Source organism: Gossypium hirsutum, chromosome D05 (assembly GCF_007990345.1).
Source record: "Gossypium hirsutum isolate 1008001.06 chromosome D05, Gossypium_hirsutum_v2.1, whole genome shotgun sequence".
Lineage (NCBI taxonomy): Eukaryota > Viridiplantae > Streptophyta > Magnoliopsida > Malvales > Malvaceae > Gossypium > Gossypium hirsutum.
The window spans coordinates 58,435,108-58,506,527 of NC_053441.1; the positions used below are offsets into that span (position 1 = coordinate 58,435,108).

Below are 71,420 nucleotides of genomic sequence, written 5' to 3' on the forward strand. Positions count from 1 at the left end.
TTTTTTACTCATCGATAGATAATGATTCACTATGCCGATCGTTGAATTGTCACTTGGAGTTTGTTGACGGAACTTTAAAAAAAAATTAATAGGCTAATGACTTAAATAAAATTTTTTGAATAGTTTAGTGACTTAAACAAAAACCTTCGAATAATTCAGTGACCAAATTATAACTTTATTTAGTTAAATGGCCAAAATAAAGACTTACTCATAGTTTGGTGACTAATAGTGTAGTTTACCTTTGAAAATAACATCAATTCAATCAACACTTTAAATAATAATATTAGAGATGGCAACGAGGTAGGGCAAGATGGATTTTTGCATGCCTCAACCTGGACTTGAAGCTTTAACCAACTCAACCCAACCTCAACTATTAGGAAACAAATTTCGTCCCGAACTTAATTTAATTGTTTTATTATTTATTTTGAAGCAAATAAAATTATATTTTTAAATTATTTTATTTTATATTTTGAAGCAAATAAGATTATTTTTAGGTGAGTATGTGATATAATGCCATGAATTTTTTTATTTCAAAGTAGTCTTAAAAGATTGAGGTGTTCGTGGAGTTTAAAAATTCTGCACCATAAAATTTTGCTTAATTTTTTTGAGTTTGGACTTAAAGCTTAATATATATATTATTTGTATATTTATTTTTTGGAAGAAAATATTTAATATATATTAAGATTATTTTTGTAAATATTTTGAAGTAAGATAGATTCAACAAAAATTCTCAAGTTCTTATTTTACCATGTTCGACTCTACATATTCCTCTATTTGTAGAGTACATTGAATGTATAGAAATCCGATAATAAATCAGATCGGATCAAAAGCCAAGATTCAGAGTTTTTTTTTTCATAAGGTGTATTTGTATTAAAGTTGTCCGTTGTTGGCATAATTTTACCCATTTTCTTGACAAAAGAAAACTAAAATTGTTTTGGCCCTTCGATGAAATTACTTTAATTGCCCATAAACTTAAAAACACAAAGCAACAAAGACCGTCAAAACGACGTGCCGTTTTGGAGAGAAAGAATGGGGGTAAAAGAGGAATTATAAAAAAATCCACTCAAGCTTTACGCCTTTACCCTCTGTTCTGGCTATGGATATATCGGATAAGCAAAAAGGCTGAAGACAATAAATAAAAAACCATAACATATAGCTCAAATTTCATTTGTTTAGATAATATATAGAAAGGGGAAGAAACTGAGAAAGCAAAAATGGCGACTGCACTTAACTGTTGCTTGTCTTCTTCATGCTTCTCTCTTCAATCTAAGCTCAATTCCCTTTCACTTAAAACCAACATCAACTCTTCTTCTTCTTATGCTTTCAAGACTCTCAGTTTCTCCAGTAACCTCTCTCACAATCTCTTCTCCAAAGGTATGGTGTTTCTTTTATCCTTTTTTCCCCTCATATTATCATGTTTTATGCAATACCCATTTCTCTTTCTGTTAAATTGAAGTGAAATTCTTATTATTTTAAGTTTCAGTTGATGGGTCATTATAATTTTAGGAGAAAAATGAACCCTTTGCTACTGCTAGTTTTAGGGTGGTTTTTATATGATTTCATTGCCCCACATTTTTTTTTGTTTTGTCTCGGATGAATTCAATGTTTGATTGGCAAGAAATTCCTGGGGAAAGTTGAATTTTGGTTAAGTATTTGATTCTGAGTATATTATCAGCATTTTCGATTCCCCGTTGTCGTCCTTCACTTGTTTCCTACTATACATTGCTTGGCAATTTAATTGAGCTTGTTGGGAATTTAGTATTTTTTAGCTATTTGTTATATGTAGCTTTAGTCCCCTTTTTCTCTTGGTGAATAATCAACATTTTAGATATGAACTGCTTCCTTAAAATAATCTTCCTTTTTGTGAAGATTGATGATGAATTTTGATTTGTTTGGTGTTTTTTTTTCAGGGAATCTGTCTTTTAGTACAGTGACTCCGAAACCAATTCATCGTTCTTTTGTTGTTTGTGAGGCTGCACCAAAGAAGAAGGCTGATTCAGCTGCTAAGAGGGCTCGACAAGCCGAGAAAAGGCGGGTTTACCACAAAGCGAAGAAATCCGAAGTCAAAACCCGAATGAGGAAGGTATTAACCTTTCCAATTTACTACTTTGATTATTTTTTTTAACAATGGTTATAGACTCATTCTGTTCATAGGATTCTAGAAATGTTGAATTTTGGACTTTTATATGTCCTAGAGTACTCTCAGTTGTTCTCGCACGAGAGCCAGCACTTAAGCTACTATTTGAATCCCAATATGCCTAGTCATTTGACAAGATTTGTATGAAAGCATTCTGCTAGATCCGCCATTTGCAGAACATATTAGCATAATCATAATGGTTTTTTGGCTTTTGTATATCTTTTCGATTGAGCTACTATACTTGCTGGATGATTTGGTTATATGCCAATGAAGCATATGCATAATGCAGTGACGTTGAGTGATTATCACTCATCTCGAGTCCATAGTCTTTGGTTTGCCAATTATTCTCATTAGTAGATGGTACAGTTTATAGATGGTACAGTTTAGGGCCACATGTGAGCCATTGGAGTTCTTTTATATTTTCTATTTTGCCGGGAAAGATTCGCTGAAAAATATGAATCTAACTTTGGTACTGGACATAGATTATACTTTCAATCCCAAACCCATATCTCATCCGCCTCTTACCAGGGAAAAGAACCGATTTCTGATTTTTGCCTTTTCTGCACTTCTGTTTCTTTCTGTGCCTTTACACCTTCTGTTACTTCAACGGTATAATGCACAGTGCAATAAAGTCGCCCGAGTAAGCAACTTAGGCAAGTTCTGGTTAAATCTTTCTTTTGTTATAACAAAAGCTGTATATGCTGAGATCAAATCCTAAATCTGCTAGATACTGCCTCATAAAGGTGGTTGCAAGAACCAGCGGGCTAAGCATTGGGTTCGGATTAGCTGCTTCAATAATCATAATGTTCCATGAAGTGTCTAATGGCTTTTCTGGTTTTGTTTTTTTGCCAAGGTTTTGGAGGCATTGGATGTGCTGAGGAAGAAGCCTGATGCAGCAGCCGAAGAAATCTTCCCGATTGAGAAGCTGATTGCCGAGGCTTATTCGGTGATCGATAAAGCAGTGAAGGTGGGATCACTGCATAGGAACACTGGAGCTCGTAGAAAGTCGCGGCTTGCTCGGAGAAAGAAGGCCATAGAGATCCACCATGGATGGTATGCCCCTGCTCCAGCAGAAAATGCAGCCTAGAAGATAAATATCATCGTTTTGAGCCTTTCGAGTTTGTATCTTAGGCAGGATCATCCAAACTGTACCTTCTGCACCAAGGATGAAATTGAACAATTTTCATAATAATTGATCATTACTATTAATTAAACTACTATGTTCCTCCCACACTTCGCGCTGGGTTGATTATTTATTTGTGTCAAATTATAGAGTAAAAAATTTGAAAATTAAAATATATTTAAGCTAGGCTTTCATAACTGGATTGATGATTAAACTAGTCAGGCTATTGGTTGTACACTTTTATTAAATAAATTATCAATAATTACAAAAAAAACCGATTCAATTAGTTTTTAGCTTGACTCAATTAAACATATCAATTTGCTGATCAACTGATTTAATGCCTCTTTATGGATTGGTACCCAGCAAATCCGATTTGATTCAAACAATCATGAACTACACTTCGTATTTAATTTTCTTACTTTTATTTTCAAGAATTTAATCCATTAACTTTTAAGATTTAAAAATTTGCCTTCAATTTATATATAACATTTTAATTGAAAAGCTAACAATATTAATTATTTGAATTAATTAATAACATTATAAAAATATAGAGAACAAATTATGTTAGAAATTAAAATATAAAGATTAAATTTCAAATTTAACCATATTAAAAGGATTAAAATTGAAAATTACTCATTTTATAAAATGCAAAAAAGAAAAGAGGATGGTGAGTGTGTGACATGTGTTTGACTTGTCTTTTCATTTTTTTCGAGTTTTTTATTTTATTTTTCAAGGCATCTATTAACAAGAGCGAAGTTAAGCAAAAGTTTAGAAGCGAAATTAAATTATAATTTTTACAATAGCAAAAATATAATTCACCATTTTAGTAGTCTATATCTTTATAATTTTTAAATGATTAAATCAATTTTTTATCATTTTTAGATGAAACCAAAGTAAATAAAAAATTTTCTCTTACTAGCTCTTGTCTACTGAAATGAATCGAGTAATTAATTTTTTACCTTCTAGAAGCCTCTACAATATACCTTACCATTATTTTTTATCAATTTTTTGGTTCTGAATTTAAATTAATTCTCAAGTCAATCAACCAATTTTAATTTCTTTTTATTATTGCAACGCATTTGACAGATAATTATGTTTTCAAGCACAAATAATTAAAATTAAAATAAATTATTATAAAAATAAAATTTATTAAAATTTAGATGATAAAATACATTTTCATTCATATTTTAACCATAATTGTTATAGATGTGGTGGTCGAAGTCCCATGGTAATTTCGTTATCACCATTGCTTGGCAGTCTACATGCAGTAAATTAAATAATTCGGACAAAACATGTTAGCAAATAAATATTTATATGTATATGGTAAAATAAATTGTATAAATTGTATTTAAATTATCAGATATAAAAATCAATAAATAACATAATAAAAAGTATAAATCAAAAAGAAGAAACGAGTTTAATTAGATGTTGAGGTTTGTTTTATATAGTTTTCTTAGGACAAATTTGGTCGCTTCTACAGTACTTGGAGAAATATTGGTCAAATGTCTCACAGGATACAATAACACGATAATCAAAGTAGTAGTACCTTTACAGTGATCAATGAACAAATGATATCTTTTTCCATCACCGAAACGTTAGAAAATATGAAGAGGAAAAGAGAAGAATTTTAGAGAGAAATAATCTCAGTGTAAGAGAGTGAGGTTGAGCAAAAACTTTTGAAGAACTCTCAACCTTTTATAGGCGAGGAATTTTGAAAATATTCACATATAAGAAGACAAAATTTACATTTAAAGGGGAAATTAAATCAATTTGATTAGAATTAAATAAAATTAGGATATATGGCCTTTTAAATAAGATTTTGTATATATTTGTTGAGAAAAAATAAATTTCGTGTTGAGATAAAATATCCGCAAGCCCATTTTAGGCCCGGTATTTCGCATCACCCACGTCTTACTGGTACGCCCCAACCCCAACGAGTTTGAACCTGCATTTCCCTATGTTCGAGTTAAGATTCCAAGCTTAGCCATTCAATCACTCTTTAAGTAAGTTCTCATATATATACACATCTCACACTTGGTCCTTAACCAATGTAAGATCTAAGTCTTTATTTTTCTCAACAAATATTCACAAGTAATTTATTTTGAACATCAATTTCTCATTCATCACTCAACCATTTTGAGCATATGATATATCGTTGTAAATGTCTTATGGAGTAGAATATGAAACTATAATTTTATGATTCAACTCTCCACCTTACTGAGAATATTGTTAACATTAATGGGAGACAACATTAATGGCAAACAATACAAAGTGGTGCAAGTTTAGCACCCTAAAGTTGACTTTGAAAAAGTGGCATGGGATAATTTTTTTTTGGTCCTTGAGATAATGGGCTATTTATTGTTTGGTCCTTAAACCTCAACTATAAATAGGCCTTCTCATTTCTCATTTCAATTCATCCCAACCAATCTTTCTCTCTTAGTTTTCTCTCTTCTCTCATTTGAGAATTCTTAAGGAATTCTATTTGTTTGTAATACTTTGAAGATAGTAAAGTTATCATCTGGTGTTAGTGCCCGAGGACGTAGGTATAATTTACCGAACCTCGTTAAAACTCTTATGTTCTTTTTGTCCTATTTTTCTTTCAATATTTGAGGGTATAATAGTAGTATTTAATTGTGCTATTAAATTACGTTAGAAGGAATATTCTGACTAAGGAAAGACTTGGTATTTAAGAGATCCTTGTGATCCACCTCTCTTCCCTGGGAATTGAACTTTGTGTGATTTTTTAGTACAATAATTTACACGCTTCCGACCCTATTGGAACAACAAGTGGTATCAAGAGCCGAAGGTTAATCGTAGTATGCTCTGTGGTTGCAGTTTAAACTGATCTTCCACATCAGAAAAGATTTCCTTAGGTATATTGAAAGATTATGGAGAAAACGGTCGGTGTAGGAGCTTCAACATCGTCCATGTGGACAAGACCGACAATTGCAAATGCAAGATTGGCCGTGGAGATCTTTGATGGCACGGGCCATTTTGGTATGTGGCAAAGTGAGGTTCTAGATGCCCTTTTTCAGTAGGGTCTAGACATTGCCATTGATGAAGAGAAACCAGATGATGTACAGGAGAAAGATTGGAAGGCGATCAATCGGTTGGCATGTGGCACAATTCGATCATGCCATTCTCGAGAGCAGAGGTGTGCTTTTTCAAAGGAGACTTCTGCAAATAAGTTGTGGGTGGCACTTGAAGAAAATTTTTTGAAGAAAAACAGTCAAAATAAGCTCCACTTGAAGAAAAGACTGTTTCGCTTCACATACGTCCCAAGTACCACAATGAATGATCACATCACCAAATTTAATCAGTTAGTCACTGATTTGCTGAATATGGATGAGACATTCAAAGATGAAGATTTGGCTTTGATGCTGTTAGGGTCACTTCCTGAGGAGTTTGAGTTCCTAGAAACTACTCTACTTCATGGCAGGAGTGATATATCTCTGAGCGAAGTCTGTGCGGCCTTATACAGTTATGAACAGAGAAAGAAGGACAAACAGAAAAACTCAATCAGAGATTCAGAAGCTTTAGTAGTCCGAGGTCGTTCATACACTCGGAAGAAAACTCAAAAGGGGAGATCAAAGTCAAAGTCCAGACTCGGGAAAGATGAATGTGCTTTTTGTCATGAGAAAGGCCACTGGAAGAAAATTGTCCAAAGTTGAATAATAAGGGAAAAGCTGCTGTAGATGCTTGTGTTGCAAAGCATGATACCAGTGACTCTGAACTATCACTGGTTGCATCATCATCGTCGTTCCATTCAGATGAGTGGATATTGGATTCGAGTTGTACCTATCATATGTCCCCTAACCGGGAGTGGTTCTCTGATTTAGTAGAACTAAATGGATGAGTTGTTTATATGGGCAATGACAATACCTGTAAAACTGTTGGGATAGGTTCAATCCAATTAAAGAATAAAGATGGATCAACCAGAGTTCTGACTGATGTTCGGTACGTGCCCAGTTTGAAGAAAAATCTCATTTCATTGGGAGCCCTGGAATCCAATGGTTCAGTTGTTACTATGAGAGATGAGGTTTGAAAGTGACATTTGGCGCACTTGTGATATTGAAGGGCATCAGGAAAAATAACTTGTATTACTACCAAGGTAGTACAGTTATTGGAGCAGTCGCTGCAGCTTTCGGCAACAAAGAATTGGACTCAATACAGTTGTGGCATATGAAGTTGGGACATGCCAGCGAAAAATCCTTGCAAATTCTGGCAAAGCAAGGATTGTTGAAAGGTGCAAAGGCTTGCAAATTAAAATTTTGCAAGCATTGTGTTCTGGGAAAGCAAAAGAGAGTGAAATTCGGTACTGCTATCCATAATACAAAAGGTATTTTGGAATATGTTCACTCAGATGTGTGGGGGCCTTCCAAGACACCTTCATTGGGAGGAAAACACTACTTTGTTACTTTTGTTGATGACTTTTCCAGAAGAGTTTGGGTGTATACCATGAGAACTAAGGATGAAGTGCTTAGAGTTTTTCTTAAATGGAAAACTATGATCGAAAACCAGACTGGCAAGAAAATCAAGCGGCTTAGGACGGACAATGGAGGGGAATATAAAAGTGATCCGTTCTTCGATGTGTGCCAAGAGTATGGTATTGTTCGACACTTCACAGTTAGGGATACACCACAGCAGAATGGATTGGCAGAGCGTATGGATCGAACATTGCTGGAGAAAGTTCGATGTATGTTGTCCAATACTGGGTTGGGCAAGCAATTTTGGGCTGAGGCTGTGACATACGCTGGCCATCTTGTTAATCGTTTGCCATCATCTGCATTAGAAAGAAAAACTCCTATGGAGGTATGGTCTGGAAAACCGGCTACAGATTATGATTCCTTACATGTGTTTGGAACCACTGCATATTACCATGTGAAGGAGTCAAAGTTAGATCCGAGGGCAAAGAAAGCTCTCTTTATGGGAATTACTTCTGGAGTGAAGGGATTTCGACTTTGGTGCTTAAGCACAAAGAAAATGATCTGTAGCAGAGATGTTACCTTTGATGAATCTGCCACATTGAAAAAGGTAGCAGATAAAGATATTCAGATGAGCAATACTCCACAGCAGGTGGAGTGTACTCCAAAATAGGTAGAGTTTGAGCAGATGGGGATTTGCCCAGTTAATAAGTCTAATTCTTCAGCCACTATGGAGGAATTAGAGGTTGAAAAGGTTCTGGCCCAAGAACCACTAAGTACACCAGAACCAGTTGCAGTTGCAAGGCCACGGAGAGAAATTCGTAAACCTGCTCGATTTACTGATATGGTGGCCTACGCCCTTCCCGTTGTTGATGATATTCTTATCACTTATCAAGAAGCAATGCAAAGCTTAGAAAGTGATAAATGGAAAAGCGCCATGGATGAAGAAATGCAGTCTCTCCGGAAGAACAATACTTGGGAGTTGGCGCAATTACCGAAAGGTAAAAGGGCAATCGGATGCAAATGGGTATTCGCAAAGAAAGATGGATCTCCTAGCAAGAAGAATATTCGCTACAAGGCAAGATTGGTAGCTAAAGGCTACGCTCAGAAGGAGGGAATTGACTACAATGATGTATTTTCCCCTGTTGTGAAGCATTCCTCCATTAGAATTTTGTTAGCCTTGGTAGCACAGTTGAATTTGGAGCTAGCTCAATTTGATGTTAAGACGGCTTTCTTGCATGGTGAGTTAGAAGATGAGATCTATATAACTCAGCCAGAAGGATACACAGATGCTGGTGGTAGAAATTGGGTTTGTAAGCTGAACAAATCGCTATATGGATTGAAGCAATCCCCGAGGCAGTGGTACAAGCGATTTGATAGCTTTATGATAAGGCAGAAGTACACAAGAAGCAAATATGACAATTGTGTATATTTGCAGAAGCTGCATGACGGATCTTTCATTTATCTACTCTTGTATGTTGATGATATGTTAATCGCTTCGAAGAGCCAAAATGAGATAGATAAGCTGAAGGCTCAGTTGAATCAAGAGTTCGAGATGAAAGATCTAGGTGAGGCCAAGAAGATTCTCGGCATGGAGATAAGTAGAGATAGACCGAGAGGCAAGCTCTGTTTAAATCAGAAGCAATATCTGAAAAAGGTATTACAATGTTTTGGTGTAAATGAAAACACAAAACATGTAAGTACTCCACTTGCTTCTCATTTGAAACTTAGTGCTCAATTATCTCCGAAGACTGAAGATGAAAGAGAATATATGGCGAAAGTCCCATATGCTAATGCAGTTGGGAGTTTGATGTATGCGATGGTGTGTACGAGGCCTGACATTTCACAAGCTGTTGGAGTTGTGAGTAGGTATATGCATGATCCTGGAAAAGGACATTGGCAAGCTGTGAAATGGATTCTACGGTATCTTCGAAAAACCGTAGATGTTGGTTTAATTTTTGAACAGGATGAAGCACTTGGTCAGTTTGTATCTGTTTACTCTTGCGAAAGCCCCAGTGAGTTAGAAGTCTACCTTACAGTCTACAGTAGCTGTGTCTACTACAGAGGCAGAATATATGGCAGTTACAGAAGCTGTTAAGGAGGCTATTTGGCTTAATGGATTGTTGAAAGACTTAGGAGTTGTTCAAAGTCACATAAGTTTATATTGTGACAGTCAGAGCGCTATTCATTTAGCGAAAAATCAAGTCTATCATTCAAGAACCAAGCATATCGACGTAAGATATCACTTTGTGCGGGAAGTCTTTGAAAAAGGAAAAATTCTACTTCAGAAGATTCCGACAGCAGATAATCCCGCAGATATGATGACCAAGGTGGTAACAACAATCAAGTTTAATCATTGTTTGAACTTGATTAACATCCTAAGAATTTGAGCACCTTCAGGTGTATGGCGCTCGAGAGTGCATTTGTAGGCACTACAAAAGATAGCTTTATCGAATTTGGGGAGTTGAAGGAAGTGTGTGAAGATGTGATTATCCTAATCAAATCTTCAAGGTGGAGATTGTTAACATTAATGGGAGACAACATTAATGGCAAACAATACAAAGTGGTGCAAGTTTAGCACCCTAAAGTTGACTTTGAAAAAGTGGCATGGGATAATTTTTTTGGTCCTTGAGATAATGGGCTATTTATTGTTTGGTCCTTAAACCTCAACTATAAATAAGCCTTCTCATTTCTCATTTCAATTCATCCCAACCAATCTTTCTCTCTTAGTTTTCTCTCTTCTCTCATTTGAGAATTCTTAAGGAACTCTATTTGTTTGTAATACTTTGAAGATAGTAAAGTTATCATCTGGTGTTAGTGCCCGAGGACGTAGGTATAATTTACCGAACCTCGTTAAAACTCTTATGTTCTTTTTGTCCTATTTTTCTTTCAATATTTGAGGGTATAATAGTAGTATTTAATTGTGCTATTAAATTACGTTAGAAGGAATATTCTGACTAAGGAAAGACTTGGTATTTAAGAGATCCTTGTGATCCACCTCTCTTCCCTGGGAATTGAACTTTGTGTGATTTTTTAGTACAATAATTTACACACTTTCGACCCTATTGGAACAACAAATATGTCTTAAAGTTCTCATAAATTATAATTTTTCCAGCAATTTGGTGGAGCCCGGAAAATATACAAAGTCAATCTATACCAATCCATGTCAATCCCCTTAAAACATGACTCAATCTCACGAGTGAACCCAGAAAACTTGTTTAAAGGCAGAAATTAAATTGTAATTTATATGATAATAAAAATATAAATTATATTTTTATAATTTTAAATGCTTAAATTAAATTTTTATCCAAAATACAATTTTATTGGAAAACATTTTCCATTTTACGCCCCTGCTCAGCCTCCACAGCCTCCCCCATATAAATGGCAGTCAAAAATGAGTGTAAGATGACGACGTCTCATCGTTACACATGAGCACACCAACCAAAGCAATACTTTTATAACACCAAACCCACTTCCACCCATCATTCAGACACATGTCTGCTCTTACTTTACCATGAACTAACGTCTCGGAAAGTAATCCATGTCGCAAGCCACGACCTTAAGCAGACCATTTGTCAATTTTGCTCCCACCCACCATCTCTCCAACACTCCACTATCCATCCGCCCAAGCCCCACATATTTTCTCCTCAACACTCTGCTGCCTCTTGGTTAGTAAATTAAATTAAGACGTTCAAGCCTTTTGAAGCCAAAGGCTACCTTTGTCCACACCTCTCATCTCATTTATGTTTTGAGGGCTAATTGAGTTTACTGTAATCATATTAATCACTAAAATGATATAACGGTGACAATAAGATAAAATAAAATTTTAGTAAGTAAATGGGTTTAACTCAAAAGAATTAATGATACAATAATCAGTTTTCAATCAGATTACTCCTTATAAACAATATTTTCGGACATAATTACAATTACTTGTGTTTAATTGAATATGTCCGATTGTTCCCTTCGCTAGCTCCGCAAAAACTCGGTCAGATTACATTTTAATCAGAATAAAATTTTATGACTTAAAAAATAATTTAACAGTTTGGATCCAAGAGTCTTTGAGACTTGATCTTGGATAGTTGAGCCTATTTCAAAGATCGCCTAGACTTAATCTTGAAAATAACTTTTTATCTGTTTTGTGTTGGTGCAATCAGATTGGGGAGATCTTTGATCCAAAAGTCGCTTAGACTTGTTATTGGATGGAAGGATGATTCCGCTTCATGGGCCTTCTAAGCTTGATTAGGAGTGAGTAAAACTCGATTCAACTCAAAATTTTGATTTTTTTTAAATTTTCAGATAATAGAATTGAGTTATTTAGTTTTTTTGAATACTTGAATAAGTAATTTGATTTTTCAAATTTGAATTAAGTTGAATTTTATAACTTAAATAACAAATTGATGTAAGTGTCCTTTGGGTCCTTGATAGTTTTCAAGATGTGCAAATTGATCCTAAAAAACCAAAAAGTTCAAAATAATCTTCAAATTTTCAAAATATTTATAATTATTTTTTCAATTTTTTATAAATACATATAAATTCAAAAAATATAAAATATTAAAAATATTGAAATTTATATAATAATTCTAATTTATATATTTTTTAAAATATTCCAAAATGATAAATTTAAATTAAGTTTATCATCTAATTATCTTTTTTTCTCTTCTTTTATTGTTAAAAGAATTCTTAAATATATATATAGTGTTAATGTTCTTTAAATTGAAATTCAGTCATATTATCGACAATATTTTAATATAACCAATTTAATTTTTTAACATTTCAACTCAAAAAAATGAATTCGATTCAATTTGATTCGATATGACTTGACTCGACTTGAAATCATTTCACTTTAGACAATCCAAAAAAATTTCAAATCGAGTTAGAATGATAAAATAGGAATCGTCAACTCTACAAAATCGAATTTTTTCACTTGGTTCAATTGAACACTCACCTTTAATTAGCTTGATCCTAAAGAAAAATAGGCTTAGCCTCCTTTCTTTCAGTTTAACATGATTAAAGAGCAACTTTCTTTCGAACTGATACATTGTTCTTCAAAATTTCTTCATCTTTTTTAATTTCTTTAAAAATTTCTTGAGATTTTGGAGAGAGTTTCGAGTTTGCAAAATTTTTCTTTTAGGGAACTTATATATTTCTAAACTTTTGAATTTGTGAAGATTTGTTGATGGCTTGAAAGTGACCCTTTTTATAATGCCAAAAGCCGAGTTAGTTAGAGTTCTTGTAGAATATAAATTATTTATTTAAAGTGATCCACCAAGATAAATTATTTTATTTAATATTTATCTCTTATTAATTTAATTAATTTATAGATAAAATAATAATTTAATATTATTATTTAATTATTTTAATTTAATTAATGATAATACAAATTTTTATTATGTATCTATTAATTAATTTGATTTAATGAAAATAAAATAATTATGAGAAAATCTTTAAAAAATGAGAAAATTAATTTTTACAATATTCAAATAAAAAAGGGAAAATCTTTTTATCATGAGAGAAAAATAAATAAGAAATGGATGGATAAAGCTCATGGGCACATTGTTACTTCAAGTGCAAAAGCAAATACGTGTCAGTATCAGAACCAAACAACCAAACCCACTTACAACCGTTAGATCCCATTGACCACTTCAAAGCCGACAGTTCCTGCCAAATAAGTTTCCGGAAAATTACGAGATCCGACTCACGCGGCATGAGACACACAGTTCCCTCCAAAAAAAAAAAAAGAAGATAATCGCCGTCACTATGAGTAACTTTGCCGTTAATCCTAACAAACATCCAAACAAAGCAACGGCGAAATCGCCGCTTTAACCGCCGTTAACAAACGCCGTCCTCGAATGAGACACATTGCTATTTTCTGGCAGACACGTGGATCCCCAAAGTTTTTATTGCAAGTGGGCCCACTATGTTTTTTTTCTCTTTTTTGCTGCGGCAGAGGCGGCTACGAGTCGGTATTCATTTAATTTATATATTCACTTAACACTTTGGTTGTGTGGATTAGGGCAGTCAAAAGACTGGGATGACTCAGTCACTAGAATCCGATGCAAGCGCTACTATATTAATTATTCCATCATCTCTTCTTTTTAACACGTGTACAGTCTGATCTCTTTGTGCGTGTGGGTCCTGTTAGCATTTATCCTGTTTGAAAAATGAAGACGCGGTTTTCCATTACATCCAAAGGGTTTTTTTTCTTGGAAGAACCCGTTTTAAGATTTAACTTCTTTTTTCATTTTAGAGAGTATAAATGAACGTGGCGGAAAATGATTGGAAGCCCATATTGAACTAAAGTGGTTCTTGCAACAGAAAACGAACTCCCACAAATCCTGCTTTGACTGCCGAAACGGTGCGTTGTATAGCTCACCCTTCTTCTATATAAGCCCACCTCTCCCTAGCCGTTCTCCTTAACCCATTTTCCCTTCCCATCGGTTCATCTCACTACTGTTCAAGAAAAGTTACTTAAAGAAAGGAAAACCATGGCTCCTAGATCAAAACCCAGCCCGATTAGCCCGAATCCCGACCCGAATTCTAAGGAGATCCGCTACCGCGGCGTTAGGAAGCGCCCATGGGGCCGTTACGCAGCCGAGATCCGAGACCCGAGGAAAAAGACTCGAGTCTGGCTCGGCACCTTCGACACCGCCGAGGAAGCAGCGCGTGCTTACGATGCGAAGGCGCGAGAGTTCCGCGGCGCTAAGGCGAAAACAAATTTCGCCGACAACAACGCCAACGACTTCACGCGCAGCCCTAGCCAGAGCAGCACCGTGGAGTCTTCTTCTCCGCCGCCACTTGACCTTACTCTGGCCAGCCCGTGTTCTTCCCTCCCTGTGACGGCGCAGCGTCCGGTTTACTTCTTCGATGCCTTCGCTACTGGCGGTTCGGGTTGCCCCGCATCCGGATTCGCTCAAAGCGACTCCGATTCGTCGTCGTCTGTTGTAGATTTTGAAGGAGGAGTGCGGCGGAGAGTGTTTGATCTTGATCTTAACCAGTTGCCAGCTGAAATGGATTGATTTGCCTCCTTTTTTCAATATGTCGTTTTCAGCTTCAATTCTCAGCGTTTTGGGCTTTCCTCTTTTTTTATTTTTCCCTTAATTTTTGGGTTAAAATTTAAAACTGACATGTAATGTATGTTGTGTGTAAAAAAAAAATTGTAACTCCTAGAGATCTATATTTTTGGCAACTTGAGAACATTTTCTCAATGTTGTTTCCCCTTTATTATAATTAAAAAAATTAATAACATAAATTAAATGCTTTTTCATATTTATTTTCCAATTTAAATTTATTTTATCCCTTGCTTTAACAATTTTCTAATTTATTATTATTACGAAAAAAGAATGAACGTAGATTATTACTACATCAGGGATACAGACGGGCAGTGAAACGACACGTCAGCAATAAAATATTAGTTTAGTTAGCGGGAGGTTCGGCGGATGTTAGAAAATCTATTTAGATGACATCACGCATGGGATCCCATAAACCGCATTAGTTGTTAGAATAAAATAATAAACGAAATCAGGTGCATCGAACTACAAAATATCTACTACTTTTGCACATTTGATTGGGCTCTGATCAAATCCGTCTGGTAGATCAGATTCAGCATCCAACGGTCGGAATTAAGGGAAACGAAGAGGATTCAAATGGAGGCAGTTGTTGTGGAAACACTCGTTAAACGGGAGGAATCGACGGCGGAAAGCGAGAGGGTAGAATCATGATGGGAAATCGGATGGTGGGACCCACAGAGTAATTCCGTGTTGACGAGGTTCATGTCGGGATTTTGGGTTTATGTCGTCAGGTGCATTTCTCGCCGCCCAAATATTTATTTTATGTACAACTTTCAATTAATTAGTACCAACTAACTTTCTTTTTCCCCTTTCTTTTTTAATCTATTTTAATATGCCGAACACGTGGCAGCTGGCAATGAAATTATTTAATTAAGTTTTTATTGTTTTTTATATTTATTTTTTAAGAGTATTGTGGTCTTTTAGTGGATAACATTCAAATTTTTGAAACTAGGAAGAATTTTTTTTGAATTTATTATAAATTCCGGTTATATTTATTATTTTTTGATACAATGGTCTTTTTTTAATCTGTAAATAGGAGGATAATGTGTTTTAGTACACTCGAACTCACGTCATCTTATATTGACAACAATATCTATATTAATTGAATTAAGACTCAATTGATAAATAAACACACATTTGCAGTTAGTAGTGATTATCCATTTCTTAGAATTGGATGGCACATGATACCTTTTATTTGCCCTTTACCTAACTTAATAAAGAAGAGAAAACCTTAATTTAAAGCTTTTTAAAATAGTCTAATAAGATAACAATTAATTTTTTTTATCTCAAGTTGAAATTATTGTTTAAAATTATAAATTTGGAGAAAATGAAGGTTTGTATGAGTTTGTTTATTTTTTATTTTTTTACGTTTAATTAGAGGTGAGCATTCGATCGAATCAAGTAAAAAAATTTTGAGTTAATTAAGTTCATGAGTCTTATTTTATCATCTTAATTCAATTTGAATTTTTTTCAAATCGAGTTAAATTAAAAAAATAAATATGTCAAATAAAAATATTGTTATTGTATAACTAATTCCATGTTCAAGCACAATAAAACAATCAGATACTAAATTTGAATCATTAATTAGGTCCCAAATTATTGTTTTAGAAAATTTTAAAATTTTAAGTTTTTTATAATTTTTTTTATAATTTTTATAATTTTTCAATATATAAATTTTGAATTTTTTATAAACATTTTGAATTTTAATTTTTTTTTTTGTATTTTTTGTTTTGAGAGAAATCAATTTGCTCATTTTCAAAGTTGACAGGGACCAAGAGGGTATTTACACCAATTGGTTATTCGAATTATTTAAATTATGTGAGTTATTCGAATTGTGAAATTCAGCTCGACTCGAATTCAAAACTCAAATCGAGTTGACTCAAATAATTCGAATAATTTGATTCGATTAACCCGAAATTCAATTTTTTTTATTTTTCAAATCGAATCGAGTTTTACTTACCCCTATGTTCAACTATTCATGTTTGAGATTTGTAATTGCTCCTTCCAACAATGACATGATAAAAGTTTAAATTTGTATTTTTTTTTTCTTTGAAAACATAATAACCTTCACTATTGGTGACTAATTTACAATAATTTTGTAACTATAACTACCACTTTATTGGAATTGTTATTATTGTTTAATCATTTTCACACAATGGATTTAAGAGTGAATTAAAAGTTAAACTTATTTAAAATTTTATTTAGATGCAATTTAAAAAGCCTAACAGCCTCTTTATATATATATATATATATTATATTACCAGTTGATAGGTTCTCAGTTGACATGAAAATTTAATATTTTGAGATAGTATACTCATTTTGTTGACATATGATAATTGTTTATGCAATCAATTTTTAATTCCATTTTAATTAAAAAACACACACATAGGTCACACTTACTTTATAAATGAGTATAAATTTCTTCACTACTTTCATAAACTCTCTAGAATTTTTTAAGAAATAACTTATAGTTTAAAATAATTTTTATATAATTATATATAATATATTACATTAAAAAAGAAATAGTAATCATTTCTATTGGCTCAGAAAAATCTAGAAGTACCATTTATTTTTATTTTATTTTTTAGTCTAAATTTAATTTTAATCCCACAGCACTCCCATGCTCACACTTATCGTATAAATGTCAATTTATTCGCTATTTTCATTAAAAAGTTAATTTTAATCTCATTTTGACTGGAGAATGGTTCATATTTATATATAAGTGTCAATTACGTACTCTTTGATAAACCATAAAAATTTTTCATTTCATTGAAAATGAAAATTTTCAACATTTAATATTTGATAATTAATTTAATTTTTTATTTAATATAAAAGTTTTAACAAAAAAACAGTTGAATAAGATAAGTAAGTACGTAACTACTTATCACTTAATGTAAAAAATGTTAAATTTATATTATAAAATTAAAATAAATTATATATATTTTTTAAAATGAGATATTCTAATTACCATATGTATCTTTTATCCAAAATTATCTAAAGTATTATACTAATAAGATTAAAGTTAAAAAATAAATACCTTTTTTAAAATCAATATTTACTTTTATCAAACAACATAATTATATTCAGTAGTTATATTTACTAATTTATCAAATAATTTTTAATATAAAATCTAGCAGTAAAAGTTTAATACTTAAATTTTTAATTTATCAAACACACCCGAAATTCATGAGAGAAAGTTTACGGTTTAAAGTTATTTATATATTATTGATATGAATGGTGGTTATTTTAATACAATATCAAGGCTTCGTTTGTTTCATTGAATTTGGCTTCTGAAAAATGACTTATTTTTCTAGAAAATCTAATATTTTCTGGTATTTAGATGGAATATTTTTTAAACAACACATTTTCTTATTGTCCTTTAATTTTTTTAAAGTTATTCGGTGACTTTTGTTTAATATTTTTCCTTATAATTTCCATATGTTTAATATAAAGTTTATTTTAAATAAATTATCTATTTACTTTAATATTTTATTTAATCGAATTAAATCTTAATGTGATAATATTAAAATGGATGAATGTCAAATTGTTAATCTTGAAAATATAGTTTGAAAAAAAGACACATATTAATAACATTTATCAAATTAAATTTATATTTTTTAGATATGATAAAAGTTAATTACATTCGATAGAGCAAAGATGAATATAAAATTACGAAAATCGAATATTAACAAATTTAACATCAAAATAATTTAATTTAATTATATATAAAAATAAATAACATGTATAAGATTATTAATAATATTGGCTAAATTAAAATATATTAATAATCAAACTATGATGAATTTTTGTGTTATTTTAATATTAAATAGTTTAAAATTTAAATAATATTAATATAATTGAACCTAAATTAGTTAAATATTTAAAAAATTCATAAAAATAATGTAAAATGAATAAACATAACTAACTAATGCATTGCAAGAGAATGTAAAATAGTTTTAAATAGCTAATTAAGTATTAACTCAATTGGCATCGGTATTATTGTTAGTGTAAGAGAACGTGGGTTTGAGTGCGCTTAAGAACATTATCCTCCCATTTAAAGGTTACGGAGGAGCTATGGGTATATCTAAAATATAATACATATAATGCCTTTAAAAACAATCTATTTTCCTAAAAATAAACCACCTAAAAATTTCATTAAAATTTTGAATAAAAAAATAATATTATAAAATAATCTAAATTTAATAGACATGAATAACTCATTCTAAATATATATATATATATTTGAACATTAATTTCATTATAATTTTTTTGTCATATTTGTTATTTTTGATACAATGCATATAACTACCTATAGTCCCTCCCAAACTCTTAAATAAGAGGATAATGCACTTTAGCGCACTCAAATCTACGTACTCCTGCACTGACAATAATATCGATGCCAATCGAGTTAATATTTAATCAAATATTTTAAATATATTTTATTTAAAAATATATAAATAAAATGGTTTTAAAAAAAAATCTATTTTGCTAAAAGCAGCCCACCTAAAAAAAAGGTGAACGCGTGGGCTTTTTTGGAGTGGGGCCCAGTCATGAATAAACACGGCCAACGACAACATCCCTTTGTTTTAATTATATTTAAAAATAAATAAATATCGAAAGTCACCAGAAAAAGCGAAACGATTTCGTGATTGAATTTCTCCCCGCACTCTCACGTTGAGAGATGGACATGGAGCCAATGAAGGAGCGACACCTCTGGGGTGGTCACGTGATCTTTTTGTACGGATGTCTTGGTGGGCGGCTGAGAAAAAGAATAAAAGAAAGGTGCGGGCATTGGGTGACATGTCCGAAGGTGAGTGACAGTTAGGCCGGCGCGGGTTTTGAATAGTAGGACCCGCATACGCGTTTGTTCGACACGTGGTGTCTGTTTGTTAATGTGAAAAGGTGATCGCTTAACCCTCCTTTTGATTTTATCTTATTCTGGAGCTTCGTAGAGATTGGGCGGCTGACGAACCAAGAGTGTAGCTTACTGTTGTCACTGTTTCTGCTACTTGGAGGCTTCCTCGTGTTTTCTTTTTTCAATATCATATTTTTTTAAAAAATAAATCAAATAATATATTTTAATTTTTACAATAATTAATTAATTGTATTATTTATTACCAAACGCGTCAAGATTTGGTTTTTAATTTTTATATTTAAATATAAAAATTGGTTCATAGAAATTGCAGTAATACTATGAAAAGACTATGAAAAAGTTGTTTACTTTTTTCTTATTGAGTCTAAATAATTTCTTAAAAATGGAAAAACCTTGAAATTATTCAACAGGGAAGTAATTCTGTCATTGAAAAACGTTTTGACTTCCATTAATTATTATTATTTAAACATTAGTATCATAAGAAATTATACTTTCTTTTTTTTAGAATAACAAATATTTAAAAATACGTGATAAAAGCATTATGAAGGTTTTTGTATTAAAATTATATTGTATTTTATCTCATTTATTTAAAAAATAGAGAAATTAATCTATGTACATAGTTATATTAAAGAGCAAATCAGTTCTTTTTATTAAAAAAATCATCAATTTCTACTATTAAAAACTAACATTGCTAACAAAATAACCAAACACATATGCTTCATTATGACATGCTGGGACCAATTTTCAATAGTAGAAATAAATAAAATCATTAGCAGAAGGAATAATTTCCTCTTTGATCGAATGTACATAGACTAATTTTCCTCTTTTCTAGTAGTTAGGACAAAATATAATCCAACTCTTAATATAAGAACCTTTGTGACACTTTTATTCAAAATACGTAATAAAGTACTTCATTTGTAGGGAGAAAAATTCTTTCTAGAACAACTCATTGACAGAACAATTTATTGACGAAAATCTTTTGCTATGGAATAAAAACAATGAATGAAACCTTGAAATATGATAACATTTATTTTTTTTTCCTTTTTAAAATTAATTTCATTAATAGTATCAAAATTTCACTATGGCAAATTGATTCTGATACGAAAATTTTTGCAAAATTTATTTTTAGCCATTTTTTAAAGGTGTCGACTATGGTGCGAACCAGTTACATCTAAACCGTTGATAGTTGGTTAGCAAAAGGAGGTTAGTTGGGCTATTAATGATGCCACACTAATAGGAAGCAACCTACAAAAAAATTCATTCTATTATTGGTGATAACATTAGTCATTTTCCATAGCTTCTAAAATTTCCATTTTCAATAAAGCATGGATGAAGCGATGCCTCATAATAGTATCTATGCAAGTAGAGTTAAAACTTCTAAAGTTCTTCAAAAAGGAAGAAAAGGCAAGCATAGGAAAAAAAAATTACCATTGTCTATTACAATCGCAACATCAACGGACTACATTAGTGGTGACTCATCCAATGTATTATATTCAGGTTCGTATGGAGTTCACACTGTACTTGTCACCTTCTTTGAAGTATTGATTTTTCCCTTTTGGATTAGATAATAAGTTTAGTTTCAATTTCATCATTTTCCATTTTTGCTATTTCGATCGGTTGATTTTTACTATTCACTTATACTATATTTAAAGCTTTTGTCTGAGTTTGAGTTAATGAGACATTAATTTAGTTAAAAATTATTAAAAAATTGTTCTTTTTACAAAGTAATAAAAACCTATACTTGCATAGAGTGTTTTGAGTTGGTGTCTCGAGTTAACTTGACACCAATTCAATTAAAAATTACTTAAAAACCCTCTTTTAATAAATAATTTAATATTAGTATAATGGTGTTTTTGTCTTTTATTATTTTATATGAAATGTTTAAATGAAATAACAAAAAAATGCAATGTCTAAGGATTGAACCCAAAATTAATAAATGTTTATCCACAATTTTTATTAATATAGGGTGACCCATAATATTTTAAAATATTTATATATATTATATTAAATTCTAGTTAAACCCCTAAATAAAGGAAAAAAACTTTTCGAATATTATTTTTTCCATCCACAAAACTCGAATTCAGATCTCATTTAAGACATATCAGACTTCTTACCATTCATTCAAGGACCATGATTTGATTGTATAAATGAATGAGTTAAATCATTTTTTTGGGCATGTTATTCTTTTGTCTAAGCTTGGACAAAAAAGTTGAAGCCTCACTTTGAAAACGCTAGTTAAGTTCAGGCCTAATAGGGAACAATTACCAAGTTTAGGGGTTAATTTGGACAAAAAATATTCAAGGCCCTATACGAGAACAATTACCAAATTAAAAGAATAATTTGAACCGAAAAAAAATTAGACTCCAATGTAAACATAATTACGGAGTTCAAACACCAAAAAATGATTTAGGGCTTTTTGTATTAGCATCAAAGAACAAACCCAATGAATGGATTTTGGCCTCCATGGGTCAAAGAACATTGGAATATTTTGGATATAATAGCCCAATTCAACTTAATCAAAGCTGAAACTTGGCGACTAAAATGGTTCATGGGCTTCACCGCAAATCTTTATCACCACCAAAAATTCCTCCAATCGTGAAAATATACCCACCCACCAACCTAAACACAAATTTCCTTTCTCGTTCTAAACCGTGAGAATTTTGCAACAGCAATTGAAAAGAGCAGAAAGGAATAAAAAGAAAAGGGAATGGGGAAGGTGTTTGTGGTGGAGCTAGATGGAAGGTCTTATAGATGCGGGTTTTGTAAAACTCACTTGGCTCTCCCTGATGATCTTGTTTCCAGGGTACACTCTTTTTCCCTCTCTTTTCTTTTGTGTTCATGGGTTTTTTCATGTTTTTTTTAGCCATTTGTGTTGCAATTATCATCAAATACTTCTGTTTTTCATACTAAAATATGGTTCTTTTAGCTGCTAGATGACACTAGAAACATGATACATAGTTGTATTTTAGGTGCTAATGATGGATTTTAATGGTAATTTGGGGAATGACATAGCTGATGTCAAATGTAAGGAATGATGGAAATGTTTGAACCTCAAAGTTTAGGATTTTGAAAGAGAAATTTCTGCAGAAATTTATGATTGCTTTCACTTATCAAGTAAGATTTAACTTAGTAGTTTTATGATCAAATTCTGTTGATTCATTAAGGGGCTAAATAGGAACCTCAAATGATTGAAAATCAATAAGAAGTGTTAAACCAAAAACATCTTGCTGATCTCTTAAGATGGGGAAATTTCTTTGTTTGATGTAATTATTTATGCCTGTTCTAGAAGTCTTAGGTTCGATTTGGTTTCTGAAAATATATTTTGTTTTTATTTTTTCATTTTCATTTTTATTTTTTAAAAATTGGAAAGCACGTTTGGTAAATAGAAAGTTTTATTTTCAATAATAAAAATATGAAAACATGTTTGGCATTTATTTTCTTATAATAGAAACATCAAAAATAAAATAAAAAATTGTTACATTTATATGGACTCAAACCAAGATACGAAACTTATTAAGTAAATTTAGAGTTAAAAAACCATTTTTTCAACTGTTCCAATTTTACAAAATATTTTAGTGAAAATAATGAAAATAACTTTTTATTGTTTTCTAATTTTCGTATATTTTCATTTTTATTTTTCAAAGCACATTTTAAAAAACATATTTTTGCATTTCGTGTTTTCTTCATCAAATTAATTCTTATAATTGATATCTTGAGCTAGGTTGAATGCAGACATCTTGGAATTAAAGTTTTACATCAAATATTAAAGAGATAAATCTCAAAATTATACATGAACTTTGGTCAAATGTGCAATGTTATACATGAACTATGATTTTGTGCAAATGTATAAATGAAATTTTCACAAATCACTAGAACAATTATCGATATAACACCATTTACGTTTTCATATTGCATACACAAATAATTATTTATTTAATATGAAAAGAAAGTGATGTATTGATTTCCTTAAATGTGTATAGTTGAATCACAATCAGACTTTCATGTATACATTTGAACCAAAATAAAAATTTCTTATGTATGATTGCACCAAATCAAAGTTCATATATCAAATTGCACATTGGAGCAAATCTCATGTGTAGTTTTGAGATTTATCCCAATATTAAATTGATTTAAGTCTGATGAATTCATTCATGATTAATGGGTTCACAATTTTCGTGGATATTATAAATACAATAGAATGTGATAGGGGGATTGCTTGCTTTCTAGTTCTAGTGTTACTTTGTTGCAATTGCTACTCAAAAATTGATTTCCCTATCTTTGACTTACACTGGTATAAAGTCTGAATAAGACTATCTGATTTGAATTGAGGTGGTTGGTCAATATTAAGTATGGCATTTTAAACATGGAAGTGGTTGCAGTTTCATATGCACATGTTGATAATTCTATAATTATGGTTAGATGGTCTAGTATTTCCAAAGTTAACAATCAATGTGCTTATTGAATTGTAGTTGTAAAATGTAGAAAATTATATGAGTTTTCTTTGTATTGCTTCTTATAGGGGTGAGCAAAACTCGATTTGACTAAAAAAAATCGAAATTATTTTTGGATTTCGAGTTATACAAATCAAGTTATTCGAGTTAACTTGAATTTTTTTTTGAATTTTGAGTTTGAATCGAGTTTAATTTTTGAATTCGAATAACTCAAATAATTTGAACAAACCGAATACCAAACTATAATATTTTATATTTTTATCCCAAACCCTCAAACCTTTTTACTTTCTCCCCAATACTTTTACTCCCTCCCACTTTCCCCAAAAACTTTTACTCCCTTCTCATCCCTCCATCTACCCCAAACCCATTTTCTCCCCATTTTTTTAAAAATATTTTCCCCCATTTACTTTCCCCGAAAAATTTTACTCCCCCAACCCTCAAAATTATTTATTTTCCCCCCTAAACTTTTACTTTTCATCCTTTACCCCAAACTAAAAAATTATTCAAAAAAATCCCTAAACTTAAATAGTAATAAATTTATTTATATGTACTATTTATATTATTGAATTGTTTAATCATATTAAATCTTTATAAATTTTTGTTAAAATTGAATTATTGATGATGCTATAAAATATTCGTGTTAAAATTTTATGTTGGTATCAATTTCACATTTTATCTATAAGATAACTTTTATTAAAAAAATCAATTTTTTATATTTGATATATTTTTTAATTTCAAAATACATAGTGACAAAAATCAAAAGATAATTAAAGCAACTAAGCAAGCAAAGAAGTTAATCTATATATAAAAAATTAATAAATAAATTATGAACAAATGAGAGTTAATAACAAATTTGATTACGATAGCTGAAAATAGTTATAAGGATCCAAAGTCATTTTTTTAAAAATTTAATTCGAACAAATATATTCAATTCGATTTGAATTCCATCTCACTCGACTTGATTCGAGAAAATTTCAAATCGAGTTAGGATGATAAAATAGGATTCGTCAACTCGAAAATTTTTCATTCCATTCGATCGAATGCTCATCCCTAGCTTCTTATGCTATCGCCTATTTAAATCAAGTAACTATGATCATTTGTCCAAAGTGTTAAGGAGGTAAATTCATGATGACAAAATTAAATGGTGGCTTCTTTATTTATTTTGTATGTTGGCTAAGCATTCTTTGGTTTAGTTGTTGAGCTCTCTTTTCTCCTTTTGTTTTTATGAATAATTAATGTAAATTATAAAAGAAGATATAATTTGCTATTGAACTAATTAGAGTTCTAAATTGTTAAAAATTTGTTATTGTAAATTACATAAAAGGTTAAATAATATTCTCAAGATCTATCTGATTATTAGTCTCTAAGATTAAGCGATAGGTACCAATAACTATCACGTCCTCTTTGAGATGGTTCCTATATAGATGAATTTCTCACTTTCTTTCAGTGCCCTGCTTGCAAGGAATCCTTACGTTAAATTAGTAATATGAGTAGTGACACCAAAATCAATCCACCAAGTATTTAATAATCTTCTCAAGAGTCATTTGATTATTAGTCTCTAAGATTAAGCGTTAGGTTCCAATAGCTATTACTTCCGCTTTGAGATGGTTCCTCATGTAGATGACCTCACTTTCTTTCGATTTCTTGGTTGTAAGGAATCCTTACATTGGATTAGTAATGTGAGTAGTAGCTCCAGAATCAATCCACCAAGTATTAGAAAGATCTTTAACAAAATTTGGTTCGTAACATTTAAAAGAAAGATTAGTACTTTTCTTTTCAAACCAAGTCATGCCCTTATTGCAATCATTCTCTACATGTCCTTTCTTGCCACATAAATAACACTTGACATAAACTTTGCATCATGACACTAGCTACATGTTTTTAGTTCCCTTGCCTTCATTGGTTTTTTTCCTCTAGTAAATTTGTAATTCTTCTGCATAGCTCCACAAGTTATAGGAAGAGTTAAATGTTGTCCATCCTGTCTCTTTCTCACTTCATCCTAAATGCACTTACTACTCTGCTCCTTTAAGTTCCAGTAGTCATTGGTGGTGTTATAGTGAATCTTGAATGGAGCAACCTGAGGAAGCGAGTTAAGGATGAACTAAACCAAAAATGATTCATCCACGTTCATCCCTAAAGCTTTAAGTTTTTGCAACTTTTTCATTTATGTCCAGTATATGTTATTGAGTTCTTTCCTAACCACCATATTTTATAGTGATTAATTTAGCCATCAAAGTGTCAGCAAGAGACTTATCGGTATGTTTAGAAGCAAGGAAGAGTAAGTCTTGATATTCGTGACAAAGCTCATTCTCATAAACATAAGACTGGGTTTGTTCGACCCTGTTCAAGCTTTTGAATATTCCACCTTCTCTTCAATTGTAACTTCCAGAGATTTCTTACTTAATAAAGCATGTCAATATCCAGTATACCTAGTGAAAATTGAACCCTTTCATACCCTTCCGAGAAATTTCATTCTTCAAAAATAGTTCATGCCAGAGAATGTAAGGCAGTAGGAAGGAATTGCACCGAAATAGAATAATGCTCATATAAGTATCAATTTATTAAAATTCATAAATGATTAACTATTGATACCACTTATGTTTTCCCTTGGGTAAAACTTTAGTATATCTAGTGTTCACTCATTATATGTATTATTAATTTAAAAAGAACGAGCACTATATGTGCAAGGATTAGATAAAGGGAAGAAAAACATAAAAAATTGAAGGACCATTGATTAAGGGATTTTAAGCTTCAACTATGGTTGCTTCTTCAAACGACATGTTTCTAAATCTCTAATTTTATTTTTTAAGATGTGTTGAATTCAATCATCTTTAATTCTTACATTTTCCAGTTAGCTATTGTGTTATGCATTGACTATGCCTCATGTCCTCTCTTGTGTTAAGTCTTTGATTTACCTTTTCAAATTACAATGCTTTCTGTGAATCTATTGTTTGTAGGCATTGTTGTCTTGCAGTGTTAGAAATCTTAAAGCCTTTCATGTTGAAAATCTTTGTTGTGCTTCGAGAAACCAGATAGTATCCAGGTTATAGTAGGTTAATTTTGTAGGACGCCCCAAAAGTCTACTACTGAAATGAACTTAGGATTCCAATATATATCTATGTATATTTTACATAGAGTTAGTATTTGGTACACTGCTAGTGGAATATTTTAATTCCACAAGGAGGGTTCAAATATGGCCACATAACCTTTTTTTTTTTTTTCTAATTCTTGAATTTTTATTTTTTACTATATCTTAAATAGGACATGTATCGCCCTTAGAACCTTATATTTTTAAAGACTCCAATGGCAATGTACCAAATAATTGTCCTATTATATGATGCTTTTTTTAGTTAGTAACAAAATTAGTTCACGGATTCGTTCAAAGTTAATCTGTATTTCCTAATTGGAAGTAGTTTTAACTATTTTATGCATATACCTTGGGAATCAAGTTCCACGTTGTTTTCCAGGTCAATTTTCTTTTGGCAATCCTATGATAGAAGCAACAAACTTTAGAAATTGGACAATACATGAATTATTGAGATTGTTCCCCTTTCCATTATATGTCGAGATGGTATGTACCTTTCCCTTCGACCCCATGAGTAGAAGAACTACTGAGACAGTTAGGTAATCCCCTTATTTATGGAGATGTTTTCCACCTTTTCCACTGACTTCATTCAAGACGACATAGTCAATCCAGAAAACTAAAGAAAGTACGAATGCTGCTTTTTGAACTCCATGAGATTACATGTATGAAACTGTCTTTGGTATCAAGATTAAATGCCTGTGCTAAACATGTTTGTAGATGTACTGCCAACTATAACGTTTCATTACAAGTCTGTTTTAATCTATGTTTTTATGTGTAATTTTAGATGGTAAATTGGCTCATTGTTTCTTGCTTATGCACACTGTTTCTCTTAGAGTTTATGTGGATTCTTAGTACCTCTCAGCTATATGCCTCGGTTCTGAATTTTTTCTTTTTTCTTTTATTTAAATTCTTGTATAAACAATTCATAATTTTCAACTCCATGCAATCACTACTTACTTCTTTGTCATTTTCATTATTTGTTCAGTCTTTTCATTGTCGACGGGGGAAAGCCTACCTTTTCAATAACGTGTAAGATTTCTTCAATGATTGATTGAATGAAGAGAATCATTTTTGTTTCTTAAAAAATATTTTACTGGTTTTATTTGAACGACTAAAGCTGCCGGCTAATTCTTCTAGCTGTTATAATTTGTGTGATACTGAAATCTTCGTATTATGTCATCATGATCTTTACAAAAGCAATGAATCGCCATGAATCTTCAAAATTTTGTAACAAGTTCCTGAAAAAATTCATATTCGGGCTGATGGATGCTTTGAGTTGCTTATTGTATAAGAGTTAATGCTTCAGGGTGAACATAACAGTTGGAGACCTAGAAGAGAGGATGATGATTTCTGGGATACATACCGTGGCTGATATATTTTGCTGCTGTTGCGGACAAATTGTCGGCTGGAAATATGTAATTACTGTCCCTCTTGCATGCGCGCGCGCACACGCACACACACACACACACACACACACACACTCACCTTTATTCAGCAAAGTCGAGTTCTGAAGATTGTGAACCTTTGCTAAATTTTCCATCTTTGTCGGGCAGGAGGCAGCATACGAGAAGAGTCAAAAGTACAAAGAAGGAAAGTTTGTTCTTGAGAGGTAAAACTTTTACCTTTGCCTTTTTCAAATTTAGTTCTTGACAATGGAAAACATCATATATGTTCTTGCTCTTTACACGGCACAGGGGAAGGATTGTTGATGAAATCGACTTTTCATCAGAAGTGTACATTGATACCCGTCCTAGTATGAGTGACAGCGAAGATGCTTAGAATGTTGTAACTTGTGACCATTGTATCTGAAGCAAAGATCCAATAAGAGCAGCAGTAAATTTTGTAGATTACATAAGAAATAATGTAATAAATTGCCATGGAAGATTAGGTACTGTAACTTGATTCCGGTGAAAAAAATGTACTGCACTTAATGATATAAGTTACATATTCTCAAAAAATCGAAAACCAATTTAAACCATCTCTAGTTCTATGTGACTGAATGGTAAAATGTTCTTCAGTTGCCACTCAGTTTCTTTGTACCACTTAAACAAGCCCAATCATCAATCTCTGATACGGATATGTTGTCTAGCAATGGAGAATATCGATCTATAATGCAAGGAACCTGCATTAAACAAATAAAATGAGGTTCAAGAAACTATGGATGAAATAAGATTCTGGTCTTCAGAGCTTGCAGAAACAAATGAAAAGGTAAATTATGGTGATCTCATGATGTGGTCTAATTTTGACTAGATTTAATCCAATTAGTTCATATACTCTTCTTTAAGAAAAGAAAATAGTCTCTAAAATGTTTGATAAACCCAATATCTAATCCAATTGGTTTATATAGGGTAAAAGTATCATGAAGATCTTTGTATTAAAAGTCAAATTATATTTTGCTCTTTCTACTAAAAAATAGACAAATTAGTCCTTCCCGTGCATTAAATAAAAAAATAAATTGGTCATTCTATTAAAATGTTTTTATTTCTATTGTTAAAAACTAATCATTATATGTTAGAACAAGTTACACATGTACGTGCAATTGTCTGGTTATTCTATCAACCACACTGATTTTTTACAATAAAATGAAATTTTTAACAGAAATGACCAATTTGCTCTTTGATCTAATGCACATAGACTAATTTACTCATTTTTTGAACAAAAGGATAAAACGCAATCTAATTTCTAGTACAAAGACCTTCATAATACTTTTACTGTTCATATAGCCATCTTTAAGAGAGTCTCTAGTTCATATGTACGAATGTATGCATATATATATATATATATATAGGCAACAATTCAGATCAAATATCTAGTTTCCTATCACACTAAAACAATCACTTAAGCTGGTAGAAGTGTCATGGGGCTAGAACGCACGGACCGGACAGAAGTACCTGCTCAGATAGAATACCCGAAAGGCCAATTGCTGCACCGGGCCTAGCATGAGAGACAATATCATCTGCCAGTTCTAACAAAGGATTTAGAAGTATATTTGCAACGATCACGTCGTATGTTTCATGTTCGGATTCGGCCACTGCCTCAAATGAAGTCTGTTTTTGAATATCTTTATGTTCATCAGCGGAGGGGGAGGAAGTGTTGCTAGAAACCAGGCGTAATTGAAAATTTTCAGGACCTATGTCATTCAGAGCAGCATTGTGACGTGCAGATGTTATTGCTAGGGGATCTATATCGATTCCAACAGAGAAAGAAGCACCAAACTGCAGGTCGTTATTGAGAAATTAGTATGTATGTGTTAGCCGGCACCTATGTTATTCAGACTCGGGTTAGTGTTGGATACAGACATATATCCAACATGGGTATCTTCAATCTTTTTGAGTTTTTCCCTGTCTTTGGAGGACCCTTGGAGGGTCATATCCCATACCATATCAGGATATGTCTCAAAAACGAGTTCGACATGAATATGGCAATACAACCCTCCAATACATGAAAACACTTGAAAAAAATTGGACATACTTGGATCTAGTATTCACACCCGAGTCCGAGTAACATAGCTTAAGAATCCAAGCATATAATTAAGAATTAAATTACCTTAAGTGCCGCAATTGCCAAAATGCCAGAACCTGTGCCATAATCCAAGAAACGTTCTCCTCCTATGATCAATCTTTGTAGCAGCAATAAACACAATCTAGTGGTTGGATGCTCCCCAGTGCCAAATGCCAATCCAGGATTCAGAATAATATTTGTTGCTTTAACATCCTAATGCAGTGAAAGCAAACACCTCTTACATGTTCAAATCACCAATAATACTCAAAAATATATAAAAAAATAAAATAGAATTCTTCTATGTACATACTACAGCACAATGCCGACTAGTTTATAGAAGATGGCAAAGAAGAGAGTCGCATATTATGTTATCAGGACTCGAGGATGAGTGTCGGAGTATGTTCTTAACACGGACATGCTTAAATTTTTTTCTCTGAATCTGTGTCATAGGGTTGGACAGAGTACTTTAGAAAAAAAAATGAAGAGTCTGGATAACATAGATTTCGTATATATAATAAACAAAGATTGCAACAAAACCTTAAGAGAAGTTAATTGGAGATAACCATACTGGGGGAGTCTTCCACACAGGAACAATCCAAAGTCCTTCAGTCACTTCAACTGGATCAAATGATTCCTATCTCAAACAGAAAACAAGGGTTCAAATTATATTATCAATGAAATTATATATTAACTGTTGAGCTATAAACCAATTATAAAATAAGATCCAACAATGAATCCTCCCAAAAGTGGTTATTGAATACATTACAATTTCCAAACAAAGGTAAGTCACTTGTACATAAATCAATTGCCTGTTTCCTGCCTTTTTTTCTCCATATTAGTATTAATCATAAGTCATTAATTATAAAACTTAATTAAAACTTTTCTCCATAATTAAAACTTAATTAATAATAAAACTTTTCTCAATTACATAGGTGCTTTGAAGCTAAATTATACCATAACAAAACCCAAGGTTTAGCTGAGATTTGAATATCAATGGTAAAAGTATCATGGAGGCTCCTATACTGGAAGTCAGATTGCATTTTAACCCCTTGATTCAAAAAATGGGCAAATTAGTCCCTATACTTTAGATTAAAGCGCAAACCGGTCCTTTTTATTAAAAGTTTCATCCATTTCTTCTATTAAAAACTGGTGTAGTTGACAGAATATCCAGACAATTTCACATAATGTGTCATCTATACCTCCTGCAGACAGTTTCACATAATGTGTCTCATATAACTAAAGGACCAGTTTGCTCTTTGAAATGCAATGTGGCTCCTAGTTCATAAGAGAAATTGCAGCATAACATATAGAGAACGAGAAAAGTGAACTAACCTGAGTTTTCTTTATCCAATCATAATGTTCACCTGTTTTAACTTCGTAACTAGGTATCATTTTTAAGCCTGCAGAATCAGCAGCCAGTGAGATGCAGACATCCACATCTTCAGATTCTGGAAATATGGACTCAATGCATATCTGCATAAGAAATACAAATATCATTCAAAACCTATACTTAAGAAGCCATTTCACAAGCTATGCTCACCCATTTCTTCTCGCACAAAAACCTTAAAAACAATCCCAAAACATCAACAACAAAAAGAAAGGGTTAACCTCATTAGAAGTGTCACAATTATCATCTTCATCCACAGTAGTTGAAGATGCACAGTAGTTGAAGATGCACCAAAGCAAATAAGAGCTTCAGAAAACACATCCTAAACAACCCCAACAAAAGAAAAAAAAAAAGGGGAGGGGGCGGGGGTTAAATTTACATTTCCTTTCAATCCATAAGACAAAACCCAAAATTTGAATCATTTAATTAAAGCTTACAGCAATGTCTTTGGGACATCGAATACGAACAGAGAGATAAGGAGATAATAAGGTAGAAGTGGAAGGGTGAGAGAGTGAGGTGTAACAATGAGACAAAGGAAGAGAAAACTTTGCGGGAATCAATGGTTGGGTTTTGGGATTGATGTTATTGAAGAGGGTAGTGAGAGATGGGTGAATGAAACGGCTTGAGAGAGTGCAGAAACCATAGCTGGAAGTTAAGATGGTAAGGTGTTTGAAGAAATGTCTCAGTGCCATTTTTTTTTCCCAATGGAGCAGATATGAACGTTTGGTTGGAATTCATGGCGGTAAATGGCCCCTATAAAAAAGGGAAAAATAAAATAAAATTTTGGTCAAATTATGGTTTTAGTTCCTCTATTGTATGTAATTTAAGATTTAATCTTTTTATTTTAATTTAGATTAATTTGATCCTTCTATGTTATTAAAAAGTTCAAATTGATAACTATTGTTGTTCACTTGATATGAATTTCTTATTGTTATTCAATTGATAATCTAGTCACTAAATTCACCTATTAGTCGAATGCTTAAAATTATTTTTTCTTTAAAAAATTCTCATCACACTTTAATAAAAAAAATAGGAGATGTTATCTATTCGGATTTATTGATAACATTATAAAAAACACCAAATTATTGATTCGATTTTAACTCAGTTGGTAATTTTATTTATTGTAACATTTAGGAGGACATGTGTTCGATCGCAGAATTTAGGACTAAAGTGTAAATTTATTACTATATTATAGATGAATATTGAAATTTGACCTTATATTTTATTTTAATTGGTTTTTGCCATTATACTTTGTGAATATGTGTAAATTTACCATTAAACTGTTATGTGATTGAATTTTGTCATTAAACTTTCCATTTTACATAATTTTGCCACTAATTTTGATTTATTTAATTAAATTTTATCACTCAATATTGATTTTGGTGATGAAACAAATCCATGAAAAACACTTGAATTTTAAAAAAAATAAAAAATAAAAAAGTTTTTTATAAAATAATTTTAGTTTTTATATTTTTATATTACTTAATTTATTATTTTAGCTATTAAAATAAAATATTTAAAATATTTTTAAATTTAATTTTGTCTTCAAATTATTTTAAATTGAAATTGAATAGAAATTTAAAAAATAAAAAAAAATTAATATATAGTAAAAGTGTAGTCCTAAATTTAGATGTCAATTAATGCAAAATATAGTGTTAAATTTTAATTTTCACTTTGCATATTCTATAAAAATAGAGAAGATAGATATTAAATTTTAAATTTTAAATTAATAAAGGGACTAAAACCAGAATTAAACCTAAAAATTCCTGAACTTAAGAATCAAGGAGGAAAAGGAAGAAAAGGAAAATCTCAAAAAAGAATTAAAGAAAAATGGTGTTTTCCTCTAATCCATTATCTCTCAGCGTCCCAGACCCTACCTTCGAATCGTGGCTCCGAGACTCCGGCTACCTAGACGTCATCGACAACCAACAGACCGCCGCTGCTGCCGCTCCCACCACCGGTACTTCCACGATTAGCGACCCAACAATAACCATCCCAATCAGCAGCTTCCTTTTCCGATATTTGGTCTCTTTTTTCTCTCATTTATGGACGCTACTCTCTCTACTCACGTTCAACCCATTCGCCAAGCTCACCACCAACGATTTCTCCGGTGAAACTCCGTCGTGGACTAAAGGGTTCTTCGCGGATTTCTTGTCCTATTCGTTTCCAGCTTCGGCTTCTCAAGCGAGGCTCAGGGTTCAAGAGAATGTTAAGCGTTATGCTCGGAATTATGCTTCACTTTTTATCCTCTTCTTCGCTTGTTCTCTGTAAGCAAAAAACACTCTTCTTTCTTTTCAGTAATCTTTGGTATTTTGTTGTTAGTTTTGAGGATTGTTTTGGTTCTTTCCAAGGATGACGTAAATTGGGTTTCTTGTTTGTTTCCTGAGAAACTTGTGGGAAAAGAGAAAAAGAAACTTAATGTAGGTTATAAACCCAGCTTGGTTAATCACTTGGTTTTCTGTTATTGTTTCATAGGTATCAGCTGCCACTTGCACTTGTTGGGTTGATATCAAGTTTGGCACTTTGGGATTCATTCAGGTTCTTCAGTGATAAATGGGGTTTGAATCGATTCCCTGTCACTGAAATGATCTTGGTTCGCTTTGCGCAATGCGGTGAGTTCTTGAATTTCAGCACTTTATAATCTTCATTAGAGGAATATTTCAGTGAAGTCTTAAGAAGAATTGTCAAATATTGCTAGTAGAAATTACATGTGAAGCTGACTTGATTACACTTGATCCCTCGATGCCTCTTTTATTTTGTATCTGCGAAAGATGACCCTTGCTTCAAGCAAACTTCAAAATATTAAAATTTCCTGGGATTCTTAGGCAAAAGATTTATGGTTTGTATGAACATATACAGATAGAAGCTATTTTCTTTTGGTTTTGTAATACCAACTTTATTTCATCTTTTGCAGTTACTGCAATTATTTTGTTGTGGTTGAATGTTCAAATGGCTTTGTGTTGTACCCTTGTTGTCAGTTATATAGGTAAATATTGCATTTTCTTTTGAAACTTCTGTTGATGTTTGCATAATTTGTTTGAACATATAATTATATTTTTCATATAGTTATGCTTTTGCATGCCGCATTCCGGAAGCTGACTCCAGTAAAGCAACCTTCTCAAGGTAGACGGAAATAGGAGATCACACTGAACCAAACACAAATATGGCCAGCTTCGGTTTGCAGTTTTGTTTTGCAGCAAGAGATCAACAACTTTTCTTCAGTGAGCTAAAAAAACGACCTCTTTATAGTATAATGGCTTATTATCCGGTGGATGACTTTTTTTGTAGTTGGTCTTGCTCGGTACATGTAAAATGACAAAAAGAAATTGCATTATTGCAATGAACATTTGATAGATCTTGTTTAGCTTTCTATCAATCATAGGCTGTTGAGTTTTCTAACCTGTAATCGAGTTTTGCTGGTATTAACTTTGTATATTCCCTCATGCACCCTCTTCCTGCTTAAAAGTTGACTAATTCATTCAGAGCTCGCAGTTAAATGGTGCTTGGCATTCATTTCTGTAAACCTTGCTACACGAAGAACTGAAATAGAATTTGAAAAGGTGAATACCAATTCCTAATTTTTGTTTTGCCTGCAATCTTAGGGTAGCAAATCTATTGGTCACAAATTTATAACCAAATCTTTATGGATGGTCGTTATCCAGAGTGGTAATTTAGAAAGTTTTGTGTAGTGATTTGTTATATTTGTTGATTAAAAGCACTCTTCATTTAAGCTTGAGAAGTTAGGCTCAACCCAGTTTGTGCTGCCATGCTGCTATGTGTAAAACTTGCCATAATTGAATGTTGGTCATGGCTGAAAATCACTGATATTATGTTACTCAGATTTAACACTGAATAACATAGCTATGATATTCTTAAATTGATGTTACCTGGAATTGAATAGAGATTGCATTGGTGTGTTTTTCTTGCTTGATTTGAATAACATATCTGTGTTTGGCATAATGTTTACTAGATTATGTGATGCAGGTGAAAGAAAAAAAAATATTAAAAAAATTTATTAATCTTTAAAATTGAAATTGTCAATGCCTCCTGGAGTATTTGTTGACACTTCTTTTAAGGTTGAAGGTTCAAGCTTGGTATTGTGTTTAGTTTCTTTTAAGGATTTGATATAGAAGATATAAATACCCTTGTAATCATATTTGTTTGTAAAAGATAAGGTCTTTTAGATTTTTTTTTTCAACCAAGTGTCTCAATTAAAGCCTGGTATGGATTCTGCTAAGAGATGCTTATGATACATGCAAGAACTCATTGAAAATTCATAACAGCTGTGGTTCTAATTCTTTTGTTTTATGGATCTCTTGGGAGTCTACAGTGCTGAAACTGGAAGTATTGCAACAATGACACATTTTTTACCTTCATATGAAAAGCTTGGAATTTGGATCATTTAAAGTAGTTGAATTTCAGCTGGTAAATACATACATTTTTCCGGTGGTCTTGAGACCTCCAATTCATGAAAATGATCAGATATCAAGAAGAAAAAAACAGAGAAAAATAATAAAACATCAATATCTGCATTCTTTCTGATTTTATTGTTCTTGAACGTTTTTCTTAAATTAGTTGAATTTGAGATTCAAGTTTTACAGACATAAATATGAAAAAAGAACATCTTTAACCTACAAACATATTGGTAATTAAACTACTAAATTTTCTAAACTTTTTCTGGCTCTTAAAATACTCTTTTATTACTCAATATTATCTCCATGAAAATCATTCAGCTAGCTTCTTTTTTTCTTTACGTTGTTTCATTTATTCTATTTTCCCCCTTTTCTCTCTCTTCTTCCCATCAATTCCAGAAGAAAATCGTGTTACATGGCATTGTTATGATGAAATTTAGGGATGCAATTATTTAACTATCAACTTGAAACATCAATAATCAATTTTTTTTTCTTTTTTGGTCATTCAATTATAAAATGATCAACTAATTATTTGTAAATTTTTTGTATCACCCAATTGTATAAAATTACAAAATATCACTCAACTATTTAATTTTTATCTTTTTATCACCCAACTAATTTTTTACATTAGCCATATGATGAAAGAGAACCAAGTAATTTATCGTTTTGTAATTTTTCATAATTGAATAACTAAAAAAGAAAAGAAAAACCATAATTGAGTGGTCATTTTATAACCACCAAAAACTATTGAATTAATTTTTTAAAAAAAAATTGAGTAAACTCAAATCGAGCAAATAAGTAAATATTTAATAAATGATTAATGTTGTTGAGATTACATGTTGTAAAGCAAAATAAAGTATACATGAAAATTGGCACCTCAAGAAACAAAAATGTAGAAAGAGAATTTAATCAAAACGGATAACAAATACACATTGTTAAAAAGGTTATGTACAATCAAAATCATATAACAAATGCATGAAAGAAAATAACACACTACAAAACAAAGCTATAATCAAATCTTGGGTTGATATCTCCACCTCATGTTTGGCTTTGCCATCTGCATCATCATATCACAAAAACAGTTTACTTAGACATGGCTGCGAGTTAGATCTGTAACTTTCAAAACATATGAAAACGAATCATTCTGGTATTCAACATTATCCTAAGTCCAAACCATATTCAAAGCCGATTCAGATATTGGAGATCTGAAGGTTTCTATCCGAATCGCTTTGAATCCACTATGGATACCAAATCTAATCAGTAGAAAAAGGATCGGGTAGTGCTGGATATCCAATTGTTTGCCATCCATTATTCCTACAGTTTAGTGCCAATGTTGCTCCAACCTTTTGTTTTTCTTCAAGTACCCATGTTCAACATTGCCGCTGAACACATTTTTTGACAAGGATTGAGGATATGATCCTCCAAAAACCCTCAAAGATAAAATTGAACATACCCATATCCAACACTCAAGACTATCATATAAAAATCATTTGTCAAGTCAAGGAGTAATATTTCAACAAACCTAGAAAGTAGAAATCTAGCAAGTGGGCTCAAGTTGGAATTTGAAGGAAGCTCTTTATGCTGCTGCCTTTTTCGACTCTCAGTTTCTGGGTTTGTATTTTGTGCATCTTCAGGAGTTGTTTTTCCCTTATTGAACTTGCGAGCGGCCAGCTCCTGCATATCTTTCATGGAAGATTCCTTTGAGCTGCAAAATTTTACCTCTGCTTGAGTTCCATCGAGTTAAAAGACAGTGCAATACATATAAAGGGAACAATACCATGGGAATAGAAAATAAAAGGGTTTTAACCTTGCCAATCGTTCGAGCAACTTGCGAACAAGAGCTTCACAAGATCCAGGCTTTGCACGCTCCATGTTTATGAGGGAATTCGTAACTGCACGCACAACTGACCCTTCTGAATCATCAGCAATGACCTACATTATGTGCATTGACAAAACTATTAAGATATAAACAAATCTAATTCAGACTTAACAAATGTTGATCAGTCACGGATCGAGAAAATAAGTAAACTAAAACTCTTAATAAAACCTGATATAATAAAGAAATAAAACTAAAACTCCTATTGCAATAAAAACGTCCATATCATATACATCATAGAATCATGTTCCCAAAGAAGTTCTTAATATGAATTAATGGCTTTGAAGACACACATATACTCACAGGTCGCTCTTTGAATCATCTGTTTTAGACTTCCTCATGAGTTTACTCATATTAAGTTGCTCACCTTAGATTAATATTCTACGAGTCAAAACTATTTCAAACATCCTATCTCGCAGTCTGAAATTTTCCTTGCACCTTAAGACAATTTTCATGATTACCCACTGACAGAAGCAGGCCTGGAGTCTAGTTTCACTTCAGTTACTATTGTAAAGCTACTTTGATCCAGATGAATTAGAGTTATTACCAAGACTTAAGGGTGTGCTTGGTTGGGTGGAAAAGTTGAGGGATGGATAGAGGGAGTGGAAAAGTGGGAAAAAATAAATTTCAAGTATGCTTGGTAGGGAAAAAGAAGATAGGAGAGAGAATCATTTTCCATCCTAATGCATAGAACCCAACCCTTCCTAATTGGCAGGATGAGAGGGGATAAAATGAGAGAGGTGCATGTTAATCAAAATCATGCTTTTTTTCAATGTTCTATTTCATTTCCTTCCATTTTTCAATTCTATCAAGCAATGGATGGAAAGAAAATTACATTATCTTTCAAATTTTCCATCTTTCCTACCAAGCACAACTATGGAAAGAACAATTATATTTCCATCTTTCTATTTTCCTACCTCTTTAATTTTTCATCTTTCTAATTTTCTTTCCTCTCTACCAAGCAAAGGCTAAGTTATACAGCATACTTGATATTGATAAGCATCTTAATGCACCCTCTGGGTTAAAGATTTACTTAAATTGGAAGAATATTTTGATGTTACCTCTATCACACTAATTGGCAAGGAAAAACTAAAAAAACATGTATACAGTACGCACCTCTTTTAGAGAAGGGATAAGTAACATTGATAGTGGTACAGATGCTGATGCTATCTTAGCATTTTCTTCATCATTACTAGCTTGGCTTGATCTTGAAAGTAATCTGGGTGCATCAAAATATTCACGAGAACTGCTGGAATTGAAATACAATACTTCAGAGAAAATGACACAGCCAAATACCAAAGATATATAAAATTCTGCATTTGAAGATGTAATATATAAAATTCAGCATTTGAAGATGTAAAAATTTTATTAGGTTGCTCAAACTCATCATCTTTCTTGAAGTACCCATGTTAAACATATTTTTGGACATGCGTATGGAGATATGATCATTCAGGGATCCTCCACATACATGAAAAAAGAAATGAAAAATTAAACATATACAAGTTGGGCACATACCCATATCTCACAATCACAATCGAGTCCAACTAACATAGTTTATCAGGCTTACCTAGACGAATCAGAACAGTTACTTGTTAGGTCTTTTCTTCTGTTTTCATGGCCAGGACTATTAAGCTTGCTCCTTGAAGACTTGTCCCTAGCATTTGCTTTCCTCAACCCTGCTTGAATTGCAGCCTTTGCCTGAATTGACATTACAAGATGAGTTTCGATAGAAAGCATGATGATACACTATCAATCTGGAAGCTAATAATAAATTCAAGTTCAATGCTAAACTCAGATTTCTACAAGAGGAATTTGCATATCAAATAATAAGTACATTATACAGCGAAAGGCTTCAGGAAAAATCCAGCTAAAGAATAATTTGAGTATTTCTTGTAAGACAGAATTAAGAACAATAAGTAAAGGTATCAAACAAGTGCATGTTAGAGATATACAATAGCAAAAGTGCAAACATCATAAAACATATCAGTATCAATTATTAATTAATGATGCATATTCTATTACATTATAATTCACAACCAAACAAGGAATATCAAAACGTTTACAGTTAAAAACCACCTCTGCAAGATTTGATGCACTATCTTCAACCGATGCACTCGAAGTTCTATCTTGAATTCCTTGCCTGGATCTTGGGGTTCGTGGAGAATCAGGATCATCGGTTTGGCCACGTAACACAATAGTTCCACTGGTAGAAGCATCTTCAAAAGATGCATATGTGCTGCTAGACTACAACACATTAAAATTAATAAAATCAATGGTTAAGACAAGAAAGCAATACAAACTTTATCTACTTAATACTTTTGTGAAGACAACTTTGAAGTGAAGGAAGCTTACAAGGGAGCTTGAGTCACGAAACAATGCAGACGATTGAGATCCTCTAGGAGATTTTATGACAATGGTTCCCGACCCACTGACAGACATTTCATCCTGGGAATAGAGCAACAAAAACAATGTAACAAGATCTGAGGTAAAAGTTTCTTATAGTCTGTGTAAGGCACATGGCTAGACACTAAAGTGAAACTCTATAAAACTTGCCTCAGAATCTTTCAGGCAAGGCACATGCTTGGTGCACCTAATTGCATTTTTCTACAAGGTGATAGGCGCAAAAGAAAAATCAGCCTGAGTGAAGATCTTGCATTTCTTTAAATTTTATGTCTTACCATTAAGTGTACCTATAATAGTAAAAGATAAAGGTACACTATTGCACTCTCTATTTCTAAGTATTTGAGCATTCAATAACAAACTTGGGATTATAAACAAATCATGCATATTGGCCAAAAGAATAAGGCAAATGTCTCATGTTTTGTAGGATAAAACTGGACCACTCTTTTGAGTTTATGAATATAGTTATAAATCTTAAAGCTTATTTTGCATATATAAAAACATATAAATATTACACCCTGCTTCACTCAGGTAGCAATATCAGCTTCTATCACCTAGGTTTTGCCTTGTGCCTTCGACAACAATGCATATAGTGAACTTAATTTCTAGCCACATTAATGTCAAACAAGAAAAGAACTCTTAAAAAAAAGAAAAAAAAAGTCAATCATACATTAAAACATAATCAAGCCTAAGTCCATCTAGACAATTTTAGAAGAATGGTCTTTGAAGCCGCTAGATCATCCCATAAAACAAATCTTTTTATTAAGGGCATAGAACAAAAGGGAAAAACTTATGATGTCAAAAGCAAGATGCAATGCAAAGTTGGAATTACTTCACGCTGTGTGTGTGTTGGGGGGGGGGTGGGACAGAAAGAGAGAGAGAACCTTACATCATGGTCATTATCCTGATGTTCATTGTGGTATGATTCCCTAGTGTCTTTTCCAAAGGAAACTTCCCTAGATTCACTAAGAGCATTACCACTTTCTGGAGTCCTCGGTCTTGCTTGATTATATGAAGCTTCTAGTTTCCTTTCTCTAATCTGAGGAGGTTTTGCAGCAGTTCGGACAGTACCTGTACTATTTGATCCACCAATGCTGAAGTCCCACCCAGCACTTTTAAATGTTTTTCCCAGATTACTGCTGATCAAAGAAGTTGGTAAGAATCCCACCAAGCTACAAAGAAGCACTGTTAATCAACACAATAAACTCACCTAGCTTGAACAGTTCCGTCACCTCCTATATCTCTCATCACCTTCAAAGTGTCGGTTGATTCTCCTACAGCCATGGGGCCATTTCTAGTTTCTCCATCTTCCTTTAATTGGTACTTTGGGCGCTCTCTATTGAGAACACGAAACACAAGCATCTTTACTACAATAAACAATGCAAGATTGATACTCTGGACTTAACATCCTCTAGTCATGGCATGTCAGAAACATTACTAATGCTATAAGCATAGTGTTCCATGGTGCTTTGACATCTCAAAACTGTCATACAGATTCCATTCATATGTAGGTTATGAAACCCTAAGTTCAAGACGGTACCTAATTCTCTCCAGAAGCTTCTGACTCTTCCTAGCATTCCTGATAAAACGATGCTTGAGAAGTTCCTTGGCACTAGGCCTCTGAAATTAAACATATTAAAGAAAAGCATAAGACAATTTAGAGCATTCAGAAATAATTAAGCCGATAAAACCATAATCGCCTATAGACATCAGAATAGTTTTAGACACCAAAGCACCAACAGTAATGTTGCATTTTAATTGGTGGCTGATAAAGGGAAACTAGATACCAAAACAGTCCATTTTCTAACCTTATCTATACTCAATTACTTACACCTTAACCTACTAATTGGGGTCAAGCACAAAATATGTTTCCTCTTACAACATGTAGAAAAAGAAAAGTTCTCCAAACACAAAGGGAATTTGATGAGTGCCCCAGAAGAAAAGAATACCATTTCAAAACATAATTTACCATGAATAGACAACCACATCTCTAACATTATAAAATGCAAAGGACTCTGTTCCCATTACAAAAGAGCGATAAGCAAAAGGAAACAGGGATAAGCAACATGAAAGCATAATTACTTACCTCAGCAGGTACTTTCTTCAAACATAAGGAAACAAATTCCTTCATAGGGCGGGAAAAATGCTCTTCCAACTGTGGGATAGAAATTTTGATTACATTTAAACCGTAAATGTGATCATTCCATAATGAGAATGGGAACATAAGAATAAATCATTTGACATAAACTTCATGACAACAAAAGCTATTGAAATTACCTGAGGTGGATTTTCTCGCGGAATAATAAAAAGAACTCTCATAGGGTGAAGGTCTGCAAGTGGAGGTTCTCCTTTGGCCATCTCAATCACAGTTATGCCCAAAGACCATATATCAGCCTGTATCAGAAAAGCGCCCCAGTGATGGAATGCTCATTATTTAACAAGGCTTAGCATACAATATATTGGAGGCCATGCATATGTGCCTAAGAGGGAGAGGATAAGCAAATGGATAGCAGGTAATAGCAGCAACTTGAGAAAAATTCCAAAGCACAGTTTTTAGAAGTACCTTTTCGTTGTATCCATCTGAATTCTGAATCACTTCTGGTGCCATCCAGAAAGGTGTTCCTACAAAAGTCTGAACATTGTTAACCATATTAGTTCATTGATGATGATATGACAATCAGAGACCACCTGTAACACTGCATTAAGAAATTATCACTAGTGGGGTAAATAGAACTCAGGCTGATTTTGATCCTTCAATAAATATCATTTCAAATTTCTTTCTAAGACAATCAGGGCCCTAGAAACACTGAATAAACTGTAGGTAAAAATCAAATGGATGGCAAATGGCAATAGTACAATTACCATGCTAAAACAGCCATTAGATAAAATAGTTTACCTAGAGAATACAATTCCAGATTTAATGATAGAAAGATGCAGATAATAGTTAGAAATGGAGTGTACAAAAAAAAAAAAAAAAAAAACAACAACAACAACAAACAAACAAAGAGGTTGTTATCCAGAATCACTTGCATTCACTACAAAATTGAACCCTGCCATTTCCAATTCCAAGTCAAGCCTCAAGTTCCAGAAAATTTCAATATTATATTCTTTTTCCATTCTTGACCACCTAAAACCTTACCTTTCATTTTATTAGGAACTATTTATTTTCAATTTTCTAGTTCATGGAGTAAAAACCATTGAATAGCTATTAAGAAACTAAATTCTAGTTTAAAACCTTAAGGTGAAAGCTTTTTTCAGAAACTAGACGAGTCAGATCAAATGTGACCCTTCAATTCAAAATGGAAAGATACAAACAAAAACTTCTAGTAAATTAAAACCTATCAAAAAGGGTTTTATATTAGCATCTTAAGATCATGTATAGAGAGATGAGGAGAGAGAGAAATCACAAAGTTACTAAAGCCATAGAAATATTAAAAAAAAAAAGCAGCAGTAAAGCCTAAAAAAGGGCATTCTGGCAAATTGGAGAAATGATGCATCTTAAACAAAATACTGCACCTTTCTCCGTGATATCGTCCTTGTTAATTGTGCTGAAACACCAAAATCTGCAACCTGTTACAAGGCCATAAAATTAACTTGCAACCTTCATCCACTTAAACATACACTCATATCCACTCAATGCAAAGTAGTCGTACTAACACGAGTCCATTTAAGACAAGTACCTTAACATCACCATTCTCGGACAATAAAATGTTTGCCGCTGCCAATAGGGATAGCAAAAATGTTGTCAGTTAACAAAGAATAAAGCAATAAATCCATACAACATTTAAAGAAATTAAACGAAGGCTGAAAATAAATGAGAAATAATTTAACACAGGACACATGCCTATGGTCTAAAACCAAATGTTCTAAAATTTTCTTCTTATCTTTGTGAAAACTATATTTATTGTTAAGAACGAGTGAAGAAAACAACCTTTGATATCTCTATGAATCTTTCCTTCATTATGTAGATATTCAATTGCATGCAGCAAATCCCGTGAAATACATGCAATTGACATTTCATCTAGTGGAGGGCCTGACTGGAGCTGCATATAAAGAGTCGCCGTAAGCTTTCCATAACAAAGAAACGTTATTCAGGAATCATAGCCCATGAAATCAGATAACTAGCAAGTGCACAACACAATATATGCAGACAAAGATTAGTACCAAAGAAGTATGAGAAGATTGGTGGTTGTACTGTACCCCGGAAAAAAATCAAATCAGAGATTGTATGCATAGAACAGAATTAAACAAAAGACTGCCAAGATCTGCAAAGAAAATGCCTTGAAATTGGAGCTAAAAGCACAAAAGAGAATTTTCAGCTACTAAAAGGAAAGATGGTGGTGATGCCTTCAAAGTTATCACCTACTTCAGTTGACATTTAGCACTTAAAGGTAGTTCTAAAGAATTTTTTATCATGTTATCGACAATGTTGACTGTCGACAGCCTTAATAGGCTGATTTTTAGGGATTGTATTTGCTAATTATTAAGGATTCTATTTATTGTATAGATTATTATTTCCTTAGTTAGGTCTACATAATTTGTATATATACCTTTGTATTCTTAGTTGAAATACAAGTGTATCATTTACGAAAACCCTCAAAAGTATCTTTTTCATCACTATCTCCAAATAATTTTTAAATAAAAAGAACACTATTTTAACCACTCTTGTCCCTTGCAACACCCCCCCCCCAAAAAAAATAAAAAAAAAGAAAAGAAGAAAAAAACAGAAAGAGTAAAATCAAAAGCAGAGCAAAACAATGGCAGTTCATGCTCAAGAGAATTTGATCCATATGGCAAATATAGATAGAAAAAAATAAAAGAAAAAGGCCAGCAAATCAAGTCCTTAGGCTCACTAAGAAAACAGCAAGCAATAACAAATCAACCCATTATTATTTATTGCATGATCTTTATCAATGACACTTGGTAATTTATTTCTTAATGGTATTTTTGCAATGATCTTTGTTATGGCCGCTTTCATCTTTACCAAAATCTTGGTCAAAAACAGAGTGAAAAAGAGGGTTCATATCTTTTTGGAAGCAAAACTTCCTCATTAATCTTCAATCAGATATCATGCACCAAACGTGTAGAAGCAAGTGATAGAAGTAACTTACTAGGTCAGCAACTGAACCACCAGCCATGTATTCCATTATTATCCATAGTTTAGTTTGGTGAAGATAGGAACCATAATACTCTGTGATGTATGGACAACGGCATTGTGACAGAACAGAAATTTCCTGGAGCCAAAAGAACACATATGAAAGACCTAGTAACCTATTTGTTAAAAACTTCGGATGCTAGCTCGTAAGAAAGTAAGGCAATACCTTCTGGATGTCCTCAATTTCATCCTCACTGCAAAATGCAAAAATAAAATAAAAATAAAGCATGCATAAGAAAGAGATGAAATATGAAGAGCAAAATAAACAGTAAGCAATTGGAAGTTGTTACATTCCAAGTCTACTTGCAGTAAATAAATGCATCAGCAAACTCCCATGCAAGTCAATAATATATATAAAGGTACTTCTATGGATGAATGGGAAGATAAATTTGCTTTGCTGAACACACACAAACTACTGATGCTTAGTTACCAAGAAAAGGTGGTTTTCTCACCAGAAAAACTCACAAGTCTACATAGAGACCGCCAGTAAGAGGGAGATGAGGGAAAGAGAGCAAGTCAGTATTTAAACAAATGGAAAATGGATGGAAGATCGTAAACAAGACTTTCTTGCACGCAGCAACCACCTGCCTTTAAAACTTGAATATATGAGGAATAAATTAAACAAAAATAGCAAAGCTATCAACTTACGATTCCTCTAAATCGATAACCTTAATAGCAACTTCTTTCTTCAGTTCCTTATCGAACCTGAACATCGAGAAAGGCATCAGCTATCCTTCTCATTTTCATCAATCATGATTTAAACAGCCATAGCATATCTAACATGATTATGGGTATGAACCTGTCATAAATGTCTTGCAGTATAACTAGCAGTCACATTACATAGTCAAATAAAATAAGGTGCCATATATGCCTGGAACATCAAACAGAAAGTCCGTTCTCTAACTCATTTAGAAAGAATCAGCGTCAGTCCTATAACAATTACCAACAGACCAGGAGAATAATAGTTACAACTTACAAATATAGATTGCATAACTGATATGCAAGCCCTCACATTATGTGTTCTCATATAATTGAGGTTACCTTAACACACCATTAAAATAACTAGACAAGTAAACAAATAACTAAGAGGGAAAATGGTTGACTACAGCATCCTCTTTCTGAAGTGTCAGCCTAATCTATTTGAGCAAAACTCAAGAAAAGGAGACCAAATACCAGTTTTCTTTGATAAGCAAAAACAGATATGAGTTATTAAATAAAGGGCTCTATTCCAACAGAGCTTCAAATGACAACACTTTGCAATGGTTTTAAACACTACAACTAAAACTCAGTGTCTTGAGGACACTCAATATTTGCAACCTTGCAATTCATTCCAATAGTTCATAAAAAATTCACAATGTTCCTAGACAGTACACAAGTTCTTCCTTTTGCACCAGACATTCTCTAAGCCTAATCTATTATTAACATAGACTAACGAATGTGCCTACCTAGGATAATCCAAGAGTTTAAACATTACAGAACTCATTCAGTATGAAAAAGAACAAACTTAATTAAATAAACCTATTCTAGGGATCATAAAGTTAGCAGGGGTCTTCATAAACTCCTCCCTGAAGTGTATAAGATCTAATGGTCAATTTATAGCTCAGTAATTCAGCACCCAATGGCCCTTGAGGCTCCTTTCTCCCCACACTTATGGGAAGATCTTTTTCCTTTATATTTAAATTAAAAGTACAAATTCAAATCTTAGGAGCACGATGTATTTTCAACTTAGTTAGACTCTAAAAGATTTAATTTCAACAGTACTATTGGTAATATTTACCATCAAGCAGCTAATTTACTCCTAGCAAACACCAAGCAACTCCTAAATTAAACACCAGCAATAAAGTTAAAATGCATGCAACATAATACATCAATCAAGAGTAACACTATTACATTCGTCTGAAGTTCTTTTCTTATAACAAAATGTAAATTAAAATGCAGAAGTATCGGAGCAGAATGATAACAAAAGAAATTGACATAGACTTACGCTTTATAGACATCACCAAAAGATCCTCTGCCAATCAACTCCACTTCACTAAATCTAGACCCCGCTGCTTCTTGTAAACCTGCTATGTCAGCCATTTGTACACACAAACCCCTTTGACACCAAAGATCAAAACCAACCCAAAATTCACAGTCTACCCATTCTTCAATTACAGTTCAATACCCAGTTCCATATTGCCAAAACCAGCCTCGAGAATCCAATCCCTGAAACAGAAATTTAAAACAAAACCCATTAATATCCTCAAAACGTCTACAAAAAGCAAAAGCATACCCCAAAAGAATCCCACATTTCAAGATCTAAAAACCCAATTAAAAAGAAATTAAAATCAGAAAATATCCACAAGCTCTTCCAGTGAAAGCAAAGCATACCCAGAGAGACACCGAAAAAAACACACACAACAAATAAAAGATTTCCTTTTCTATTTAGGTGAAAAACAGGATGTATTAAAGTGATATACGAACAGAAAAAAAGCCCAACAAGAATCCTTAGAAAACAAAATTTAACAACTACCCATTACAAAATTACACTCTCTTTTGATAATGAAACCACAACATCCCCATGTATCTTACAAAAAAACACCGCAACAACTTGGTCTTTTTCTTTCCTTTCATTACATGAATCAATTGGAGAAACGTTATTTTCTATGAAAATTTCACCTCTTCGATTTGGGGAAGATCTTTTCTCTTTCGTTACTCTTTCGATGTTTGTCTCTCCCTGTTTTTCTTCAATAGAGAGAGTGAGAGAAACAATGGATTTATTTTTATTTTTTATTTTTATTTTTTCAGAGCTTTCAAAGAGATCGAGGAATAAAACAGAAGATGTTCGTTAATGGAGGACTTTGCTTTGCAATTTTTCCTTTTTTACGGGTAAATTTAATTTCTTGATGAATTAAAAACGCATCGTTTTGATCAGCCTTCATTTACAGGCTCTAATGAGCCGAGCCAGAGCGGCCCACTTCAGTCAACGACATGGCTCAACAAAGCCGGCCGAGCCCGTTATTGACTTTTTTTTTTAATTTTTCCTTTTTTCTATTATACTTTTCGAAGAAAATTAGTAAAATAAAAATAATTATTCTAAAATATAAATACAAGAGATATTTAATATTACATCATATCTCATTACTTATTATATTAATTTATTAATTTTATAAATAAATTATAATTATGTATGCGAAAATGTACCTTTTTTTTCTTGAAGTCTACAAAATTTATTACCAGAAATATTAAATAACTTTTCATATAATAAAATTTGGGTTTTAACTTTTTTCCTGATATCAATGAAGTCAGGATATTTTAAGGGTCGAGACTAAATTATATATTTTTATAAGGGTTAAAATATAATTAAACCAAAATTTTATTAATTTTTTAAAGAAAGGTATAATCCTTGTTTACTAATTTAAAATTTTATAAAACATACTTTTTCTAGTTTTCGAGAGTGGAGCTAAGGTCGTATGTGCCCTCTCCCTTCACCTTTGAATTATATCATGTCACAATTTAAAATTAAAAAATATATATAAACTCGAACCAAATTTAGGTGATTATCTCGAATAATAAATTTAAAATTTAATAAGATCTAGATTAAAACTCGATTTGTAAATAGATTTAATGAGGAGTATACCATTAACAGAACTCATCAACTATTGCCCTAATAAATAGCATATAAATGGTGAAGTTGGCATTAAAGGGATTTTTGGGGTCATAAAATCAACACCTTTCACTTTCTCATGTTAAAAACATGGTGCAAAAGAGCAATTCAAGACATGGGCTTTAATTAGGGGTTAAATGTTACAATCAATTATTTGGGTACAATATGATTTTTCTCATAAATTAGGGTAAAGAAAGACAAAGAAGGTAGTCTAGGACTGAAATCACTTTGCAACCTAAATTTGGTGAGGTCATTAAAGTGTTGCAGCAAGTTGAAATAGTTACCAGTTTGAGATTAAAATATAATTTGATCGTTATAAAAATCTTATAATTTTACGGTATAATGAGAAATTTAGTTCTTAATGTTTAATTTTTTTTTGTTAATTTGGCTCTTTTTTTATAATTAAATTTGGCCCTCAACTTTTGAAAAAGAGCCATTTGACCATCAGTACTTCAAAAAAGAGTTGAATTATTGTTTTTTTAATATAAATATTAACTAAAATATTAAAATTTTAAACATAAAAATTTCATGTTATTTTTTTAATTTTTGAATATTTTTAAAATGTTAAATCATTTCTAAACGTGACATATAAGATAAATAATTCTATGCCGACTTGAAGTAAAGTGAATTATCATGCGAGTTGTCACGTGATATTGTTAAAGTTTAATGTTTTAGTCAACATTTACATTAAAAAAGTATTGACTCTTTTTGAAAAGTTAAATACTAAATTTAACTCAAAAAAGAATAAAGATCAAATTGACAAAAAAATGTAAACGTTGAAAGTTAAATTTATCATTATTCGTAATTTTATTATTTATCATTAAATTTCTTTTGTTAATTTAGATTCATAAATTTTTTTGTTATATAGGTACCAAGTGAATATTTTTTATTTCAAAATATCACACCAATTAATTTAATAAAAAAATTTTAATAATATTAACAATTGAACCTAATTTTAAAATTTAAAAAGGAAAAAACTAAAATTTTGAAAATTAGAGTACACTAAATTTCAAATGCATGAAAAGTATAGAAGTTTGAGCATATCTTAAGAATTCGGATGTGGCATAAATAAAATATGAAAAAAATAAGCATATAATACAAAATCGCTTGTAATATAAAAAATAATGTGAAATTATAAATATATTAAAATATATAATATAATATATTAATATATATGATATATCATATATCATATATATTATATTAAAAGGTATACTTGTGGTAAGTTTTTAATCTGGATTTTTTATAATGCGACATTTTTCACAATAATTGTGTGACATGTGTCATATATACTACAAGATATAGTTGCATATATTGTAAGTTTCTAATGTGAACAACTTAATACATCCATGACACATGTAATTTATAAATTTTAAATTATATTCATTCTTAATCACATTATATAATAAATTCATTTACAACTATTAAACTTTTTTAACTATTTATTTTACCAAAATATCACATCAAGGAATTTAACAAAAGAATTTTAATAATATTAACAATTGAACCTAATTTTGAAATTTAAAAAGTAAAAAACTAAAATTTTGAAAATTAGAGTAGACTAAATTCCAAATGCATGAAAAGTATAGAAGTTTAGAGCATATTTTAAGAATTTGGATGTGACATAAATAAAATATGAAAAAAAGCACATAATACAAAATCGGTTTGTAATATAAAAAATAATACGAAACTATAAATATATTAAAATATATAATATAATTTATTAATATATATAAAATCATATCATATATCATATATATTATATTAAAAGGCATACTTGCATATATGGTAAGTTTCTAATTTGGATTTTTTATAATGTGACATTTGTCACAATATTTGCGTGACATGTGTCATTTATAAATATTAAATCATATATATTGTATACTACAAGATATAGTTGCATATATTATAAGTTTCTAATGTGAACAACTTAATACATCCATGACACATGTAAATTATAAATATTAAATTATATTCATTCTTAATCACGTTATATAATAAATTTATTTATAAATATTAAATTTGTTTAACTATTTATTTTACCAAAATAAATTAAAATCTTGGTTATGGTAATGCACTAAACAAATAAATTATTCAAGGTATTTACCTTTAATTATGATTTATTAACAAATTCAATTATGTTGAGGTTGATTTTTTCGGTCCCCTTTATTGAGAGCCATTCTTCCGTATTTGTAAGGCAGGATTTCCTAATGTGATGTGTAACACCCCGAATTTTGGGCCTAGAAAAAACTGTGTTTTTGAAAAATACTTCAATGTGATATCGCCAGATTCGGCCTAACGTCTAGGCCGGGTTTGGGGTGTTACATTTAGTGGTATCAGAGCCAAGTTACAAAACTTGACTGTGGAATGGGTTTTGAAAATATTTGGAATTTCAAGAAAATTGTTCTTGAAGTGTTTTGGAAGGTTTACAAGTGTGGCACACCGAGTCTCCAACGCCGAATCTGTAAGTTTTCTTTATACTGTAGACTGCTTAAACTAAAATACACTGAGAGACTACTATAGATAGTAGGACTGTACTGAAACTCATTAGTTAGAGTAAACTGAGACTGTAGGAAACTGGAAACTGGAAACTGTAGGGAGACCTTGATTTGCGAAAACAAAACTCTGATTACTGCTTTTCATAAGACATCTATTAATAATTACTGGAATTACAAACTGATGCATAAAACTTCTTAAACTGATAATACATTATTTGATATAAGCACAAGAGGTACACACGGACAAAGTATACGAGGCCATGGTAGAGGCTGTAGAGGTGTTCGAGTTGAGTCCTCGTCATTTGACCATATACCTTATTTGAAACTAGAGTGTGCTGCGAAAGCGTAGTGGTGGAGTCTGTGTTATGCGACTGATCTGATAATTGGAAATTTCGAGGACGAAATTTCTTTAAGGAAGGGTGATTGTAACACCCCAAATTTTGGGCCTAGAAGAAGCTGTGTTTTTAACATGTGGCACAATGTGCCCAACATGACATCTCCTTATTCATTCATCCATCGTTACATCCCTCCATACTCTCATACTTCACATATAATTTATTTTCATCAAAATATCACATATCAAACGTTCAACAATATATCGTAATCAATAATGATTTTCCCAGAAACTATTCATTAATACAACAAACTTATGCTTACATCTAGGCACACTTTTGTACACCAACTTAACATGCATAAACATTACAACTGAAATCTCAACCAAAACATTAGATATGCAGAGTAACTGGCAGACAAATTAGAAATCTTCATACACATAACATTGTACCCATCAAACAAATCATTAATTCCATGAATTGAGTTCACAACCAACATGCACCTTATCTCGTAACACACATCTGCGACTGTGGCAACTTTTCCAAGACAAGGTAACACTTCCTTATAAATATAATACGCAACATAAACATCATAGTATAAAGACATATAAGACAAACATTGAAGATTTGAGTTTAGGAGCTCACCGACAAAACACCTCAAGGATGTATTGTGACACCCCTAATTTGACCCTAGTCGGAAAGTGGTTTCGGGATCGCTAAACCGAGTTGCAGAAATAATTGAATATAATATTTTATGTCTATTATATGTATATATGCATGTGTGAAAATTTCATGTTTGAATTTTGTTAATTGTAAGTGAATTTTATTAAATATGACTTATGTGAGAAAATTTAGAAATGTGCTAGGCAAATGTGAAGTGGCCTATTAATGCATGTTATGAAAATGATGGGTTTGCATGTCAAATTACCCAAAATTTGAGCTAGTGGCCGGTCATGCTATGGGTGGAAACATGTTGGGAACATGTTGGCTTAGTGTGTTATGTTAGAAAGAATAAATAAAGGATTAGTAATTAAGTAATGAAAAGGGAGGGGTGATGAAAACAAAGTTGTCTCATCCACCCCCTCCATTTGCCGTAACTAGACAAAGAAAAGAAAAAAAAAAGAAAGGGTGTTCATCCTTTAACACCTTGGCCGAAAATTTGAAGGAGGAAGGAAGAAGAAAGGGTGAAGAGATTCGGCCATGCATGTAACTAGACTAAGGTATGTTTGATGATGTTCCATGAGATGCATGCATGTTTTAGTTGTTAGTTTGAGTTCTACCTAGCCCATGGTCTAAATCTTGCTATGTGATGGAGATGATATTCGGCCATGGGTGTTGTCTTTCTTGGTTGGTGTTTTGATGTTGTGGTGATGAGGCATGAAGATGATTGAGCTTGAGTGTTTAATAAAAAGGTTTGGATGTGAGAGTGTGTGAGGAGTAGAAATGAGGGGTCTTAGCAACTTCATGAAGGTTCGGCCATGGTGCTTCAATATTGCACTTGTGTTTAACCCTAGGATTAATTAGTTATATGGTTAGTATGGGTATGGGTGACCGAATATGAGAGCATGAATAGATGGAGAGTTTGGTGAATCGATATGTGGTAAATGTTAAGTGTTAAATGAGATAGAAATGATAGATTAATGTTGCACATTCGGCTATAGTTAGGCATGTTGATGATCTTATCTTGACTTAGATAATTAGGCATAAAGGGTGGTAATGAGGTTGAGGTTGTTGAATGGTTAGTTGGGTAACAAATGAAGCATTCGGCCATCACTTGGGAGCTTATGTGATGTTGAGTTTAAAATTAGCAAAGGTGATTACCGAATGTCCAAGTATGCATATGCATGTGTGATTAGATTATTGATAGTATGGTAATTGCATGGGGTTATTAGCCGAATAGCTAAGAACATAAAGTAGCAAGATGAAAATTTTACCATGTCGTTTCGTATGTCATAAAATCATTAAAATGTGGATACCAATATATGTAGCAAAGTGGTTAAAAGAGTTAATTTATTTGTTTAAGCTCAAGACTCTAAAGGAGAGGCGTCCAACAAGGGAAAGGAAAAAGTGATCGAATAGCTGCCGAAATTGTTCGACCACATCCGAGGTAAGTTTTAAGTGATTAAATGTTGAGTAAATTCAATTATAATAGGACATGATGAGTTGATTTAATAAGATATGATGTGGCCATGATATGTTCTAAGCTCAAATGGTAAGTTCTTAAGTGTTTGAGCTTGGGAATTCAAGGGTAATTTGAAATAGTCTGCTTAGGACAGCAGCAGTAACGTGACTTTAGAAAATCACCATAAATTTATGGATTTGAATTAGAGGCTGAATGAGACATGAAATTAAAGCTTAATTAGTCTAGTTTCTTATAAAAGAAACCGTGTAAGCAAAGGAATTTCCGATAATGAGATACTTAAAGTTGTGTGAGACAGCGCAGAATGACACTGTAATCCTCTGTTCTGTTTTTAGAAAATCATTATAAATTGTACAAAAATGGTTATAAGATAAAATTTATATGCTTAGACTCCTTAATGAGTCTAGTTTCAAATGAAATCAAATACAACACATTTTGAATTCAGTAAAATGAGAAATTTGATTCGTAGTGAAGAGTGGTCAGATTAGTCAAACAGTGAAACAGGGGAAACTTTAAGAAAAATCTGGTATTGATTGGCCAAACCTAAAATTCTGGAAATTTTATGGATGGAAGATATACGAGTCTATATTCAGGAAAAATTAACGGAAAGTGATTTGGATTTTTTAGCTCCAGTTATAAATAATTTAGTGACTATTGCTCAGGAAAAACAGCTTGTGCTGAATTTGAGATTATGTTGTGAACCTTGATAAACTTGTTTTAGTTGCTCATAAGCTATTGATTAAACCCATACTTGAATTCTAAATCGTGATATTGTAAGTTTATGAGTATTCGAATATGAAATGATAGTAAGGCCTAATGGCCGATGTGATGAATGTGAAAGTGTATATATGTGATAAGGCCTAATGGCCGATGTGATGAATGTGAAAGTGTATATATGTGATAAGGGCTAATGGCCGATGTGATGAATGTGAAAGTGTATATATGCGATAAGGCCTAATGGCCGATGTGATGAATGTGAAAGCGTATATATGCGATAGGGCCTAATGGCCGATGTGATGAATGTGATAAGTCCCGAAGGGCATTTGTGTCAGTACTATATCCGGGTTAAAACCCCGCAGGCTTTATGCGAGAATATTATCACTGATTAATGTCCGTAAGCTTCGTGCTCGTACTATATCCGGGTAAGACCCGATAACTTCGTGTGAAGATTATGTCCGGGTAAGACTTCGTAATAAGAATTGCTTATAAATATATTCAATGCGAAAGGTTAAACAGGTATGTACTCCAAGTTTATATGTGAGCTTGATTTGCACTAAATCATAAGGTAGTTAAGTGATGCATACGAGAGCAATCTATGAGACTATTCCTATGATTATGTGACATCGGATCAGTGTGAGAGGTGATGTGAAATCATACGATATATCTATGTCACATGAGCTCACTTTTATGTGAAAGTTTATCTGCCTATTGTATATGATGAGATGTGCATATTCGGTAAAGGGATGGTATGCCCGAAGGAAGAGTGAAATAAAAATACGAACAACTACGTTATAATTTGATTGTTATCTATTGACACTGCTTAAAACTTACTAAGCATTGTAATGCTTACTCCGTTTACTCTGTTTCATCTGTTTTATAGATCTCATTGCGAAGCTACAGGCTCGGGGATCGTCAGCAACTAGTCACACTATCACTATCCACTGTTTGGTACTGCTATGTTTTGGACTATCTTATGGCATATATAAAATAGGCTAGTGGCGGAAGAATATTTTGGTTAATGTATATAGCCATGCGAAAATGGCTTATATATGTTTGAGCATAATGTTATAATCATTTGGTATGGAATGGTTAATCACTATCATAATTTGTGCTATTTATGCTAAAAGGGCTAGTTGAATCATGGAAACTATGAAATAGGTAAAGTCTACCTTAAAGGCAGATGCTGGCAGCAGCAGTGATGTAGATTTGGGAAAATCACTGAAAATAGTAGGATTGGAATTAAATAATGAATAAATTATGTAAACGAACCTTGATGAATCTATTTTCATAGGAAAGTAACGAAACGATCATATGGACAGTATGTTAAGAGATATTTAGGTTCTCGTGAGACAGGGCCAGAACGGTTTCTGGATTCCCTGTTCCGACTTTGGAAATTCATTATAAATTAACCAGAGATAATTAGGAGTCATGCCATATATGTATAGATTCCTCGCTGAGTCTAGTTTCTATAGAAACAAACGGCATCAGTATTGAAGCTCTGTGCAGGGAGATATCCAAGTCGTAATACGCAAAGGTCAGTGTAGTCGATCCCTGTAACATGGGAGACTTTGACTAATAAACTGTACTAATTGGCCCAACCAAAAATTCTAGAAAAAAAATATGTAGATGGGCATATGAGTCTAGTTTCAGGGAAAATTTACGGAATTGGATTTCGAGTTTCAGAACTCAAGATATGATTTTTAAAGCGACTAGTATGCAGACTGGCAGCTTGTCTGGGAAATTTTTTTAAGTGGTTTGAAGTCTGTTAACACCTCGTGTTCGACTCCGGCGACGGCCTCGGGTTCGGGGTGTTACATTTGATTGGTATCAGAGCTACGGTTTAGTCGATTCTAGGACTAACGTAGCACGCATGAGTCTATTTATACATGCCATAAAGTGATAAAATGATAGTGTGATGATTTTTGGCTATTAAAATGTGTTTGCTGTATTGTAATGAATCTTGATCCCGATCGAGCTGTAGCAAGCTTCTGACTATGAGAATTTGCGATATAACTTCATTTAGATATGCCTAAATTATTAAGTTGATCAGGTACGTATCATGTACTCGTATTTGAATTTCGATTTGGATTGGATTATAAGGGTATAAGTGATGCAATTTTGAAGGAGTGTTATGACTATAAATGTGATTTTTGTATGTGGCTATGGAACTGGAAGTTGAATGGTCGATAAGCATGTTGTGTTTGTATTCAAGTAATGTAAATGATATACTAATGTGTATTGCTATATGTGTATATGTATGTAGAGACGAAATTGTCGAATGTAAAAAGGCAGTGAAGCGTATAGAGTGGTTGGTTTTCAGCACTAAGTGTGCGGGCAATAAGTGTTCACGGTTGTGAGATTGGCACTAAGTGTGCGGGCAATAAGTGTTCACGGTTGTGAGATTGGCACTAAGTGTGCGGGCTTGAAATGCATGGCACTAAGTGTGCGAGTTTAAAGTACATGGCACTAAGTATGCGTGGTTGATTATTAAGCACTATGTGTGCGAACCCACTATATATATATTTTCTATCAATTATTTATATTAAGGGTGCGACCTTACCAAGTCGATTTCGGACAGCGGAAAGGGGTAAGTTCTTGAGTAATAGAGCTTAAATTATGATTTGATTAGATCATGTTTTAAGCAAATCAAAATCATGCTCTTTGTGTGTGGCTATTGAGCCGAAATTGCAAGAATGATAAGTGTCTTGTGTTTGAGTTTTGCTAATGAAAATGAAATACGAATGTGTCATGATTTATTGTTAAATGTGCATGGTTATTCGAATGATGTCCGGGCTAAGTCCCGAAGGCTTTGTGCTAAGTGACCATATCCGGACTAAGATCCGAAGGCATTGGTGCGAGTTACTAAATCCGGGCTAAGTCCCGAAGAGCATTCATGCTAGTGATGTATCCGGGCTAAGTTCTGAAGAGCATTCGTGCTAGTGATATATCTGTGCTAAATCCCGAAGAGCAATATGCTGGTGACGTGTATTCGGGCCTTCGTGCCTAGTAGGCTTCGTGCCGGTAATTTGAGCAAAGTTTAAGTATTCATTACTATACGAATTCAAATTTAAATGAGATGATATGTTTAAAAGTGTACATACATGATGTTTATAGACTTGGTTAAGTCACATCAATGTGTATTAACGAATGAATAAGAGCACTATGTATGTGAATAATTAGAGGCACTGTGTGTGTGCGAATTCCTTTAACCGAGCACTATGAGTGCGAGATCGGTCAGTGGGCACTAAGTGTGTGAAGTGGAATTCATGTAAGACCTCGTTTGGGACGAAGGCATTGATTTGAGATAGTGTGTAAGACCATGTCTGGGACATGGCATCGGCTCGATATGTGAGAATATGTAGGACCATATCTAGGATATGGCATTGTAAGAGCTATATATGCTATTGCTGAATGGACACTATTTTGTTAATCTTGTTCAAGAAATTATTTTGATTAAGTTTCGACATTCGAAAGTTTGAAAGAATTTTTGATGAATGTTGATAATTTTGGATATACGAGTTATGCGCTAGAATAAATCTCATGCCAGAGTATTATATTAGGCTTTATGCCTATTCGACTGTATACGGGTAACGTTAACTATGATTGAATGTGCTAAATGAACTAAATGTTCAGGTACGTGGAAGTTGACTTTTCTTTTGGAAATGAGTTAAGTTGAATATTGAGATGTGATAAAGTTATAAAGGATATTTATTGGGATGTTTGAGTATATGTGTACTTTCGGTTAGGTTACAGCTTATTTATGAATGAAAACATGGGTTACAAATATGTGGGTTGATGATGTGAATTATACATATTAATATGTGCTTAATATGTGTTTGAGATGCAATTGTGAATTAAATTAAGTGATTATCACTTATGAAATCAAGAAAATGAGATATATGTGCATACTTGTAGAAATGTTTATGTATTTGTTTTAAGATAAGAAAATGATTTTACAGATCGATGCGAAATCAATAATGAATTACAATTGCCATCGATGAGCTAATGTTTATATGAATATAATTCAATAAGAGGACGTTATCCTAAACTATGCATCGGTAGAAATTTTCGGGGACGAAAATCCCTAAAGGGGGGAAGAGTTGTGACACCCCTAATTTGACCCTAGTCGGGAAGTGGTTTCGGGACCGCTAAACCGAGTTGCAGAAATAATTGAATATAATATTTTATGTCTATTATATGTATATATGCATGTGTGAAAATTTCATGTTTGAATTTTGTTAATTGTAAGTGAATTTTATTAAATAGGACTTATGTGAGAAAATTTAGAAATGTGCTAGGCAAATGTGAAGTGGCCTATTAATGCATGTTATGAAAATGATGGGTTTGCATGTCAAATTACCCAAAATTTGAGCTAGTGGCCGGCCATGCTATGGGTGGAAACATGTTGGGAACATGTTGGCTTAGTGTGTTATGTTAGAAAGAATAAATAAAGGGTTAGTAATTAAGTAATGAAAAGGGAGGGGTGATGAAAACAAAGTTGTCTCATCCATCCCCCCTCCATTTGCCGTAACTAGACAAAGAAAAGAAAAAAAAAAAGAAAGGGTGTTCATCCTTTAACACCTTGGCCGAAAATTTGAAGGAGGAAGGAAGAAGAAAGGGTGAAGAGATTCGGCCATGCATGTAACTAGACTAAGGTATGTTTGATGATGTTCCATGAGATGCATGCATGTTTTAGTTGTTAGTTTGAGTTCTACCTAGCCCATGGTCTAAATCTTGCTATGTGATGGAGATGATATTCGGCCATGGGTGTTGTCTTTCTTGGTTGGTGTTTTGATGTTGTGGTGATGAGGCATGAAGATGATTGAGCTTGAGTGTTTAATAAAAAGGTTTGGATGTGAGAGTGTGTGAGGAGTAGAAATGAGGGGTCTTAGCAACTTCATGAAGGTTCGGCCATGGTGCTTCAATATTGCACTTGTGTTTAACCCTAGGATTAATTAGTTATATGGTTAGTATGGGTATGGGTGACCGAATATGAGAGCATGAATAGATGGAGAGTTTGGTGAATCGATATGTGGTAAATGTTAAGTGTTAAATGAGATAGAAATGATAGATTAATGTTGCACATTCGGCTATAGTTAGGCATGTTGATGATCTTATCTTGACTTAGATAATTAGGCATAAAAGGGTGGTAATGAGGTTGAGGTTGTTGAATGGTTAGTTGGGTAACAAATGAAGCATTCGGCCATCACTTGGGAGCTTATGTGATGTTGAGTTTAAAATTAGCAAAGGTGATTACCGAATGTCCAAGTATGCATATGCATGTGTGATTAGATTATTGATAGTATGGTAATTGCATGGGGTTATTAGCCGAATAGCTAAGAACATAAAGTAGCAAGATGAAAATTTTACCATGTCGTTGCGTATGTCATAAAATCATTAAAATGTGGATACCAATATATGTAGCAAAGCGGTTAAAAGAGTTAATTTATTTGTTTAAGCTCAAGACTCTAAAGGAGAGGCGTCCAACAAGGGAAAGGAAAAAGTGATCGAATAGCCGCCGAAATTGTTCGACCACATCCGAGGTAAGTTTTAAGTGATTAAATGTTGAGTAAATTCAATTATAATAGGACATGATGAGTTGATTTAATAAGATATGATGTGGCCATGATATGTTCTAAGCTCAAATGGTAAGTTCTTAAGTGTTTGAGCTTGGGAATTCAAAGGTAATTTGAAATAGTCTGCTTAGGACAGCAGCAGTAACGTGACTTTAGAAAATCACCATAAATTTATGGATTTGAATTAGAGGCTGAATGAGACATGAAATTAAAGCTTAATTAGTCTAGTTTCTTATAAAAGAAACCGTGTAAGCAAAGGAATTTCCGATAATGAGATACTTAAAGTTGTGTGAGACAGCGCAGAATGACACTGTAATCCTCTGTTCTGTTTTTAGAAAATCATTATAAATTGTACAAAAATGGTTATAAGATAAAATTTATATGCTTAGACTCCTTAATGAGTCTAGTTTCAAATGAAATCAAATACAACACATTTTGAATTCAGTAAAATGAGAAATTTGATTCGTAGTGAAGAGTGGTCAGATTAGTCAAACAGTGAAACAGGGGAAACTTTAAGAAAAATCTGGTATTGATTGGCCAAACCTAAAATTCTGGAAATTTTATGGATGGAAGATATACGAGTCTATATTCAGGAAAAATTAACGGAAAGTGATTTGGAGTTTTGTAGCTCCAGTTATAAATAATTTAGTGACTATTGCTCAGGAAAAACAGCTTGTGCTGAATTTGAGATTATGTTGTGAACCTTGATAAACTTGTTTTAGTTGCTCATAAGCTATTGATTAAACCCATACTTGAATTCTAAATCGTGATATTGTAAGTTTATGAGTATTCGAATATGAAATGATAGTAAGGCCTAATGGCCGATGTGATGAATGTGAAAGTGTATATATGTGATAAGGCCTAATGGCCGATGTGATGAATGTGAAAGTGTATATATGCGATAAGGCCTAATGGCCGATGTGATGAATGTGAAAGCGTATATATGCGATAGGGCCTAATGGCCGATGTGATGAATGTGATAAGTCCCGAAGGGCATTTGTGTCAGTACTATATCCGGGTTAAAACCCCGCAGGCTTTATGCGAGAATATTATCACTGATTAATGTCCGTAAGCTTCGTGCTCGTACTATATCCGGGTAAGACCCGATAACTTCGTGTGAAGATTATGTCCGGGTAAGACTTCGTAATAAGAATTGCTTATAAATATATTCAATGCGAAAGGTTAAACAGGTATGTACTCCAAGTTTATATGTGAGCTTGATTTGCACTAAATCATAAGGTAGTTAAGTGATGCATACGAGAGCAATCTATGAGACTATTCCTATGATTATGTGACATCGGATCAGTGTGAGAGGTGATGTGAAATCATACGATATATCTATGTCACATGAGCTCACTTTTATGTGAAAGTTTATCTGCCTATTGTATATGATGAGATGTGCATATTCGGTAAAGGGATGGTATGCCCGAAGGAAGAGTGAAATAAAAATACGAACAACTACGTTATAATTTGATTGTTATCTGTTGACACTGCTTAAAACTTACTAAGCATTGTAATGCTTAATCCGTTTACTCTGTTTCCTCTGTTTTATAGATCTCATTGCGAAGCTACAGGCTCGGGGATCGTCAACAACTAGTCACACTATCACTATCCACTGTTTGGTACTGCTATGTTTTGGACTATCTTATGGCATGTATAAAATAGACTAGTGGCGGAAGAATATTTTGGTTAATGTATATAGCCATGCGAAAATGGCTTATATATGTTTGAGCATAATGTTATAATCATTTGGTATGGAATGGTTAATCACTATCATAATTTGTGCTATTTATGCTAAAAGGGCTAGTTGAATCATGGAAACTATGAAATAGGTAAAGTCTACCTTAAAGGCAGATGCTGGCAGCAGCAGTGATGTAGATTTGGGAAAATCACTGAAAATAGTAGGATTGGAATTAAATAATGAATAAATTATGTAAACGAACCTTGATGAATCTATTTTCATAGGAAAGTAACAAAACGATCATATGGACAGTATGCTAAGAGATATTTAGGTTCTCGTGAGACAGGGCCAGAACGGTTTCTGGATTCCCTGTTCCGACTTTGGAAATTCATTATAAATTAACCAGAGATAATTAGGAGTCATGCCATATATGTATAGATTCCTAGCTGAGTCTAGTTTCTATAGAAACAAACGGCATCAGTATTGAAGCTCTGTGCAGGGAGATATCCAAGTCGTAATACGCAAAGGTCAGTGTAGTCGATCCCTGTAACATAGGAGACTTTGACTAATAAACTGTACTAATTGGCCCAACCAAAAATTCTAGAAAAAAATATGTAGATGGGAATATGAGTCTAGTTTCAGGGAAAATTTACGGAACTGGATTTCGAGTTTCAGAACTCAAGATATGATTTTTAAAGCGACTAGTACGCAGACTGGCAGCTTGTCTGGGAAATTTTTTTAAGTGGTTTGAAGTCTGTTAACACCTCGTGTTCGACTCCGGCGACGGCCTCGGGTTCGGGGTGTTACATGTATCACTTACTAGCTTGACTTTCCCCTTGTTGTTAGGTCCCTCTCTGTCTCCGCCGACTAAAATGTAACAATCATATAAAACCGACCGTGAGACATTTATGAGTAAGACAATCAGATTCTAACAACATGTAGAGTATATTCTCTACTTAACATGCTTATTTTCCTTACAATCCACAACCAACATTTAGTCAGATGTCTGTAGTTCATTACTTTCTTTCAAAATCAAAAGACACAATATTTAAGATGCATATACTATATTGTCACATATACATATACTATATGGATAGTCGCTTAAGATACAATGTTTTGCATGGTTGGTGATTTTGGAAAGGATTCCTACGATGTCTTTCCTAGGCATTTCGATCTCGGATGAGCATGTTGTTTGTCATTAGTGCAAAGTGAAATCTAAGGTTGTTAGTCACATTTTGCTGAACTGTGCCCGAGTTAACAAATTCTGAGGTATTTTATCCTTTCTTTTGTTATACTTTGATAAGTTGGTGTCTAAACCTCTGTTTAATTGGTGGTTGATGTCTATTATGGTTGTGTTGTGGACCATCTGGAGTGCAAGAAATGATTCTATGTTTAGAGCAAAAGATTTTAATTTGGAGTACATTTTTTTTTGGTTAAATTAAGATCTTTGCAGTGGATAAAAGTCTTGCCAGAATGTATGAATTTTGTTGAGTCAATGTGGGGGGAGGGGGTGTCTACGAGATTTTGAAAGGAGTATCCGTAGCCATCATACCAAGAGTGTGATGCGTTGGGCTCGATTTCTCGCTTTATCATTACATCAACAAAATCCTCAGCTTCAGAAACCATCCCTTCCTTGCAATGCGCATCAACCAATGTACTATACGTGACAACATCAGGCTCAATGCCTTTCTTTCTCATTGTGTCAATGATCTCTACAGCTTTAGAAATCGTTCCTTCCTTGCAAAGTGCATCAATCAATATAGTATATGTGACAATATTAAGTGAAATATTGTTATCAACCATTTCATTCAAAAGCCTTGTTGCCTCCTCCTGCTGGCCCGAATTACACATACCATGAATTAAGCAGTTATAAGTAATGATATTTGGTCTAATGCCTTTAACCTTCACTTCAGAGAAGAGATCGAGAGCCTCCTTTAACAACCCGTTCTTACAAAGACAGCCAATGACAGTGCTATATGCTACAATATTGGGTTCATAACCTCTGCCTTCCATCAACCTTAGACAGTCAATTTTGGGTTGCGAAGTGGTGTTTAGGGAAAGGGTTGGGAGCGTAATTTGGGTTTTTTTATTTTATTTTTTTTAATGTGAATAATTTTTAATAAAAAATTAAACTTTTATTTTTAAATGCAATCTTCAACTATTATTAATATTATTATATACTTATAAATCTTCCTTTTAAATTTAATAAAATTACTATTTATTTTTAAATGGAATCCACCTTTGGCGGATTCTCCTAGTGAAGTGACAACTATCAAATTATTTGTACAGAGTAACACTTAAATTAACCTAGACAACTTTATTACATACCATGAGAAGACTCTATTTTGACGAACAACATATACTTTAGTTAACCTTTTCTATATAGCGTGAAATACTCAAATTTAGCGGATACTATAGAATTTAAACATATTTCATATATAGTATTGATAACTCGGTCTGATGAATACTTACTACTCATAATTACGAATACATTAGATTTCCTATACTGACTGACTAATATGACAGATTCACGTTTTAGATGACACTACTGGAAACTCTTTTAGGAAACAAGGGCTGTTTTCATTTTCATGGAAAATGGTGAAGAAAACATGTCGGGATAAAAAAAAATTGAAAATAATTTTTGAAAAATGAAAATAAAAATATGTGAAAATTAGAGAATAAAAAATATGTTTTTATTATTTTTGATAAAAATGGTTTAGAAAAACGGATTAATACAACTCAAACCCAAACTACACTTGAGACGATAAACACCCTTAACCATCATGACATCACATGAGTTTACATTTTTTCTTTACTTTCAACGTCTTTAAAAACACAATTTGGTTCTCATTAAAATCATCATTCAACTTGGTAAGGTTAAAAGAGTTATGCTAGTATTGGTCACATGGGCTTGAACCGCATAGGCTTACTCATTTCTCAATAAACATATATATATATAAATATAAATATTTTGCCACAACATTTGCTTTGATTATTTAGTTTAAGGTTAACTTAAAGTTTTTATTTGGTTGCCAAAGACGCTCATAAGAATCTAAGCACCAGAATCACTGTAGTTCTTTACACATCTAGAAATTGACCCTTTATCCATATGCACAAGACTAGCAGTAGCATTAGGCAAATTTTCAAATAGACTCAACACCATTCCTAAATTTCTTCCAATCTTAGCCATAGAGTTTGCAACTTTGTCATGTAGTTATATTTATTTTGTTCAACCTATAGTTGTAATTTTGAATCTAGTAGAACAAAATAATATAAAATTTACATGGTGTTCAGTGATGGTATTGATTGGTTAGCAAAATTAGCTCTATGTAGGAAAAATTATGGTATTGTGCGGCACTTGTAGCTGGTTTTGATTTTGTATATGGTATTTTATCATGCACAGGCATCAATCAAGAGGGAAAGAAGAATTATTTAATGGGGTATTCTTTTGGTAGCAATTTCATCAAGAGAAGGGATTTTATTCGTAAGGAGGCTGAGAAAACTTGAAGAGTCAGTAGATTAATCGGGATGACAACTGAAGTGGATGATGATTTAGTCATGAAAAAGTTAATAGGCTTGAGGCGCGACTTCCCTCTTATTTCTTATTCTTGTTGAGGTGCTCTTTATCTGCGACTAAATGAAGTTGGTTTACTCAAAAGTGGTTTGGTGAAGAAATTAGTGGTTAATTCGAGACTTGATCTTATCTTGTTAACTTAAAACAAAACTAGCAAAGGTGGAAGATGGGATTGTTCAAATGATGTAGAGTTCTTAAATATTGTTATCCTAGAATTTTTGCTTTGGCTATGGATATAGTCGTCAAAGCTAAGGATTATTCACAAAATGGCAGATTTTACCATCAGTTGTGGAGCTCCTTTTTTCGAAGGAGTCGTTTTTATTTGGGAGTTGAAGTCATTGAGCAATTTGCATCGTGATACAATGTTTTGTCCTTCAATTATAAAATATTATGGAGCCTGAACATTTCGCCTAAGATACAATGTTTTGCGTGGTTGGTGATTTTGGAAAGGATTCCTATGATGTGTTTCCTTAAGAATAGAGGCATTTCGATCTTGGTTGAGCATGTTGTTTGTCATTGGTGCAAAGTGAAATCTAAGGATGTTAGTCACATTTTGTTGAACTGTGCCCGAGTTAACAAATTCTGAGTATTTTATCCTTTCCTTCGTTATGCTTTGATAAGTTGGTGTCTAAACCTCTGTTTAATTGGTGGTTGATGTCTATTATGGTTGCCTTGTGGACCATCTAGAGTGCAAGAAATGATTCTATGTTTAGAGGAAAAGATTTTAATTTGGAGTACATTTTTTTCTAGTTAAATTAAGATCTTTGCATTGGATAAAAGTCTTGCTAGAATGTATGAATTTGAGTCAATGTGGGGGGAAGGGGTGTCCATGAGATTGTGAAAGGAGTATCTGTAGCCATTATACCAAGAGTCTGACACATTGGGAACCTTCAAATGAAGGCTGGTTAAAGTTTAACGGTGATAGTTCAACATTAAGTAAATTTGGCCCAACGGGGTGTGGTGTGAATATTAGAAATTCGAAGGGCCATATCATTGCTATGTTTCAGGTCCCTAAGGCGTCCAAGATTCTAATTTCGCTGAAATTATGGCGATTAAGTTAGCTCTTCATTTCTTCTTAGACTCCTAGAGGATTAAAGACTAAAAGCCTATGGTTGACTTCGACTCCATAGTCGAGCTTACTTGGTGTATCAATGAGAAATCTAGGCCTTGGAAATATTGGCACATTTTTGCAAGCATTGATGAGATTAAGATATCCATTCATGAGGTACCGTTTAGAAAAATTGGGAGAGATGCTAATGGTATGGCAGATTTGTTGGCAAAATCAGGGTGCTTTCGATCTCAAATGTTTTTTGTAGATTGGTGATGAGCATCGTTGAGTTTAATTGAGATGATAGTTTCATTGTTATTTCATCGAAGAAGATTCACCAAATCATTTGCAGCGATTATTAGACTATCAAAGAACAGTATTTTGTGCCTATTTGAACGTCCGTGCTGCTGTTTTAAGGTGTGCTGCAGTTGCAATAATCATAACCAATAATTCTACAAAAATAATTAAGATAACTAAGTTTGATTAAAGATAAATACTTTATTTTACGATAGTTTTGGTAATTAAATAATGAAAAGAAATATTTTTTTTTGTTATGAAAATATTTATCTTGTATCTGTTTCACTTGAAACAATTTTCAAAAAAAATCATTCGGAAAATATTACATTTTTCCGAAAATCATTTACCAGAAAATGTTTTCAATCAAACAAACAAACCCCAAATTTGATTGAATTCCACACTTGGAGTGATTATATCTGCAGAAATTTATACTGATGCTATTGTCATTGCTACAGATATTGGGCAGTGACTATATCTGCAGAAAAGCCCTTACCAACCATTTCCATAAGAAGTTGCCTTGCCTTTGAAGTATAGCTGTTGCGAAGGAACCCCCGAATCATTACATTATTGTAGCGACCTAAAAATTTGGCAATAGGCGCTAGTTGAAATGATTATTGAAAAATTAAAGTTTCAAATTTTATTTACAAAAGAGGAGTCGCCACCGATCTTTTTTAGGTGTGATCAGACACCAAATAAAATCCTTTTTTAGAAGAATTTTTTTAAAACTTTTCTAAAAAAAGAGACAATTTTAGGTCCACGTCAAAATCCAGAGAAAATTAGGGTCCGGGAGTCGGTTACGCGCGAGGAAGGTATTAGCACCCTCGCGACGCCCAAAATTGGTATCTCGTTAAACGCATGTTGTCTTAATTTTCAAAAATACGAGTTCCATTTAATATTTAGTCGTGATCCGATTGAAATACGAGAACCCCTTTTTTTTTAAAAAAACACGAGAATTTTGAAGCGCAGTATTTCTTTTTTAAAACGAAAGTTTTTTTTTAAAATACGAGAATTTTTGAAAACACGAGAATTTGTAAACACGAAAATTTTAGAAACACGAAAATTTTTGGAAAAAACGAAATTTTCTTAAAACACGACATTTTTTTTGAAACACGGGAATTTTTAAAACAAGACATTTTTTTGAAACACAATTTTTTCTTAAAAAAATTTTAAATACGAGAATTTTTAAAACACGAAAATTTTTAAAACACGGAAATTTTTTTTTAAAAACACGAAAATTTTTTCTGAAAACAAGAAAATTTTTGAAACACTAGAATTTTGAAAACACGAAGATTTTTGAAACATGAGAATTTTTAAAAGCACGAGGATTATTGAAAGCACGAAAATTTGTAAAAAACGACAATTTTTGAAATACGAGAAATTTTTTAAACGCGAAAATTTTTTTCAAACACGAAAACTTTTGAAAACGCGAAAATTCGAAAATTTCTAAAATACGAGTAATTTTTAAAGATTCGAAAATTTGAAACAAGAATTTTTTTTAGAAAAACGTACCATATTTAACACGAATCGATGATATTCACCCCAACATGGCAATGAAATCGACGAATTAGTGTCAAACCAATTCAATTTAATATTTAATCGGGTTGTATTAAAACACGAGAAATTTTTTTTGAAACACGAGGATTTTTAAACATTTTTTATTTTTAAAAACGGGTCCCGAATTTAATACGAGCTATCGATATCCACCCAACATAGCGATGAAATCAACGGCTTGGTGCTAAATCGGTTCGTTGCCTTATGCATTAAAATATTATTATTTTAATTTTAAACATGCAAGTAGAATGACATAATAATATTTATAAAAAAACTATTTTAAAAATGCTACTTTAAATTAAATGAAACACCATTTAAATACATATACTAAATTAAAAGAGATAAAAAAAAAATTACCAAAGGCCTGATATTATGGGCTTGAAAGGTGGGCTCTTTCTTTTACCTTTTTTTTTCTGCTGCAGGATTCAGGCCTGGGGGCCTGCTGCCGAATTCGGGCCAGGGGGCCTGCTTGGTCTGCTGCTTGCTGCACGGGCCTGGGCCCTGCTGGGTCAGCTACTGTTGGTGTGGGCTGCCTGGGAGTGGGCCTGCTGGTTACTGGACAGGCCTGGCTGTGGCCTGCTTCTATTTTATTTTTTCTGCTTTGTTTTGTTTTTTTTGCTGCTTTGTTTTTTTCAAAAACCTCTTTCTTTCCTTTTTCTTTTTCCTTTCTTCTTCACTGCCGCACCTTAGCCCCAAGCCGTCGCCTCCTTCAGGCCGCCATTCGTGCTCGTCCTCGGCTCGGTGGTGCGATGGTCGGTGCTCCTCTCTCTCCTTTTTCTTCTTTGCTATTTTTTTGTTGTTTCTTGTTTGCTGTTTTTTTTTTTGCTTATGCTTGCTTGGCTCTTGATTTGGTTTCGGTGGTGGAGCAACGATGGTGGTGGCGCGACGGTGGCCAGAGTCTTTTGGCTTGCTGCTGTTTTTATTTTTTTGAACTTTCTCTGCTGTTTTTTTTTGCTTTTTTGGTTGTCGAAAAAATCCCCCCTCCCTTCTCTTCAATTTTTCTTTTTAAAAGCTCCAAATTTTGTCCTCTTTCTCATTGTTTGCAGGTAGTGGGTGAAGAAGGTGCAGCCACCCATGTTTATGGCCTGAAAATTTGGGAAGTGAGTGCCCCAAATCACGTAACTTGTCTGAAGGACCAAATCACAAATACAGCAAAACTTCTGGGGCTAAATGTAATTTTTAGAAAATTTAGGATTAAAATGAAATTTAATGAAAGTTTAGGGGTCTAAGTGAAATTTAAAGAAAGTTTAAGGGTCAAAATGAAATTTAGGAAAAGTTTAGGGGTCAAAATGCAATTTTTATTTTTTAAATTTTTTTTTTTGAAATTTTGAAAATTAAACACAAACTCTAGTCGGACAAAAATTTAGTGCTTACAACTGCCCCTCTTTGCTTATCATTGTGAAACAAGGATAGTGCAAAGACTTAAAAGCACTAAATTTTGTTCAATTGTCCAATCTTTATTCTTTACTCGGCATGTGATCCTGAGCTCAACTCATTTCTCGCAATATGAATTGACTATTTAAAACTAGACATTAAAAATAGAAATTGAAAATAGCTCAGCACGTGAGCCAAGGCTCAACTCACTTCTCGCAATATGGTTGATTTTTGAAAAACAGAAATTAAAAGGCTCAACTCACCTCTCGCAATATGAGTTGATTTTTGAAAAACAGAAATTAAAAGGCTCAACTCATCTCTCGCAATATGAGTTGATTTTTGAAAAACAGAAACTGAAAAGTAGAAATTGAAAATACATCAGCGTGTCCTGAGGCTCAACTCACCTCTTGCAATATGAGTTGATTTTTTTTTTGAAACACAGAAATTAAAAGGCTCAACTCACCTCTCGCAATATGAGTTGATTTTTGAAAAACAGAAATTAAAAGGCTCAACTCATCTCTCGCAATATGAGTTGATTTTTGAAAAACAGAAATTGAAAAGTAGAAATTGAAAATACATCAGCGTGTCCTGAGGCTCAACTCACCTCTTGCAATATGAGTTGATTTTTTTTTTGAAACACAGAAATTAAAAAACAGAAATTAAAAACAGAATTTGAAAAGACCTCAGCGTGTGGCCTGAGACTCAACTCACCTCTTGCAATATGAGTTGATTTGAAAAGTAGAATTAGTAAAGCAGAAATTGAAAATACCTCAGCGTGCCTTGAGGCTCAACTCATCTCTCGCAATATGAGTTAAGTTTTGAAAAGCAGAAATTGAAAATACCTCAATGTGTCTTGACGCTCAACTCATTTCTCGCAATATGAGTTGAATTTTGAAAACAAAGATTGAAATTACCTCAACGTGTCTTGAGGCTCAACTCATTTCTCGCAATATGAGTTGAATTTTGAGAAGCAGAAATTGAAAATACCTCAACGTGTCTTGAGGCTCAACTCATTTCTCGCAATATGAGTTGAATTTTGAAAACAGAAATTGAAATTACCTCAATGTGTCTTGAGGCTCAACTCATTTCTCG

At 32.8% G+C, this 71,420-nt stretch overlaps 6 protein-coding genes across 18 annotated transcripts; 4 read left to right on the plus strand and 2 right to left on the minus strand.

The window, feature by feature from the left end:
- Positions 1-1,070: 1,070 nt before the first annotated feature.
- Positions 1,071-3,351, plus strand: LOC107944081 (30S ribosomal protein S20, chloroplastic). The gene is made up of 3 exons (XM_016877898.2): positions 1,071-1,374; positions 1,911-2,083; positions 2,991-3,351. The coding sequence occupies exons 1-3, from the start codon at positions 1,215-1,217 to the stop codon at positions 3,222-3,224; spliced, it is 567 nt and encodes a 188-aa protein (XP_016733387.1). The 5' UTR covers positions 1,071-1,214; the 3' UTR covers positions 3,225-3,351.
- Positions 3,352-13,695: 10,344 nt separating this feature from the next.
- Positions 13,696-14,948, plus strand: LOC107918078 (ethylene-responsive transcription factor 4). The gene has a single exon (XM_016847582.2). The coding sequence runs from the start codon at positions 14,170-14,172 to the stop codon at positions 14,698-14,700; it is 531 nt and encodes a 176-aa protein (XP_016703071.1). The 5' UTR covers positions 13,696-14,169; the 3' UTR covers positions 14,701-14,948.
- Positions 14,949-22,199: 7,251 nt separating this feature from the next.
- On the plus strand, positions 22,200-29,138 carry LOC107918209 (protein yippee-like At5g53940). Of its 2 annotated transcripts, XM_016847748.2 has the most exons (5): positions 22,200-22,427; positions 28,146-28,189; positions 28,467-28,575; positions 28,714-28,769; positions 28,855-29,138. In XM_016847748.2, exons 1-5 carry the CDS (start codon positions 22,332-22,334, stop codon positions 28,937-28,939), a joined length of 390 nt encoding a protein of 129 aa, XP_016703237.1. In that variant the 5' UTR covers positions 22,200-22,331; the 3' UTR covers positions 28,940-29,138. The 2 variants fall into 2 exon arrangements, with proteins under 2 accessions (XP_016703237.1, XP_016703238.1); XM_016847749.2 differs by lacking the exon at positions 28,146-28,189 and having other exon boundaries at positions 22,276-22,427.
- On the minus strand, positions 29,008-32,768 carry LOC107918207 (ribosomal protein L11 methyltransferase). Its single transcript, XM_041092306.1, has 7 exons — positions 32,486-32,768; positions 32,287-32,370; positions 31,994-32,134; positions 31,230-31,295; positions 30,707-30,874; positions 30,052-30,375; positions 29,008-29,282 (listed from the first exon to the last, which is right to left on the minus strand). The coding sequence occupies exons 1-7, from the start codon at positions 32,738-32,740 to the stop codon at positions 29,175-29,177; spliced, it is 1,146 nt and encodes a 381-aa protein (XP_040948240.1). The 5' UTR covers positions 32,741-32,768; the 3' UTR covers positions 29,008-29,174.
- Positions 32,769-33,835: 1,067 nt separating this feature from the next.
- LOC107916886 (PRA1 family protein H) lies at positions 33,836-35,624 on the plus strand. 2 transcript variants are annotated; one of them, XM_016846257.2, is made up of 4 exons: positions 33,837-34,315; positions 34,524-34,660; positions 34,963-35,034; positions 35,115-35,624. In XM_016846257.2, exons 1-4 carry the CDS (start codon positions 33,879-33,881, stop codon positions 35,183-35,185), a joined length of 717 nt encoding a protein of 238 aa, XP_016701746.1. In that variant the 5' UTR covers positions 33,837-33,878; the 3' UTR covers positions 35,186-35,624. The 2 variants fall into 2 exon arrangements, with proteins under 2 accessions (XP_016701747.1, XP_016701746.1); XM_016846258.2 differs by lacking the exon at positions 34,963-35,034 and having other exon boundaries at positions 33,836-34,315.
- A 1,622-nt stretch (positions 35,625-37,246) lies between these two features.
- LOC107917937 (germinal center kinase 1) lies at positions 37,247-48,706 on the minus strand. 11 transcript variants are annotated; one of them, XM_041092307.1, is made up of 22 exons: positions 48,550-48,706; positions 47,876-48,096; positions 46,540-46,596; positions 46,058-46,085; positions 45,848-45,970; positions 44,668-44,779; positions 44,417-44,454; positions 44,253-44,306; positions 43,300-43,368; positions 43,014-43,130; positions 42,823-42,891; positions 42,277-42,356; positions 41,947-42,072; positions 41,626-41,872; positions 40,890-40,940; positions 40,689-40,781; positions 40,413-40,580; positions 39,904-40,034; positions 39,453-39,582; positions 38,268-38,392; positions 37,983-38,165; positions 37,247-37,517 (listed from the first exon to the last, which is right to left on the minus strand). In XM_041092307.1, the coding sequence occupies exons 2-22, from the start codon at positions 47,968-47,970 to the stop codon at positions 37,499-37,501; spliced, it is 2,115 nt and encodes a 704-aa protein (XP_040948241.1). In that variant the 5' UTR covers positions 47,971-48,096; positions 48,550-48,706; the 3' UTR covers positions 37,247-37,498. The 11 variants fall into 11 exon arrangements, with proteins under 11 accessions (XP_040948241.1, XP_016702850.1, XP_016702851.1 ...); XM_016847361.2 differs by having other exon boundaries at positions 39,453-39,585; XM_016847362.2 differs by having other exon boundaries at positions 41,626-41,875.
- Between the last annotated feature and the right edge of the window lie 22,714 nt (positions 48,707-71,420).

Bases quoted from the DNA above. Each gene is read 5' to 3' on its own strand.
- LOC107916886 (XM_016846257.2), top strand. From the start codon at position 33,879: ATGGTGTTTTCCTCTAATCCATTATCTCTCAGCGTCCCAGACCCTACC. The intron at 34,316-34,523 runs GTAAGCAAAAAA...ATTGTTTCATAG, and splicing joins CTCTTCTTCGCTTGTTCTCT to GTATCAGCTGCCACTTGCAC. The intron at 35,035-35,114 runs GTAAATATTGCA...TTTTTCATATAG, and splicing joins CCTTGTTGTCAGTTATATAG to TTATGCTTTTGCATGCCGCA.
- LOC107918078 (XM_016847582.2), top strand. From the start codon at position 14,170: ATGGCTCCTAGATCAAAACCCAGCCCGATTAGCCCGAATCCCGACCCG.
- LOC107918209 (XM_016847748.2), top strand. From the start codon at position 22,332: ATGGGGAAGGTGTTTGTGGTGGAGCTAGATGGAAGGTCTTATAGATGC. The intron at 22,428-28,145 runs GTACACTCTTTT...TTATTTGTTCAG, and splicing joins CTGATGATCTTGTTTCCAGG to TCTTTTCATTGTCGACGGGG. The intron at 28,770-28,854 runs GTAAAACTTTTA...TACACGGCACAG, and splicing joins GGAAAGTTTGTTCTTGAGAG to GGGAAGGATTGTTGATGAAA.
- LOC107917937 (XM_016847359.2), bottom strand. From the start codon at position 47,970: ATGGCTGACATAGCAGGTTTACAAGAAGCAGCGGGGTCTAGATTTAGT. The intron at 46,086-46,539 runs GTAAGTTGATAG...TGCATTTTGCAG, and splicing joins GTTATCGATTTAGAGGAATC to TGAGGATGAAATTGAGGACA. The intron at 38,166-38,267 runs GTTAAAACCCTT...AAAATTTTGCAG, and splicing joins TTGCTCGAACGATTGGCAAG to CTCAAAGGAATCTTCCATGA.
- LOC107944081 (XM_016877898.2), top strand. From the start codon at position 1,215: ATGGCGACTGCACTTAACTGTTGCTTGTCTTCTTCATGCTTCTCTCTT. The intron at 1,375-1,910 runs GTATGGTGTTTC...TTTTTTTTTCAG, and splicing joins TCACAATCTCTTCTCCAAAG to GGAATCTGTCTTTTAGTACA. The intron at 2,084-2,990 runs GTATTAACCTTT...TTTTTTGCCAAG, and splicing joins TCAAAACCCGAATGAGGAAG to GTTTTGGAGGCATTGGATGT.
- LOC107918207 (XM_041092306.1), bottom strand. From the start codon at position 32,740: ATGGCACTGAGACATTTCTTCAAACACCTTACCATCTTAACTTCCAGC. The intron at 32,371-32,485 runs GTAAGCTTTAAT...GGGGTTGTTTAG, and splicing joins GATGTCCCAAAGACATTGCT to GATGTGTTTTCTGAAGCTCT. The intron at 32,135-32,286 runs GTGACACTTCTA...TTTCTTATGCAG, and splicing joins TGTGGATGAAGATGATAATT to ATATGCATTGAGTCCATATT.